Below are 72,089 nucleotides of genomic sequence, written 5' to 3' on the forward strand. Positions count from 1 at the left end.
CCCTTACTCACCTCGCCTGTTACTTGCACCTGACGTTAGTGCTCTCCCTCTCGCTGACTTCTTTTTAGGTAACCTCTCACCCCTCTCTCTTTCTTCTGTGCCTTCTTCTTCTACTTCTTCTCTTTCTTTTCTGTCGAGTGGCAGGGGCCTGCCATTCTTCTTTTTTGGCAAACCATGGCCGGCCGACAGGGGAGACACCCCCTTCGATGCCAATTCCTTCGATGAAGGCATCACACACATGAGGTGAATCAAGGGTGAGAAAGAGGGGTGCCCTCTTCTTCTTCACGATTCTTCAATGTTTTTCAAAAGACAACAAGCAAAAAGAGATATTGAAAACCCTCCTTTCATAGCTGGGGTTTTTTATTGGCAAGGGAGGGGAGGAGACATTGTTGAAGAAGAGTCATTTCCTCCTTAGGGTTTCATGTTGCCTCCTAAGGTGCCCCAATGGTGGGTCCTTGGTTCTACTGGGTAAAATAGGAATCCAGTTAAATCCAAACCCTGAATAGTCATTCCTATTTTTGGGTTGTCAATGGTGGATTAATCATTGTTTAGGACAGAGTTCGTTGCAGACTATTTTCGTTTATGCTAGAAATTGCATTCTTTTCTTTTATTGTGAAGCCATGATTATCTTTAGTACCAAATATTTAAAAAATTTGGAATAACCAACCTCTCTTCCTCTACCACCACAATTGTGCCCTCTTAGAGAGAAGAAGGCAATGACCGACATATTTGATTATTGAGGAGACTTCAGATTTAACATTTGAAGTCACTTTTCTTGATTTAGCAAAAGATCATAAATCTCAAAAAAAAAATAGAAGCTTTTCAAGAGAGTAGTAATAATAATAAAAAAAATCTTTCATACTCATTGGGCAATCCATTTAAGGTAAATTAAACAAGATTTGCATGTGAGACTCATTGACAACACATAAGGAATCTCCAAGAAATTTTACATGATTCAAATATTCCATCATGTTCTTTTATATGCACCAATTTGGCTGACAGTCTTTGTCATTGCAGGTGCGTAGTAGAGCAAAATAAGTGATGCTTAATGCTAAGCATCACATGCGGCTTAAAATGCCATGCAAAAAAATAAATAAAAAAATGCAAATGCAAAAGCATGCAAATCGGGTAAATACCCGCGGTGAGTAAGTGATGCAAGCGCATCACGTATTATTTACTTTCTTAGATGCAACACTTTTCTGCTCACACACTCACTTAGTTGTGGATATCTAAGACTATTTTACTGGAGTTTGGAGATCATCCTGAGCATGATTTCAATGTATGAGAATAAAAGTTTTCTTATTTTTGTAGTTCGGATTTCATGCTAGTCATGGTAGTAATTAACAGGATATTGGAGTGTGTTTGTTGTAGTTACATGTTTGACATTGTTGTGATATGGATGATTGAATGCATTGCAATGTTTGACATGACTATCCATGCTTGCATGAAGTTATTTTTTATTTAATTATGCATTTCATATAAAATTATATCATGAAAATATGCTTAAATTGAATGTATCATGTTTGTGAATGTGATTTCATCTTTCTAAATATCCTTGTGATGTGTGTAAATATAATATGATGGTGGTACAAACGAAAATATTAAATTATCAATGTATGCATAATAGTTCATGAAATTGCATTTTATGTTAAGGATGTTTATGGTAGAGAGGGGAAGAAAATTTATGCATTAACTGAAACAAAAAAATTACTCACTAACAATCACCAAACAAGAATCATTAGATAAATTAAATAATTTCTTCATCATAGCATTATTATGATTCTCTTTTAACTGGTTAAGATAATATCCATAACATCATAGGACAAAATAACTACAAACCGTGAATAGATGTATCGTAGGATAGTTGATAATGAGGTGTCGCTTGAATATATAAATGGTATTGACAGTTTTATTGAATTTGCAGCAGCAAGTGTCATTACAGTGGATCCCACCGATCGGATCAGGTGCCTCTGCATGACGTGTAAGAACAATCGATTTGTAGAACCTCATGGCGTTAGACTTCACCCATATAGGAAGAGTTTTGTGAGTGGTTATCAGAATTGGATGCATCATGGTAAAGAATTTTGGAATAATTTTGATGCACGGGTGGATGTGGTGCACAATAATCTATATGTAGATTTGATATTTGATGCCGCAGAACCAGAACTGAGTTCTGCTATGGGTCCTAGTGATGTACCAATTGGGGTAGAGGAAGAAGCAAAAAATGATGCAGCTAGTATATTTTAGGACTTACTTAAAGATGTTGATGAGCCACTATGGAATGGTTGCGAGAGTCACATTATTTTGACTGCAATTCTTTAACTACTGAATTTGAAGTCAGAGTATAATTTGAGTCAATCATGTTTTGACCGTCTCTGCTCTATTGTGAAGCGTATGTTGTCCAAAGATGAGAAATTGCCATAAAATTTCTACAGTGCGAAGGTTATGGTCAATGCTCTAGGTATGAGGTATCAAAAGATAGATGCTTATCCAAATCACTGCATGTTGTATTTCAAAGATCAAGAAAATAGCAGATCATGTCTGTCATGTGGGCATCCTCGGTTTCAACCAAAGACAAGGGGCAATGCTAGCACGAGGTAAAAAAAAGTGTCATACAAGTCACTCTGCTACTTCCCTCTCACCCCTAGATTGCAATGACTGTATATGTCTTTGAGGACAGCTAAACACATGAGATGGCATGCAAATAAAGTTCGACATGATGAAGACAAAATCATGCATCTTATTGACGTAGAAGCTTGGAAGCACTTTGATTGTACTAATCAGACCTTCGCAATAAAAGTGAGAAATGTTAGGCTCGGTTTATATACAAATGGATTTAATTCATTTAGGTGTAGATCAACCCCATACTCGTGTTGGCCGATATTTGTCACCCCATACAACCTTCCTCCAAGTTTGTGTATGAAACTTCAAAATTTTTTCTTGTCTATTGATTCCTGGTCTGATGTCTCCAGGCCAAAATCTTGATCTATATTTAAGGTCATTGATTGATGAACTGGAAATACTGTGGAATGACGATGTTGTCACATACGATGCCTACAAAAAATAAAACTTCAATATAAAGGCTGCTATTCTATAGATAATTAGTGACTTCCTTGCATATGATATATTATCTGGTTGGAGCACACATGGAAGGTTGGCATGTCCGTACTGCATGAAGGATACAAAATCTTTTAGATTGACACATGGAAGGAAACCGTGTTGGTTTGATTATCACCGTCAATTTCTACCCAGCGACCATCCATTTCAACGACACTGAAATACATTCCAAGCAGGCACAACTGAAATAGAAGGTCCACCTACATGGTTGTTTGGTATAGGGATTTTAAGATGATTGTGATACTTTCTATATGGACTGACAGATGCCCATAGTACGACGCCCTTCTTTGGATTTGAGAATAATCATAATTGAACAAAGAAATCTATAATTTAGATGTGATGCATGTGGAGAAAAAATTGTTTGATAATGTGTTCAATACGATAATGAATGTCAAAGGAAAAATAAAGGATAATCTGAAGGCCCGTATGAATTTAAAAGTAATATGTAAAAGACCAGAATTGGAACTCAAAGAGTACAATGTCAAAGTACTGAAACCAAAGGCAAAGTACGTGCTTGGACCAGATCAAGTAAAGCAGGTATGTCAGTGGTTGAGACAGTTGAGATTTCCAGATGGATACATCTCTAACATTGCTCAAGCTATGAAGATAGACAAGAGACAATTATATGGGTTGAAGAGCCATGATTGTCATGTCTATATGCAACGATTGATTTATCTAGCATTCCATGATATGTTAGACAAACCTATATGGGGGTAATATCCAAGTTGAGTTAATTTTTTAGAACATAGTGTGCATTGAAAGTTGTAGTAACTGAGATAAAAAATCTCAAGGATTCTGTCGTCACTACTATTTGTCAGCTAGAGAAGATATTTCTGCTAACATTTTTCGATATTATGAAACATGTGATCATACACTTGCCATATGAACTTAGGGTTGGTGGTCTTATGTAATATCGATAGATGTACCCATTTGAAAGATATATTTTTTTTATATATTTTTCTCTCTAATGCTATTGGAAAATTATTGTATTACGAGATATATATTGTTGACATATGTATGTTTGACCTCAAAAAACAATTATTTAGAATAAAGCAAGAGTGGAGGGTTCAATTTGTGAGGCATACACTTTAGAAGAGATTTCAAATTTCTCATCTATGTACTTTGAGCCTCATATTTCAACATGTTACACTTGCCCACCTCATAATGATGATGAAGAACAAGTTATTATGGTTGACAAACTGTAGATATGTAAACCACTTGGGCATGCCTTTGGCAGTTGCCGGTCAAGACTCTTGAAAGATCGAGAGCAAGACACAAAACAAATTTATATCCCTTTTAATTGCTCAGAGATCGACCCCTACATTGAGTAAGTATACATAATATGTTACACTAAGTTCTCTATGTACGTACATAGTTTGGTAATATAATTATTTGTTAAGTTCGGACGATTTAATCTGGAGTTGCGAAGAGAACTTCCACATCTCACTGATTCAGAAATACAGAAAGAACGTGAAAATAAGTTTGGGGTATAGTTTAAAGAGTTGGTAAGGATGATAACATGCATTCTTTCCGTGTAAACAACAATGTGTTATTTAATTGGTCGTGATTACAGTCATTGTTTATACTTATAGATCCGCCATGGTGATGTTAATGACCAAAAAATATGTTATTTATAAAATGATCTGACCAAAGCTGTGCAATATTACAACGGGTACATCGTAAATGGTTATCGATTTCATACAAAAGACTACGGTGCAAACAAGTCAATGATGAATAGTGGTGTGTGTGTCAAGGGTAGCAGTTACGGTAAAAATGAACTTGATTAGTATAGTGTTATTGAAGAAATAATAGAGTTGACTTACTTAAGCATAAATAACATGGTAACTTTATTCAAGTATCATTGATTTGATCTCACGGCAACAAGAGTCAACCAAGCCTCAGGCATTATGAAGGTGAATCATAAATCAAGGTTTGGAACATATGAACCATTCATATTAGCATCACAAGCTCAACAAGTTTACTATACTTCATATCCAAATATAAGGAAGTCAGATAGAAATGAATGGTGGACGGTTTGCAAGGTGAAGTCTAAACTATACCCTGAGTATGATCAGTTACAGGAAGTCAAGATTGTTGAAGAGGGTGATTACTATCAATCAGATGATATGTATGACATCTCTTATGGTTACAATGTTACACATGGTTTGCATGTCACATCTCCATTATCCGATGACACATGTATGGAAGAATGTGATCCAAATGATATACCAAGTGAATGGTCGCCTAATAAAGAAGATGATGAAGAGGAGGAGGAGAAAAAAGAAGGATATGAAAGTCAAACAAGTGATGAAGAAGCATACTCGAGCTAGTGAAATACATCTTGTAATACATACAACATCACTTTCTCATATGCACCATCTATTTTAACATTATATCTTGTATATCATGTTACATTTCATGCATACTTAGCATGTACATGCATAGTTATAAAACAGATTCATGTAGGACCTTTAAATCTTTACATTTAATGCATATGTCATGTCCATGCTAAGATCAAGAGTTATGTAACTGATCCAAATAACATTTTTATTTGTTAGAACATGGTTCGTGGAGGTCACAATGGTCGAGCACCCAATGGTCGAGGACCAAGTGGAGACCATGGGAAAATAGTTAGTAGATGTCGTGTTATATTTAAATATAGGCATTCATTATATTTTTGCTTATATGTTAATATAAAAATTGTTACTTGGTAATCATCTTTATAGGATCTTAGCGCAGTGATTCATCACTATAATTTTTTTTGACAACCTTAGAACACATATAAGCATGATTTCATCACTATGAAATTTTTTGACTGCCTTATAACACATATATACATGATTTCATCAATATGAAATATTTTTGACAACCTTAGAACACATATAAGCATGATTTAATCACTATGAAATTTTTTGACTACCTTATAACGTATATATGCATGATTGAATCACTATGAAAGTTTTTTAACAACCTTAGAACATATATAAGGTCCACGATATTTTTTGAAATAAAATATATATTAATGTGCTTCAGTGATGAAAATTTCTTGTGTGATTGCAAGAATTTCTCATAAGTTATGTGTATTGGACTATATGAGACCTTAAACTGCGTAAGTGCAATGTTTGAGATAAAAGAGCATAATTTTGGATGAGTTAAGTCCTAAAAATTTCAAGGTAAGTTTATAATATATATATATATATATATTTATTTATTTAGTTTATGTCTGAATTTATGACCCAAACGAGGAAAAAAACTCATTATTTTATGTGAATTACTGGAGATCACGTAACGATAGAACAAGATCAAACAAGAGCAATTTCTGTAAGAGTCAAACCTCATTATTTCATGTGATTAAAAAGGTAATATTAATTGAGAATTTAAAATAAAAATATATGTCATGATATATTTTGATCTTAATTAACGAATTAAATATTTTTTTGTAAAATCATTTTTGAAATGGTTAGGCAAGGGGTCGACCAAGCCCGTGGTCAACCACTTTTGGTCTTTATGGGACGTTGGAGGCCACGAAGACCAGTTGGTCAAGTTGACCAGCTGAAGCTATGGCATTTTCGTAAGAGAATGGGGCAAGTTCCAAAGGGAGGGCCACGATTGGCCCTACCCATTTGCATGCCCCCACGATGATGCACAAGGCATCATTAAGAGGGTGGGGCACCCAACAAGCATTAGCATGGGGTTGCGCCCCATGAGACTTTCAAAATTTCCCTCTTGGCTCTTTCCAAGAGAGAGTAATGATGCCTTGTAAATTTTTTTTGGGGCTTTTTGAATTCTAAGGTGACGAGTGGGGAAATTGGGTGGCTATGGGGGGGGGGCATTTTTGACCCCAGCCGTTGGATCTCTCAAGGAGATCATGGCCCTTCATTCCTCATGCAAGGCATATTTAGCCTTTTGAGAAAGAAGAGGGAGCCAAAAGTGGTGACTTTTGGGCTCTCCTCTCTCTCTTCTCTCTCATTCTCTCTTCCTATTTCCATCTCTCTCTCTCTCTTTCTCTCTCTCTCTCTCTAGCCGTGGGGTGTGACTTAGCCACCTCTTGCATGGAGCCCTTGCAACCGAGCCTCACCTTCAACCGAAGCAAGGTGAAACTACAACTCATGTTCCTTTGTTTCTCTTGGCAAAAATGTACGTAGAACAGGAAGCCATGGGGTCGATGCATCTATGGTTGTGTAACTCATGCTGGATTAGCTACCATAGTTGGTGTTATGGTGGTCGAGAACCCTCCTTTTCGTTCATGGAACAAGAGGGGATCAAAACTATCAACTTTAAGGCTTTGTTTCATTTCATTTTCCCTCTAAGAAAAAAAATTGTATACAATGTGTAGCTCGCCTTGTGCTTTCTAGTCCGTAGTTACTTTTGGTTGGGAAGCATTTTGGGCAGGTTTTCGGTTGTTTTTATTTCAAAAAAAATATTTGCTATCATGTTTTCTTTTATTGCATGCACGAAAATGCATCTTCTTTTGCCACTCTTGTGACTTCAAAAATTCGTTCGAGCCTTCAACCTTTTTCTCCTTGTTCTCTTAATCAAACCGGATTTCTTGGTCCTGTTGGGTGTCTCTAGCCTTTCTCGCCATCATAGGGATGGTTGGGCACCCTATGAAGGTTAAGGTGCTGGACTGGACTCATACTACAAGAAAAGCATGGATTAGTGACGGATATTTACGATGGATTTTTTTCGTCATAAATGTGCGACGGATTAGCGAAAGAAAACTATCTGTCGCTAACATTCAAAATATTTGCAAAATTAGCGACAAAAATATCTCTCAGAATTTCATCGCTAATGAGCGATGGATTAGCGACGAAATTTTTCTTTCGCCAAACACTACAAAAAAATACTAATTAGCGACGAAATTAGCAAGGAAATTATTCTGTAGCTAATCTATCGCTAATTAGCGAGGGAATTTTTCCTTGCTAAGTCTGTCGCTAATTAGGGATGAATTAGCGACAAAAAAATTCCCTCGCTAATTTTGTCTCTAATTTTCGATTTAAACTGTCTCATCTAAGGCATGAAATTTTCTCTCTCTCCCTGTTCGAAATTTAAACTGATGACTTCTCGAACGATGATGACTTCGTGGTGGAGGAACATGAGGAAGAAGAGGAGTCAGAGTCGCTCGTCGACGCTGGAGGACCAGGCTGACCCAACCTCTTCGGTCTGGTAAGTCATTTTCTTTTTCGAGCATGGCTTTCATTTCCTGGCCTAACAATTTTGTTGGGGTTTATGGTTTCAGGTCGACGAACAAGCGAGGCAACCAGGTTGTGTAGGAGAGCGCACTAGTTCAGAGGTGCAACCACTGCGTTGTGCAGAACACCCCGCAGTGGCGAGTCGGGCCGGAGGTTGAGAGGGCGCCGGAGAGCGCACATGAGAGTGCACTGGTTCGGAAGTGCACTCTCCTGCGTTGTGGAGAAGACCCCGCAATGGCAGGCCAGGACAGAAAAGTAGGGAACCAGGTCGGGAGGGTGCTGGAGAACACGCCGGAGAGCGTGCTAGAGAGCATGTCGGTTCTATACAAAAGACCCTGCAGTGGCGGGCCAGGCCGCTCGAGTGCAACGCATGTGTGGTGTGGTACAAGTCCGGCCTATTGTTGCTGGAATACCGCCCGACAGAGAGCAATTTTTTTAAAAAAAATTAGTGACGGATAATATCCGCCACTAATTTAAAATAGTGATGGACTCACAACAGATATTATCTGTCACTAATTTAAAATAGTGACGTACTCATGACAGATCATGTTCGTTGCTAATCTGTCACAAATTAGTGACAGATAAGTTTTATCGCTAATTAGCGACCAGGATTATGCGATAGACGCTATTCATCGTTAATTCGTCGCCAATCCATCGCTAAACTGTTTAGCGACGGATTAGAGATGGATTAGTGACAGATAGCGTCTTTCGCTAATCCACATTTTTCTTGTAGTGTCGGTTGCAGTCCAGTCCAACCGAGGTAGCCTCATGGCCGCTGGTCTCCCATGCAAGCCGTAGGGCCTCTTGGCTCTTCTTTTCTTTTCTTTTGTACGACTTGGTTTTGTGCAGGGATGGGTGGTCTGGTTCCTGTTGGGACAGACCCATCCAGGTGCACCCTGGACTGAGCCGGGCTCGGTCAGGTGCACCCGGTTCTTTGGAGCTCCTTGTGGCGCGCGACAAGTTGCTAGGTGCTGACAGCACCCGGGTAGTCTTGCCGGCCCTGGGCTGGGCTGCAGACCCTCTCCAATTTGGGGGTCTATCAGACCGCAGGTCTGGTCCAAAGGACCAGACCAATGTCTTAGCCCCTTAGTCGTGGCATTTCGGTGGGCATCGGGTGCCAACCGCACCTCGGGTAGCCCCATTTTTGGGCCTCTATCCTATGCCAGCCCACCTGGTCTGAACCAAGGGTTCAGGCCGGTGTTCATCAGGCCTGCATGGTCTGATCCAGAGGACCAGAACCATGCATTTTTCCCCTGGTCATTGGCCCCCTGAGCGGCAGGGTGCTACCGGTTGTTAGCCGCACCCGAGCACCCTGTCGTTCAGGTGACATTTCGTTGGCTGCCACCCATGTCAGCCCCCTGGTCTGACCATGAGGCTCAGACCAGGGTCATGAATCAATTTGGGGGTCTGATCCAAAGGACCAGACCACAACCCATTGGGTTGCTTTGGTCGATTTGAAGAACCGGGTGATGGCGCACCCCAGGCGGCCTCACTGAGCATTCGAGTGTGCTCCCTGAACCGTGTGGCACACTAGGCTAAACCCAATGGTCTGGTGCAGCCACCATGACAACACGTTAAGTGTTTTAAGGAAAAAAGATATCCAAATGCATATACATAGTAAAGCAAAAAGAGTCCACAATTAAGCGTTTCATCGAACCTAAAGATGGCATTTTTTTTTGTGGTTTCGGGTTCACTGTCCGACAACCCTATTTAGTTACATGGAAGTATAGTTGGTGTATGTCCAAAGTGGCCCTCGGGACCACATTTGGTGTTTCGAGCATTTTGGCACCTCGTGCCTTGATTTTGGCGCATTCGGGTGAGCGAATGAGGGGCGACCCCATACAGATTTTTATGGGCTCTTTGTTGTTTTGTTTTAGATGGACTCGAGGTGCGACTTTAGCAAGCGGTGCAATGCCACCAATGCGTAAGATTTTCCCACCGATTAAGGTTTTGATCATTTTATCAAAAATCACCATTTAGTGTCGGTTGTCTCTGCGTAGTACGACAACCATACCGAGGTAGTGCTAATATAATTCTCATACGTATGGGAATGTTCGAAATTCATCCAACATTGTTGGAGATGTGATAACGTAGATCCCTGCTGCGAATCATCATATTTCGTGACTTGTCGATAGGATGCTTGTATTGGCTCATACATTGGGAAAATTTGATAATTGTTAATTGTCGTTGTGTTCAAAGTCAATAGACAAACTTTGAGTTACACACCTCCTAAAAATATGGAATGACACACACAGGTTACGTGTTTTATTTTTTCTTGATAGGAATGCGATATGAGTGAGTCTGACACAATTTACATGGAAATGCTAATTTTATTCCCACATGTGCGGTAAATTTCGCACTTGCACATCATATCACGTGTACGTCAGTATGAGAATGGTTTTTTTCATGATTTAGTACACTTATGCTTTCAGTATATGCTTGCCACTTGTCACTCGCACATTATCACTCGTTGAGTTGTGCTCTCATGGAATTTTTGATGAAACTATGCCTCTGTTGTGTTACTAGTGCAATAAACTTGAGTTTTGTGATGTTGGCTTCACTCGTGCATGTAGCACGACTTGACACTTGTACCATTAGGTACGTACCTCGAGAGGTACGCCTTGCTCTATACTTGAGGCATAGATGAGTGCATGAAGTGCACATTATACATGAAATGTAAAGAATGGCAAAACTTGAACACCTTAGGGTATAGTAGTACACTGTTGTGACTCAGCTGGAGTCCTTGGGAGGTAGCCCATACTGTGAGTGAGCTCACTATGGCTATACCCTAGAATGAAAAGAAAGTAATAATATGGTGTTATATCATCTTCACCGACAATGTGCTCTTTTGTAGCCGTGTGAGGCTGAGTACGTGAATGGGTAGGCTAAGTCCTCGTTTGAGTACCTCGCGAGGACTATGAGGCATAAATACCTCAAAAGAAGGTATGACTTGATAAATGAGCCTAAGAAAGATAAACCCGTCGTGCCCCATTCACAAAATGGTTCACCTTAGAGAGGGTGGATGGTACAACCCTGAGTGACAGGTCATTACTACGACACGTGTTTAGGAGCTGATGCGTCCTTTGACCTCCAGTCACTCAGAGTTAGGGAGGTCGAGGTGATCTTTTACGATACCTCACTACTGCAATAGTATGGATTGCAATCCTTAACCTATGCATGATTTTCTCTCAGTTGTGGCTGCCCGCATAAGGTTTACTTAGTCTATAGCATCCCCGATTACCACATTTGAACTTGAATAACAGACATCGGGTGCATGTCTCACAGAATGCAAGGTTCCTTCATGTACTCGAAGGAGTAATCAGAAGAACATAAATACTAACAAAACACAACTGACTTACTTAGCTCTTTACTTGTTTGGTTTCTTACTTGCTCGGTTCTTTACTTACTTGTTGTCCTCGTCCCTTTGTTGTTCCCAGATACTCATATACGACTTGTTGCACCTATAATTAATGTTGTTATCTAGTTTTGTATCACGTGCACTTCCCTGACACATACACATATTACTGTTGTTACATGTTTCATGTTACGTGCTTTTTCCTTTGAGATAATGAATAAATAATGGTGTTGATCTTTCACCACATCGCAAGAGTTCTGACCCTATTTTATGGGGATGCAGGTGATGAGTAGACACAATTGCGATGCGATGGAGCACGTCTCAAAGGCTTGGGGACCCACACTTAGATGCAGATTCTGATCCCCTTTTGGGTTTTGGGGTGTTGAGGGGATTTTTTCCTTATTTTGAGATACAGATAAAAATTGTTGTTAATTGTCTCATTTTGTAATTGAACACTTTGGGTTGTACATTTTAGACTTAATCATGTATGCTTTCACTTACTTTGGCCCGCTCAGACTTGTGCCCTTTTCCTTCTGTTACCCCCCCTTCTCTTTGAATTTCATTGTTGTCATAAAATCTATTTCAAAAAAAAAATCCTCAAAAATCAAAAAAAAAATCCGAGGTCGGGGTTTGGGGAGTCACAACACATATAAGCATGATTTAATTACTATGAAAGTTTTTTGACAACCTTAGAACACATATAAGCATGATTTCATCACTATAAAATTTTTTTGATAGCCTTAGAACACATATAAGCATGATTTCATTACTATGAAATTTTTTGACTGCCTTATAACACATATATGAATGATTAAATCACTATGAAAGTTCTTTGACAACCTTAGAACGCATATAAGCATGATTCCATCACTATAAAAAAAATGTGACAACCTTAGAAGACATATATGCATGATTGAATCACTATAAAATTTTTTGACTGCATTATAACACATATATGCATGATTGAATCACTACGAAAGTTTTTTGATAACCTTAGAACACATATAAGCATGATTTCATCACTATGAAATTTTTTGACTGCCTTATAACACATATATGCATGATTGAATCACTATGAAATTTTTTGACAATCTTAAAACACATATAAGCATGATTTCATCACTATGAAAATTTTTTATTGCTTTATAACACATATATGCATGATTGAATCACTATGAAAGTTTTTTGACAACCTTAGAACACATAAGCATGATTTCATCACTATAAAAAATTTTGACTGCCTTTTCACATATATATGCATGATTAAATCACTATGAAAGTTTTTTGACAACTTAAGAACACAATTAAGCATGATTTCTATCACTATAAATTTTTTTTGACAACCTTAGAACATATATAAGCATGATTTCATTACTATAAATTTTTTTTGACTGCCTTATAACACATATATGCATGATTGAATAACAATAAAAGTCTTTTGACAACCTTAGAACACATATAAGCATAATTTCATCACTATGAAATTTTTTTGACAACCTTAGAACACATATATGCATGATTGAATCACTATGAAATTTTTTGACTGCCTTATAACACATATATGCATGATTGAATCACTATGAAAGTTTTTTTACAACCTTAGAACACATATAAGCATGATTTCATCACTATAAAAATTTTTGACTGCCTTATAACACATATATGCATGATTGAATCACTATGAAAGTTTTTTGACAACCGTAGAACACATATATGCATGATTGAATCACTATAAGTTTTTCTGACACCTTTAGAACACATATATGCATGATTGAATCACTATACAAATTTTATGACAACCTTAGAACACATATATGCATGATTGAATTACTATGAATTTTATTTGACAACCTTAGAACACATATATACATGATTGAATCACTATAATTTTTTTTTACAACCTTATAATACATATATGTTTGATTGAATCACTATACAATGTTTTGACACCTTTTGAACACATATATACATAATTGAATCACTATAAAATTGTTATGAGACCCTTAGAATACGTATATGCATGATTGAATCACTATGGTTTTTTTTTTACAACCTTGAAACACATATATGCAAGATTGAATCACTATGTAATTTTTTATGACTACCTTACAACACATATATTTATGATCGAATCACTATGAACTTTACTTTTATTGACAGCCTTAGAACACATATATGCATGATTGAATCACTATGAATTTTTTTTTGTGAGCCTTAGAACAAATATATAAATGATTGAATCAGTATAAAAAATTTTTGATAGCCTTAAAACACATATATGCATGATTGAATCACTATTTTTTTTTGACAACCTTAGAACACATATATGCATGACTGAATCACTATGAAAATTTTTTGACTGCCTTATAACACATATATGCATGATTGAATCACTATGAAAGTTTTTTGACAACCTCTTAATTTTGTTAATGTCCTTCACTTTATTTCTAGTCTATGTGTCATTCAACCATGTTACTTTGATTGCCTTAGATTAGATGCATTGCGTATAATTTATTTTATTATATTTTGTTTATCAATATTAACATTTCGGTTCTTTTGTAGGATGTTGGAGATGATCAGCGTAGAGGAGCTGATGGAGGCATGGATGAAGGGGTAAATTGAGACAATGAAGAGGATGATGCTCTGAATCTTGGCGAGGATTAGATTCATGTGTTGAATTTGTTTCACGTACTTGTTGTTTCAAACAAAACTCTTTGTATATGTTCACTTGTAACTAATTAAAACTTGGCGAGGATTACACTGGGTTGTGAAATTTGTTTCACTATGTATTTTTTATGTATACTTTGTTTTTTATACACAGGTTATATAAATTATATAACGATAATTTTTTTCTCGATATTTATATTTCAAATAATTTTTTTATTTTTTTAAAAATTTGTGATGGATTAGCTACGGTATTATCCATCACTAATATCCATCACCAATTTAGCGATGGATTATTGACGAATATTTATCTGTCTCAAAAACAGAATCAACCGATGTTTTGCGACGGAATGTAATCCGTCGCTAAATTGGCGATGGATATTAGTGACAGATCCATATTCATCGTTAAATTTTAGCGACGGATATGTATCTGTTGCAAAACTAAATCAACTCTTATTTAGCGACAGATTACGACATTCGTTAATCCGTCGTGAATTAGCGATGGAAGTAACAACAGATCAACTTTGTCGCTAATTAGCGATTAGGAAATTACGACGGATGCTATCCATCGCCAAGCCGTCGCTAAACAGTTCAGCACTGGATTAGCGTCAGATAACATTCATCGCTAATCCGCAGAATTCTTGTAGTGTTAGGTCGCTTTCGATTTAATTTCTAAGTCGCTTTCGATACGATTCTTGGTTTGCTTGTCAGTCGTCCTGCGCTTTTTACTTTCTAAAATTTTGAAAGTGCCTCGCTTCATGCTCCTGCTTAGTATCGATGCTTGGCTAACCTGAATCATTTGTTTTTAATAAATATTAAAAATACTTAAAATTAATTTTTTAATATTATTTTAATGGTTTTAACACGTCACATTCTGATTGACACAAAATATTTTGTAATTATTTTTTTAGCTGATTCAGAACAATTCGCTTGTACAGAATTGTTGGTCAAACGATTCAGAGCCGAAAGGGATATTAATAACTTAGTCTCATCTGGTAGGGGTTACTTGTGAACGTCACCAAGTTGACAGGACGACCGCATAAGTTTGAAATCTATGGGAGTTGTCCCTTCCTGTATGGTTGAATTTGGTTGTACGCGTGGGGACCTCAAGGCTTTTACTAATTGGCTTGCCAAGGTAGCATAGTATTATGAAAATTAGAATTGTTTTGAAATTTTGCCTGTAATGAAAATATGTATAGTCATCCTTTTATAATGGCCATATTAGCATGCTAGAGAATAGTCATGGAATATGAAGTGTCATGTTGTGTCTAGAATGTTCAAATCGCCTTACAATATGAAGTCATGCATTGTGTCTTGAACGTTCATATATATATAGTGGTAAGTCATGCATGATAATTAATTTTGAATTGATCAAGCAACTTTATGATTGATTGGAATTTGAATCAAAAGAGAGGTGTCCAAAGGTCACTAGAATGTCTCTACAAGCGTGTAGAAAGGTCCTCATCATTTTATGTGTAAATTGAGAATATAGTTTCCATAAGGATAATAACAGAATTCAAGAAATCTCCATCCTCTTCTGCAATTGGATTTCTTGATCAAGAGTAACTTTCTCCATTTATATATAGTGTTACCTTTTGGGTTTTCATGTTGATTTTGTACATGAAAAAATATTGTGTTCAACTTTGATAATGACACTAGAAGCTGAAGCATAAGTTCAATACAATTTTAAAGAAAGTTTTAACTGCTCCCATAGCGAAGGCAGGCCAGAGAGAGCAGCAGCAGCAGCAGCAAATATCGATCAGTGTCAGATATAGGTTGATTATTTCTAATTGTGGGAAGTTGCATGTTTCAAATTTTAAGAGAAATCTTAGCTGATATAACAAAGAATTAAGCATGCTATTGGTGAGAATCCCTGTAAGTGCCTGATCTTGTATAGAGATGGTTGGGGTTAGTGCTACACTGGTACTGGTAGGAGTTTGGTTACCCAAGGATGGCATGACCTAAGTTTAGTGTTTCCTACAATCCCACAGCACCATTATACAAAAAAAACAGTACACTTTGGGAACAATGGCTGAGAACAGCAATGCAAAGAATTCTTATAATTATACCTGCCAGGCTATAAGATCTGCAGTTCATTTGCAGATCCCAAGCATCAACAAATACTTCAGCTCTTTGCCCATGTGTTGATCACCAAAGTCCTCTCTGGGCAGATCCAAGACATTAATTTCCTGATCCAATGGTCCCCATTGAACAAGTTGTGCAAATCTTACGCTCTGGTTGGCATTTTGTACCTTGTCAGGTGTAAGATTGTGAAGAGTGACAGGGATCAATTCTAAAGATCGGACTATGGCCAAAAAGAAAATTAAAAAAAAAAAAGACTAGCAGATTGAACAAGCTGGCATTCTGGCACTGAGATGTGTAGTTGTGTACAATGAGAGAGGCGTTTTGTAATTAAAGAAAAGATGAAGGAGGTTATGAGAAAAAAGGCTTCTCACTTTTAGACATGGCAGCAAAAAACCAAGAGACCTTGTTTCCAAACACAATACAAAGTGACAGTGATCATTTCTCACTAATGACCTGCCCAAACCCATGTCACAGGGACACGCCATTTTGGATCCAGGGGAACCAAACGGCATATGGGCACACAATATGACACGCAATGACATGTAAGGCTATTATTTAATGACTTTAATAGTTTAATTTATATATTTCAATAGAAAATATATTTTATATGTTAAAATATCAAAAAGTTTTTTAATTGACTAAAAATTAGAAAATCTCTGTCACCATGCCCTATTTTTTAAAAAAATGCAAACTTCCAGCTTTTACTCGCATCGAATCTAAGTTCGTGTCTGTGTCTTTGTGATATAGGCCCAAACTTAGCATAAAGGCAGTGTTGTGTATATTGATCAAGCCACCCACAAAACCCTAAAATCATGTGGCTCCATCACACATGAAATGGTGCTGAATTCAGCACCATGCCAGGAATTAGAGAAAGAAATTATTGCCGTGATTATGAAGCTACGATACCCAACTTGGTGATAATGAACCCCACGAGGAGAGGAATAATGAATTATATTGCACCAAGGTATCGATCCACTAAACCTGCATGCAACATAATGAATTATATTCCTCCTCATCTTAAGCAACGTACCAAAAATTCTCCTCAAGACAAAAGACAGGGTAGCCCTAAACCCTTTTCCTCTCATTTTTTTTATTTACACGGATAATTAACCACATTTAGAATCAGAGATAGGGATGGCAGTGGATCGGGGGACAACAGGGCCCCGCCCCACCTACCCCGTTTGGACTGGGGATGAAGGGCATGAAACGGGGATAAAGGTTAAAATCTATCCCCGTGCAGGGATGGACTTACGCTTTTCCCCACCCTGCCCCATCCCCATCCCCATCCCCATCCCCATCCCCATCCCCGTCCCAATCCTTCAAGGGATTACTATAAACTAAGAGGAAACTGGGCTCCGCCCTGCCTCACCCCGTTTGGACCGGGGATGGAGGACATGAAACGTGGGGGGTGGAGGTTAAAATCCATCCCCATGTGGGGATGGAGCGGGGGTGGAGATTCAGATTTTGAAACGGGGCGGGGGTGGAGACCTTGTCCCCCGCCCCGGTCCACTGCCTTCCCTAATCAGAGACCTTCGCGCTGGCTTTGCCTGTTGTACTTATGATCGCTGTCCTACCAACGTAAAACACTATGAGCTTATCCCTTGCCCCTAGAGAGTGGCCACATTTTTCCTCTCATTCTTTACTTTTTGATATTTTTTTTCATTTATTACTGTAACAAAGTGCATTTGGGATCAAAGGCATCATCACTCTGGCTCAGCCTGTCATACTTAAGGTCGTCGTCCCAAAGACATAAATCTCGGAAGGCCGTACCCCACTAAGCCAAGCTCCTTGAGGCTAAATGAGGAGATTTGGTTGCAATTAGAATGAGGACCATTGTGTGTCAGATAGCACTCAAACTAAAGCAGGAAAAGAACAAAAGATTAACCCCTATCAAATTGACCTTTTAGCAGAGTCTTACCTTACAAACCAACAATTTTTATTATTGAGATATTGGTATAAAGTTAAAAGCGGATAAAGTGAGATCTACCACCACCTAAAAGATTTGCTTTGGCAATGTCATTATTTGCTGCTGAAAAGACTTCCCGGTTCTGTTTCATTAGCAGAGTTGACAGAATTGCCACTCATACACCTGCGCCAACAGTACATGATAGTGTAGAGAATCAATCACGATAAACTTTGATCATATTTTAGGGACTGATGATGCTGGAGCGTCACAAATTTCAGTATAATTTAAACTTTTTTTTTTGCAAAATTCTCAGGAAAATACTGGCTATATAAAAAATAGAAGCAAATATATACAAGTATACAAAATATGAAAAACAGAAAAATTAAATATAAAAAGCACTTTATGATGTTAATACTGCAATAAAATCGTGATATTTTTCAAAATATCACCGATATTTGTTGCATAGCTAGAGATCTACCTTGAAGATCATATTAATGGTTATACCCACTTTGGTTTCCTTTATTCATGCATAAAGCATGCCAATTTATCCATCTTGAAAATTTAGGGTCTTTTAGGTTTTCACATCTCTCTTTTCATTTTAAGTAACCAGTCAGCTTGTGCCAGTATGGCTGTTTCTCACCCGGAATCTTTTTATGTTGCTGTTTAGTGTTATGTTTTATGAGTGTTTTGAATTCTTGGTCCACTTCCCTTCATAACTCGGTCTGACAAATTTGGAAAAAAGTAAAGGGAAATTTACAATGATTTGATCTATACAAATTAGGGTTTTCCATTCTTTCAAGAGAACTATTCTTTTAGAAGCTAAGGTGTGCTTTACAGTATATTATGTTTTAGGGTTTTTTTTTTTTGAGACTTTGCTTTTCACAGTGGTACATTGATAGTAGATTTCTTGCTCTTGTTTTGCCAGTGAACGTAGGCGCCACATGCCGAACCACGTAAGTCCAGTGTCTTCTTACTTCTCTCTCTCTTTCCCTTCTGGTGTTTTTGCTTCGTTTGTTTTCGTTATTCGCAGCATTATGCTTCTTCATGATGACAGATTTGGTCCAGTTTTTCAGCATGTTCTTCACATTTTTTTTTTGTTATCAGCTATTAGGAGACGCTTATTTCACATTTTTTTCCCTACTATTATTGCAAAACCAAGAATGCTTCCACTTTTATCGCTTACAAGAATCCGTCTACCTTTCAGAAAAGAATCAGAAATCCGAATAAAGATCATGAAGAAATTAAAGACAAGGGTGATCTCTTCATAGTTACATCCACCTTTGTTTAGGGTCTAGTGAAATTTAACCAAGAAAGACCAAAACTGAGGAGCTCTTTTTGCCAACTAATGGTCTTACCACTATCTTTGCTATCATCTGTATTTTTCCCTTGAGGAAAGGTTCCCTTCATCCATTCAAAACACGCCTAGTGAAATTGAAAAGGTCATCCTCTTGTGCTCTGTTGATGGACCATCTGCTAGTGATTACCAAAACCATTCAATGCTTCCTGTTGGTCTCGGTAAAATTCTTACAACCCTTAACTGAGATTTTCACATTTGCGTTAAAGCAACTTCAGCTCCATTCCTGCTGACCTTTTTGTCACTTCAACTTCTTATTCTGCTTTTTCGAGTTTATGGAAGGGAGGCAGGCTTGATAAGTGGGGAAAAGCAGAAAACTATGAATGAAAACATATTCACCAAATTGGTTTCCCTATTCTCAATTCTGATAGAAAGATAAATGAAATTTCCCTATAGGTAAATTTATTCACCAAATTGCAGCACTATTTTGCCGAAATCATCAACCTTCAATTAAGCAATTTGCGCAATTCCAATTCCTCTGATTGCATCCAAGCCTGGCCTTTGGCTTCTTTCATGTAAATGCAAACAAACATTCCCTGTACTTAGAAGAGCCATACTAGGAAAACACACTTTAACCAAAGATTATTAGGGCACAATATTGATTGGTAATACAACAGTGATACACTTGCCCTCACTTCACCGGATGCTTAAACATTAACTAGTAATACACTTGGACTTACTTCACTAGATGCTTAAACGTGCCCAAGGATGTGAATACTAATGCAAATGCAAATCTTGCCATCTTAGTGGACTTCTGGGGCGATGTAAAGTTGCACAATTGATATGACAGCAAGAGTTGCCACTGCAGTCTCACGAAGGAAAGATAACTGTATGTTTGGATGCAAACAAGATTCCATTATTATTGGAATTTCAAGCTTCCTGTTAGGATAGGAGCTTTCAAAAAAAAAAAAAGGAACTGGATTTTCAGCCACAGCAACATGTGCATTTGGATGTGACTGAAAATCCGAAATTTCCTGAATTTCAAATATATCAAAAGATTGTTACAAGGAAGCTCAGATTTCCTGGATTTTCTAGTAAAGCAGGAAACTCTGCATGTGTCCTTTGGTTGGAATAAAATCGACAGATTCCTTGACCAGCCAGCCATAATGAAAAATTTGATTTCATCCAAACTCTATCCACAGAAATGAAAATTAATATGTTTTTTTCTTTTCCTCATTTTGTTTTACAAATCAAATAAGATAGAACATTATATGATGGTTCTGCTTCACCATGTGTATCTCCATGACCTTCCCCATCACCAGTTATCATGCAGCAAGAGCTCAGTCATCATCCTTAAATTCCCTAACAGAAACAATAAACACAGCAAGTTAGGTAGTGTAGCATGACTAAATAACTAAATTCATTTCGTAACAATGTTGTACAATATGGCATTGCCATCCAAAGACTCCTGAAACTTGTGTTATGTTTGATTGTCAGACCACTGATTAGACACCATGGAGTTCATGACTCCCAATTTTCTTCCACTAGTAGAAATAGTAATTATAGGAATTCATTAAGTTGGTCATGTTTCATATGGTGCCAAATGCATCCTTTTAAGTACTAATGTGGCAATCAGTGCACTCTTCAAATTCATGGAATTGTGAATGCACACTATCTGCAAACCTTTCGATCACCATGGGCTTGGTCCTCTAATATCTGTGTCAACAGCTACATCTAGTGGCTCTGATCCTCAAGAGTGTCATATAGTGTGATAGCTCTATAAGCAAGGAGTCAATTGCACCAAAGATGAAGGACAGGCTAAGCTAAGATTAGAGTCAGATTTGGATACTCAAGCTAACTAAACATGCTAAGACATACTTCAGTAGTGAGCTTCATCCAACCTGCCCAAGTACAGAGATTTCACTCAAGTCCTGCTGAATCTCCAGGAATAGACTCAAAGAACAACTAACTTTAACCCAAGGATTGTGTACTTGAAGTGAATTCCTTGCACTTACCTACGGTCGAGGTACCGAGGTTGGATCCCGGTCCCTTGGCATGTCGTGCATGACAATGAACCCATGCCGTCGCAATTGATGCACCGGGACTCTTCTTTCTCATCCCCCCCAAGCTCAACTGTCACAGTGCCATTGCCCATACAAAATCTGCATAGCTCTTAACACCAAAAATAATGTCAAGTTAAAACTATATTATAAATAAAGTTTGAAGTGGCTGTTTCTGTAACACAATTGGACTTGTTTGCTGTGTTCAATTATATAGACAAGAAGAGTCATTTAAGTCAAACTCAGAAGCACCCTTATCTAGTAGTGGCTGTTTCAGTAGCACAATTGGACTCTGTCGTTGCTGTGTTAAAGTCTAGAAACCAAGAGCCTCAAAGGGGTTTGGTGCAGTGGGATGGGGCCTAAGCCGCTAGATAGGTGGTCTGGGTTCAAATCTCATGAGCGTTAGCCCCTTGCACATTAAGCCAAAGCAAGGCGACTCCCCTGGGGACAAGGGGTGTGTAACAGTTTTACGCCACCGGAGAAGCGACGGTAGGTTTGGTAGACATAAGTTCAGCGCATCCAGGTCTCTAATTCCAGGGGTAGTTTCTCTGTCCATGTAAGAAAACAGTCTAAAATCCATGGAAAGTCATCTACTAGATCATAACTCAGAAATCACCCTTATCAAGCACCTTCCATTTGTTAAGGACCTAAACCCTAGTGCTGGGATCACCTCACAAAACTCTTTTCAGAATGTGTTAAAAACTTTGAGAACCCAAAAAAACAAGTGAACCTCCATCTTTTTTAGAATGGAGAAAAAAGGTATTCTTTTGAAAGAAAAATTTAAAACATGGAAAATATATTTAGAAAAACATACCTTAAAAAGCTCTTGTATGAATTCAATTCTATTATATATATCTTTGGTTTGAATCAAATTGAGTCTTGGATATGGGTCCCGTAGTTCCTGTACCTTAACCTCAAGGAAAGTTTTCACATACATGCACATTCTTTTAACCTTATTTATAAAGCTTGAAATAAATTAAACTCGCATATATTATTTGGCCAACTTCTTGCAACTCATTTTTTGTGGTATTTCGCCTCAAGGGGTGGGTGCAGTGGGGCTAGGCCTTGGCCACTAGACGGGTGGTCAGGGTTTCATTCTTATGGGCATCGCCCCTTGCATATTGCCAAAGCAAGGTGACTAGTCCCCTTGGGGGGCGAGGGGTGCACACCAGTTTTATACCCCTAGAGATGCGACCGTACGTAGGCCGGCAGTGTTGACCAGATCTCTTACTCTGAGGGTGGTTTTCTCCTGTTCTCGTTAAAAAAAAAATTTGTGGGGTTTTGCGTAACTCTGAGAATCAAACTTACGAGCGCCGGATCCATTACATGGAAAGCATGGCTGCTTGTTTTCTCGCTTGGCCTACAAAACAAAAACGAGCAAATTTTCAGGCAGTGAAGAAAACCAGTTAATAGTGCAAAGTGGAAGCAAACATCATGGTCATCTCCAATGTCATGAATATCCGTCCCTTAGACCCAGACCCAGCATGTCCAAGTATATTCAATCTAATAATTAAGCTAAAACCCGACCCATTAGTTCAAACTAAACCCACTTTGATCAGATGCAAGCCATGGTTGATTTGGCCTAAGTCATGTAAGTTTGGTGGAGTCAATTTGCCTGCCTTTGACTAGAAAATCCATCCAAGCAAATACCTTGACCGAGCTCATGACTCGGAAATGACACACTCTCTCTCTCTCTCTCTCTCTTTACTTGACCACTACAAGGCTTCCTTAAGTGTGTCAAGTCATGCGAACCTATGACCGAACCACAAGTCTCATTGTAGACTCTGCCATAGCTACAATTGCCATGCTAGCAGCGTAAAACTCCGAGGCTAAGGACCCCCTGGGCGTATGCTGGGCTTAACTTTAACTACAAAAAATACTGTGTTCATAGCTAGAATCACTTACTGCAGTATCGATCTGCGTCTCGTAAAAGACCGGAATTCCGATTCCGACCGCAATGCTGGAGACGCCGACGGAGATTGCCACCAGCTGCCGATTCCATTTAATGATTAAAAACCCCAGAAAATACGTTAGAAACAGAGATTTGCAGTGCCGATTCTACGGAAATGCCATGAATCCAAACATTAAAAAGGAAATGGAGGAAAAGACAATACCGTGTTCTGGTCAAGTTCTAACGCCTTGATGCGTGGATGGGAGGGTGGTGGCCGTTGATTTCTGATGGTTGGCCGGAGAATGGATAGCTTGGGATGGGAAGGGGCAAGGAAGGAGGTGTTAAGGCGAGTGAAGGGAGGAGAGATTGACATTTTGAACCAACAGTTTCAGGAATCTGTGCCTCACACTCTCTTTACCTAACAGTGAGCGTCTCATTATCTGAAGGGCAGAGCCCAACCGCATGTTTTCGATCTGTGGGGGACCCAACCCAGTGAGGATCAGATCAGGCACCGCCGAAGGTGACGTTGCGCTTTTGGATGCCGCTCATCTTTAAAAAATGGACCACCTCCATAAAAAAGGGTATGGAGGACTGTTTGTGAACCGTCCATTTTAAACTCGCTCCATGCCGTGTTCACCTCAGTGTGGATCCCACATAATATGGATTTGATCCGACATTCAATTCTAGCTGTCGATTCAACGGTTAAGATTGGTCCATATTTTCACCTTTATGTGTACTGATCTTAACCGTCCATATGCTTCAGCTGGACGGATAAGATCGACATATGATGGAACTGATCACTGATCCTATGTCAAAGGATGGGATTCCTTTTGCATTCACCGAAGCATGCACGGCATAGGTAAAAAAATGGTGGGGACATTTAAGGGATACGTGTTACGATCCATTAATCAAAGAACATTTGTTTATAGGCACGTAATGTTTGATGAATCATCCTTCGTTTTTTATTTTACTCCGAGAAACCACGCTTCAGGTGCAGCTGCACTGGCTCATCCTGCCGTACTTACGGTTAACCTAAAACTATGGAGAGGGGGTTGTGTATTCTCCCCCAAAGACAAATTCGTGTGTTCCTATGTGTATGGAGAAATATCTTGAGACCTACGATAATTTATATGCCAATGTTACTCATGATGATTTTATAATAAAATAACATATAAAAAAGATAAATGACATATAAAAAAAAGATAGAAATGCATTTGACAAAAATATCTTCTCGTAAGATAGATATACGTTTGACAGAAATGTTCTTCTGTAAATAGCTTTGAACATTCCCACGAGTCCAAGTTCCCGCCTTAATTTTTAGCTTGTGTTACAATACGTTGCCGCCTTCTCGTTCTTGCCTTGTGTTACAAAACATTCTCGGGTTCGTTCCTACCTCATGGAGATAACTATAAATCGATTGACTGGTTCAATCATTGGTGGGCATCATAGGGGGATTTGTCGGCCATCTCTTTTTGCAGTCTTCTCTTCTTCTTCATTTTCATTAGGCAGTATAAAAAAAGCAATGACACGCAAACATTCCAACAAGTGCCATTAAGGCATCGTGAGTATCTTTCCATGTCAGCATGCTATTGTTGAATAATGTATGTTGTCGTGAGTGCCATTAAGGCATTGTTTTGTTATTACAGGTGGATGTTGGCTTTTCGACGATTGGAAAATTAAAGATATTTGTAGGACGTTGTGACCTATTAACAAGAATACTTGGTTACAGATGCGAGGAAGGGCCTCTGCCCCCATCCAGTATTATCCATTCACTCAATATATGCAATCTATCGCAAATCGCAGTTGTAGTAACATACTACTGATTTGTGAGATATTGTTTTGTTTGTTGATATCAATTTGTAAGCTATTATGCTGAATTATCGTATCAATTAGTAATATATTATGCGATATGTATATTGATTTATAAGATATTATGTTTTTCTAGTATTGATTTGTAAGATATTTGTAGTATGATTTTAAAACGTGTGCGTGCAGAATTTATATTGTTACGCGCTTGCGGTGGCAATTTGTGTATTCAAATCGTTGCTTGTTTAGCGATTTCTATTGAAATCGCTTCACAACGTCATAAATATAATTAAATTGTTGTTACGTGAATTGCTATCGTCAACACACATATACGATAAATCATTTTTTTTATTGGCATGGTAAATAACAACTCGATGCATAGTATAAGCAAATAACAAATCGTTGTTCTTTTATATTGTGATTCATTCAATCATTTCTTTGACTTGCTTAACTAATCAGTATCCGTTGTTATATGTATCTTGAATAAATCATAGTAAACGTATGCACTGGCTAACACAAATTGATATATTGCTTATGACAGTGGTGAGCTTATCATTTGGTTGCAGTGAAGATGATGTATCTCAATCACTGGAAAGTTATGGAGAAGTGAACATATGTACTAATGATGCACCTGAAGAAGTGAACATGTGCACTAATGATGCACATGATAAGAAGGGTGCAAACATTGGATTCACTCTTGACTTGAATGTTCCAACAGAATAAATGCAATTCTATAATAAGGTAGACGATCATGAAAGTACACTTGACTCTGTTCTCGTAGAAGGAATGCAATTTAATAATAATGAAGCTCCATAAAAATTTTACAATGATTATGCCTTCAAACTTGGCTTCAGTGTTAGAAGGTATTCTTGGTCAAAAAACGCAAGGGTGTCGTGGTTAGAAAGACATATGTGTGTTCTAAGAAAGGTTGGAAGAAGTCAAGTGAAAATCCAACAAGGAGCAAGCCAGATTCAAGATGTGGTTGTCCAGCGAGAATGGTGTTAAGAAGACTTCTGAATAAAAAATATGTAGTTCATACTTTAATCAGTGATCATAACCATGAATTAACAACTTTATTTATGACTCCTATGTTAAGGTCACATCGTAAAGTAACTGAAGCGCATATTACAATTGTTGAAATAGCTGATAGCGCATGCATTGCACCAAGGAAGACATACAATTTATGCATGCACATAGATGGTGGTCGCGAGAATGTGTCATTCACACCTATGGATCTAAAAAATCATTTGAGAATGAAGAGAACATATAACATGAAGAATGGAGAAATGTGTTCTTTGTTTGATTACTTACAGAAGAAATCAAGCAATGACCTTGGTTTCTTTAGTGCAATATAATTGGATGACTATGGGTATGCTGTGAATATGTTTTGGGCAGATTCAAAGTCAAGAGTAGTTTATGAATGCCTCAATGATGTACTTTTTATATATACAATAGTGAAGATTAATACTAAACAATGGTCATTTGTGTAGTTTGTCGGAGTGAATCGTCACTCACAGAGTTGCATATTAGGCAACGCTTTTTTGTATAACTAGACCAAGTAAACCTTTGAGTGGTTCTTCAGAGTATTTACACAGGCAATGAATGAAAAACACCCTGAAGTTGTACTTACAGATAGTGATTAAGCAATTGTGATTACAGTGTCTCATGAATGGCCAGATGCATATCATCACCTATGTTTGTGTCATATCCTTCAAAATGCAACAAAGAACATATGACACATATTTAATCAGAAGACAAGGTTTGATAAAAAGTTTACAAGGTGCGTACTTGAGAGCATAGATGAGGTCACCTTTATATCTGATTGGGAGGAAATGATTCAAATATACAACCTTGAAGATTATGTGTGGTTACAAAATTTATATGCAGACAAAGAGAAGTAGGCGTTGACATATGGAAGACAATACTTTTGTGTAGGTATGATAAGCACACAAAGAGATGAATCTATGCATACCACAATGAAGAAAACCTTGTATTCATGTTTAACAATATTTTGCTTTATGAAATAATATAAATTATTTATAGACGAACTTAGACAAAATGAGCTTGAATAAGATGTGAAATGCTTCAACACGTGTCTTATAACTTTGGGCATAAAAATATTGATGTGACCTGCAGATCTGTATACACTAACTGTATTTGAATAGATTAAGAAAGATATTATACAGGTCATAAATTGCAACATAGAAGGACGTATGCAAACCAAGAATATGCACAAATACTATATTATATGGGAGAGCGAAGAACATCCAAAAAGACAAGAAGCACATGTTACATACAATATTGATAACGAAACAATTGAATATATATGCAAAATATATGAATTCAAAGGTATTTTATGTCATCATGCATTAAAGGCACTTAATCAAGAAAAGATACAAGAAATACCTGAGTCGTATTTAATGCGAAGATGGATGAGACAAGCAAAGATTGAATTACTGGATACAGATAATGTTAGTGCATTTGGTGTTGATGAGAAGTGCCACATAGCCTCCCGTTACCAACAACTATGTAGGTCACTTATGCATGTTACAGATTTGACATCTAAAAGTGAAGAAGTCTATGTATGCATGAGAAAAGTGTCAAGGGAGTTACTTGAAAATATGCAATTAATTCACCATCAGTTCGTTGCAGCTCATGAAGACCAGTCTAAGAAAATGAGAACGAATAACAAAGGTGAAAATCATGCTTTCCCTGACCCGCATGAGAAGTTACGTCGAAGCATAAACATCATCTTCAACAAGTCAGGAGTCAACGTTGTAGATTATGATGGACAAATTCACCTAGCAAAGGGTATCAAAGAAAACCCACCTCTAATCACAGTCGTCAGAGGGAAAATGGTGCATTAGAATTGGTTGGCAAGAAAATATCTAAGAAACAACCAACCCTAAGTAAAAGCAACCAAGCCCTTCACATGAACAAGTATGTAATGCATTATATTGTTTTTCATGTAAATTGTATTACGTGTAACTTATCAATATATAACTTGTGTAATTTTTAACATGCAATAATACCCTACAGACGTGCACTATAAAGTTAGAACCTTCAATCCTCCCAACCAGTTTGAGTGGAACGATGACATCAGTTTTACAAGTCTTTTGATATGTAATCAATGTTGGGAGGATGTTTGCATTTCTTGTTAAACTTAATGTAGTGTCTTATATTGTTCTATTTCATGACAGACTCAGTTTAATTCAAAAGTGAGCAATGGAACACAAAAATCATGTTTGAATTCTTCAGTTACATAATTGTATTTGATTGTATTAACATGATCGATTGTTGTAATATGTATCTTTCACATATATAAATTGTTGTCTCATCTAACCTACACAACTACAATTTTGATACCATTGGTAAATACCATAGGTAAATCATCATTGTTCAGTACTTATACCATTAGTCAAAATTGTTGTCTCATGAAGCCTTCACATGCAAAAACTTATTCTGTGAATAAACTGTATTAAAAGTAAAAATCATTGTCTCATCTAGCCTTCACATATGCAAATCATTGTACATATGCTGTATTTGAATCATTGCACAAAAAGTTGTTCTATAAATAAACTGTATTAAAAGTAAAAATCATTGTCTCATCTAGCCTTCACATATACAAATTGTTGTACATATACTATAGTTGAATTGTTGTGCAAAAAGTTGTTTTGTGAATAAACTGTATTAAAAGTAAACATCGTTGTCTCATCTAGTCTTCACATATATAAATTATTATACATATATTGTATTTGAATTGTTATATCATATAGTGTCCTATAGCGAATCATACAATGATGTCTATGTTAGAGACAACAATTTGCCTTTGCTACAAATCATTTCATGGCTAAATTGATTTGATTATTGTTTTTCTTTTCTGGCTTTACTAAGTCTAAATATTTGTTTATCTTTGATATACTTTATGACAAATATACTATAGTCGTGCGGTTCCATCTTGTCTGCCTGTAGAAACATATCAATGATGATGGGATCCCATATATTCTGCAACTCCATCTTCTCTGCCTGGATTGTATTCGAAACACATCACTATTTGGATGTGGGGGTGATGTTGATGATGATGTATGTCTTCTTCGATGATGATGGTCATGTATTATATCTAAGCCAAATAATTGGTCATGATGTATTATAACTAGATACTCATATTTTTTGTAAATGAATATGGTTGTAAATCACGTCAATTTGTAGTTATGAAGTTACCACAATAACGATATATTTTTGTTTGTCTTTGTGAACAAAATCGATTTATATTTATGAAGTTATCTTGATTGTATCATTAAAGTTACCTTGATTTGTACTTTACTAAGTCTAAACACCGTGTCAATTTGTTTATTATTTTTCTGTTTCACCTTTTATGAATCAGTCATTGTGTAAATCATGATAGGATATATCGTTCACATAGACAAAGCTCGTAAACGCAAATCATGATAGGACAAATGTTTCCACTTTATGTTCATGGCTGTATAGATCGTGATAGAACACTTCTACTATAAAAAACAAATCGTGAGCTCTTATAGAAAGAACTATACAATTATTGAATGTTACGTTACAACAAAGAATTTTAATTGGTTGCAAGCCAATCAATATCAAGCAGATCGCGATATCACGTAGCCTTTATACATACAAATCGTTCAAGCCTTTTATCAATCATTGTGTAAATCATGATAGGAAGACTACTCATAAAAGCAATTCATAATTTATATAGTACACAATGCTAAACGCTTCATAAGTACATATCATTGTAATGTTTGGGCTTCATAAGTAAAAATCGTTGTCTCATCTAGCCTTCACATATACAAATCGTTGTATATATATTTTATTTGAATCATTATACCATATAGTGTCCTATAACAATTTAAACAATGGTGTCTATGTCGGAGACAACGATTTGCCTTTGCTATAAATAATAGTCTAACTTATTGATGTGTTTAGTGAAAGCGTTTTATCATGTAGCCCATTGATGCAATTTACAACCATATCAATTTACATAGTGTCCTATGTTAAAGGATGGAAAACAGAGATCTTTCCATTCTGGAAGTATATATCAGCATTTCTCTTGATATCAATATTTATCAGTATTTATCAGCATTCCTCTTGAAATCAGGGTAAGTGTTGAATTTTTATTTCAACCTAGAGAGATTTACACAATTTGTATGCAGTTTTACAAAAATTGTATACACAGTCTACAAAATCGGTTACAAATCTTTGTACATCATATTACTCCTAGGGGGTCACATCATTCGTTGCCTTCTAGGTATTCTTGCCATCTGAGTCTTTTTCTCTTTCGCATTTAGAAACTTCATCAATTTTTGCATAGTTCTGTGCAAAATCCAAGTATATCATCCTGCAACAAAGAGGTAATGTGAGACCAATATAGAAATTGAGTTCCCAATAATATAGGATAATAAAACATGTTTAAGTGTAGAGCATAGAGCGTCGAAAGATGGTTCTTGTCCATTGTATATTGTTTTAATATAATTCATTACAAATACACCATAATCGACGCTATTATTTTATAAAGGAGCATCAAATGTATAGTGAAACCTCAACTTGCCAATGTCAACACCCAAGATGTTTTTTAGGAATCTCACTTATGGTTAATGCAGAAGCAAGTAAATTTTGGGCCACCGTACAAGATACAATACACTTATAGATAGAAACTTACCAAATGCATAATGTAACGTCGTATACTAGTGTGAAATTCCAATGAATTGTAGCACCATAGTTGTTATTTTCATAAATCCATCACGTATAAGACTCAATGCTCAGACGATCGCTACAATATAGGAATCAATATCAACAAATCAATGATAAATATCTGACAAATTGATATGGAAATTCCTATTGATAGCTTAGAAATTGATATTAAGAATCAAAACAATGTCTTAAATTGATATAATATCTTACAAATCGATAGTAGAAATTGTGTTAGGACTGTTATGCCTCACAAACCTTGGACAACATGTTTCTTCACTTACCTTTTCACTTGACCAAAAGTCTTCGTAGTGATAATTGTTACTCCAACATTGTAGTCCATCTTAAAATCCAATGGCGTATGACAGTCGACAAATGAAACTTTGTTGAACGAAATAGTGATAATAGTAAGGTTAAAACACGAAGCAACATGAGTAAATAAAAAAAGATAATTAACATATAAGAGAACTGATATATCATAAAATAAGGGTTGACACCACATCTATTATTGGTTGTTGCATTGCTTTGAATATACATGATGCAATCGTACATAGTCTGTTTGCAACAAATATGCACGTGTTAACATACATACCCATGGTATACATAAATGTATAACTGATAGTGGTTTCATACATACAAAATTACTAATAGTATTTCCTTCTGCAAATTCATCTTGCAGCCAGTTGATGTTCCCTTGGAGCTCTTTGCTGAGTTTTCGAGCACCTTTTTTTGTTGATGTTCTATTGACATTAGCAGAATATTCAATAAATGATCTGTCGCATTATATTGCAATTCCTTTCTACAGTATACAAAACAAATCGAATATATGACATAAAAGAGACAAATTTTGAAAAAACTCATCATGAGGTTTAGAAAATATATGCCTGATTCACCACCGTTGGTCATGTAGCTATTGTCGTCTCCTTCCTAGCCATCGATACCCCCTTTGCGATGAAGCATGTTATATGTTCGGCCCCCAAACATGTCATTCATAAAGAAAATGTCAGTTCAACTTTTTTTTACTCACGAAGCAACACCCTTCTGAACTTATGTGACATGCCACTCATTTATAAAAGGAAACATCATTTCACATCCCGCTCCTTTTCAAAAATCACGCTCAAAGTATATAATAAACAAATAAATTACATTACGCATAAATTAAAAAATGTCATTTCATTTACAAACCGCTATAGAAAATAGAATATCGAGATAAGATCTCCATAATACAAATCATTTCATGGCCAAACCGTTGGTCATGATGTATTGTAACTAAATACTCATATTGTTTGTAAATGAATGTGGTTGTAAATCACGTTGATTTGTATTTATGAAGTTACACGATAATGATATGTCTTTGTTTGTCTTTATGAACGATATCGATATGTAATATCACGATTTACTCATCGATTTGCAACTGTTACTAAAATATTGTTTTAATATAAAACTTAAATTGGTATCAAGTTGTAAATCAATTTGTATTTATGAAGTTACCTTGATTTGTACTTTACTAAGTCTAAACATCGTGTCGACTTGTTTATTGTTTTTCTTTTTTGCCTTTTATGAATCAGTCATTGTGTAAATCGTGATAGGACATATTGTTCACATAGACAAAGCTCATAAAGACAAATCGTAATAGGATATTCAAACAAATTTGGTGGGATGAGATGTATTTGATTGAACTGATGGGTTTAGGTGGGGGAATGATTGGATTGGGTTGGTTGTGAGACCCATTTAGCTCTTATCAAATCCAAACCCAATCTAAACTATTATATATATATATATATATATATTAAATTTATTTGGGTCTCAAATGAACCTAAATTCTATTTATTGAAGTAGGATCCATTTAAATTTTAAATAGATCCAAAACTTATTATATTCTAGTAAAATTCATAGTACACTAAAAAGATTCATTTAGATCATAAGTGAATCCAAATCTTATTTTCTTAAGTAGGATCTATTTGGGTCTCGAATTGAATTCAGATCCAAACAAATTCATTTTACCTTCATGAGATTCAATTAGATCTCAAGTAGATCCAAAAGCCTTATTTACTTATTGGAATCCAATTGGATCTCCAAATGGGTCCAAATGTTAATTTACATAATGGGATCTAATTGAGTCTTCAAGTAGATTCGATATCTTATTTTCTTAGTAGGATCAAATTTGGTCTCTAAATAAATCTAAAATACTTTTTACATTAGAGGAGATTTATTTGGGTCTTAAATGGATCCAAATCTCTTATAGGTTCGGTCCAAACCCTGATCTGAGACTAAACTCTTTTCATATCCATGATGGTCATGTATTGTATCTAAGTCAAACCATTGGTCATGATGTATTGTAACTAGATACTCATATTTTTTGTAAATGAATGTGGTTGTAAAATCATGTCGATTTATAGTTATGAAGTTACCGCGACAATGATATATCTTTGTTTGTCTTTGTGAACGAAATTGATTTGTATTTATGAAGTTACCTCGATTTGTACTTTACTAAGTCTAAACATCGTGTTGATTTGTTTATTATTTTTCTTTTTCGCCTTTTATGAAACAGTCATTGTGTAAATCGTGATAGAACATATCATTCACATAGACAAAGCTTGTAAAGCAAATCACAATAGGACAAATTGTTTTTGCTTTATGTTCGTAGCTGAACAAATCATGATAGAACACTTCTATAAAAAATAAATCGTGATCAGTTATAGAAAGAATTATATATTTATAGAATGTTATGTTACAACAAAGAATTATAACTAATTGCAAGCCAATCGGTATCAAGCAAATCGCAATAGCACAAATCACTTTCGACTTATACTTTAAAGTCATCAAGTAACATGCCAACTTGTGCTTTCAGATCCAGGTAACTTGTGGTTGTAAGTCAATTTGTATTTATCAAGTTACCTCGATTTGTACTTTACCAATAAATATCATGACATATTTGTCATGAAGTATATCGAAGTAGATGAAACAAATCTATCCTCTGTTATCAGCATCACTCCCGTCTGTCATGCACAGGTAGATGGAACAAAGAAGAACAAAGAAAAAGAAAAAAGAAAAAGATGAAGAAAAAAAAGAATGACATAAGAAGAAGAAGAATAAAGAAGAAGAAAAAAGAATGACATAAGAAGAAGAAGAAAAAGTACATGTGCGTAAAACCCTAATCTATGTAAAACCCTAATATAGATCTGTGTAAAACCCTATTTTATGTAAAACCCTACCCGACCCGACCCGACCAATTGTCCAGGTCTAAAACCCTAATCTATTTAACCTTTCTTCCTCTTTTATATGACATCACAACTTCTTCTTCTTTTTTCTCCTCTGCCTTCATCTTCTTTTTCTTCTTCTTCCTTGTATTTTTTTTCTTCTTTGTTCTTCTATATTCCTTCTACCTGTGCTTGATAGATGGGATTTGATGCTAATAACCTAGTTTCATGCTGTGAGAAAAGATTTGGATAATCTTCGATGATGATTATGGTGGTCATCTTCTGTATATACATCGATATATTCAAGACACATATGTTTGTAGCATATTTGTTGTGAAGTATATCAAAGTTTACTCGAAATATAACGACCATAATCATCTTTAATCATTGCCGCCATATCAGAGCAAGCACAAATATTTTGCATGATAAACAGAGGATGATAATGATGACCATCTATTTGATCTATTCCTAATGTTGAATCCTCTATCATTCGCAAACCATCCTTCGCAGCTGGAAAAATATTTGCCTAATCTTCGATGTACTTCATGACAAATATGCTACAATTGTGCAAGATCTATCTTCTCTGTCTGTTGGGATCCCATACCTTATGCAGCTTCGTCAGCTCGACCTCGAAGCTTTCTGCACTAGCAAGCTGGATTTTATGCGCACCTGAATTGCATTCGAAGCACATCACTATTTGGATGTGGGGGTGATGCTCATGATGATGTATGTTTTCTTTGATGATGATGGTCATGTATTGTATCTAAGCCAAACCATTGATCATGATGTATTATAACTAAATACTCATATTTTTTATAAATGAATGTGGTTGTAAATCACGTCAATTTGTAGTTATGAAGTTACCATGACAACGATATGCTTTGTTTATCTTTATGAACAAAATCAATTTATATTTATGAAGTTACCTCGATTTGTACTTTACTAAGTTTAAACATCGTGTCGATTTGTTTATTGTTTTTCCTTTCTGCCTTTTTTATAAATCAGACATTGTGTAAATCACGATAGGACATATCGTTCACATAGACAAAGCTCGTAAACGCAAATCATGACAGGACAAATTGTTTCCGCTTTATGTTCATGGTTGTATAGATCGTGATAGAACACTTCTTCTATAAAAAAAAATCACGATTTCTTACAAAAAGAACTATACAATTATTGAATGTTACGTTACAACAAAGAATTTCAACTGGTTGCAAGCCAATCAGTATCAAGCAAATCGCGATATCATGTAGCCTTCATACATACAAATCGTTCGAGCCTTTTATCAATCATTGTGTAAATCGCGATAGGAAGACAACTCATAAAAGCAATTCATAATTTCTATAGTACACAATGCTAAACGCTTCTTTAAATTTTTTTTATGAAGGCTGAACATTACAATGATTTGTTCAGTGGCACTTGCGTATTACACTTATTAAAAAAAGAATTATAGATTTATAGAATGTCACGTTACAAAAAAGAATTATAGAATTATAACAAAGAATTATAGAATTACAATAAATAATTATCGGGATACAAAAATCACATAATGTTTATTCAGTGGCACTTGATGACTCAAATGGACTATGACATACAAATCATCTCTTTCTTTTCCTTGGTAGACTCTCTTACCTTGGTGGCCTCTTGATTCTCTCGATCTTATTAAAACCACTGATAATCATCTTTATCAGTGTACCATATTGTGACCGCATTTGTCTCTCAAAATTTTGTACCTACTTTCATAACTCCTTATTCTCCCTCTTCAACATATTTAACATTGTGGCAGAGACTACCTTTTTTTTTTAGTTGTGTTGGCTCCTCATCGTGTACTGCAATTGAGGGAATCATAGTTATAGCCAAAGGGACATGATGGACAATTTTTTCTATACTAGGAGTCGACATGCTGGGGGACAGGAGGGACCTTACTTTCACACTGTTTCTTCTCAATCTCTAGATTTTGACACATGGGTTTTCAATATTTTTTGAAATAGTTGGGGTCATATTTTTGTTCTTTATAATCATATGCTATGACACAAATGCCTCCTTTGTTTCAACTATCCAATTGTTTACTGAAGTGTTCATGCCAATTCATGTTCCTGGCTCCACCACTATTCATCTTCTTTCTCATTTCTACAGGCTGTTTTGGGGTAGACTGTCCCAAGCCAACTTATAGGAGAACTTGACTACCATGCTACAACTTGACTTCAGATTTGCTAAACAATCAAATATCGTAGCCAGACAGTCTTGCAACCTCAACAACAACCTCTTGGTCCTCATCCTCTCCATCTCCATACAGTCTCCACACAACCTGTACATTGGAGATTGTAGTTTAGGTATAGACGTAATTATTCATGATAATGAATGCTAAATATTAAAATAATTTATAATAACGAGTGCTAAATATATTATAACGATTGTTACTAATGAGTGATTTGTATTAAAATGATTTACACTAATGAACGCTATATATTACAATGATTTACAATAATGAATGTTAAATGCTAAAGTGATAACACTTTATACTAACGAAGACAAAATCCTGTAATGATCATTACTTAAGAATGCTAAAGATTACAATGATTTACACTAATAAAAGTTAAATGCTAAAGTGATAACGATTTGTACTAAAGAATACAAAATCCTCCAACGATCATTACTTAAGAATGTTAACCATTAGAATGATTTATATTAATGAATGCTAAATGCTAATGCGATAACGATTTGAATTAACGAAGACAAAATCCTGCAGCGATGATTACTTAAGCATGCTAAACATTTCAATGATTTACACTAATGAAAGTTAAATGCTAAAGCGATAACGATTTATACTAAGAAATACAAAATCCTGCAACAATCATTACTTAAGAATGTTAAACATTAGAATGATTTATACTAATGAATGTTAAATGCTAATGCGATAACGATTTATACTAACGAAGACAAAATCCTGCAGAGATGATTACTTAGAATGTTAAATATTTCAATGATTTACACTAATGAAAGTTAAATGCTAAAGCGATAACGATTTGTACTAAGGAATATAAAATCCTACAACGATCATTACTTAAGAATGTTAAACATTAGAATGATTTATACTAATGAATGTTAAATGCTAATGCAATAATGATTTATACTAACAAAGACAAAATCCTGCAGCGATGATTACTTAAGAATGCTAAACATTTCAATGATTTATACTAATGAATGATAAATGCTAAAACGATTGTCAACGATTTTAAATCATGTATCTCATTTAATTGCAGACCATCTAAAATGAACTTAGCATTATCCTCCTTGACATTTATTGTAGCCCACAGGCTGATCTTAGAAAAAACACAAATCGCAGGGCTACACTGAGGACGCAAGATGACAATATGCTCTCACGCTCAGGCCTACAAAAATAATATATTAATAAGACTATAACCTTTAACGATCTTAGTCTACAACTACCAAATATGTAATAAACAATTATCTCGACAAATGGCTAAAACCCTTCGACAGTTTTTGTACCCTTACTTGCACGGTAAAGTTGACTGTACAAGTGTGCAAGCATAGCAGCACCTCATGCATACTTATCGACTTCATCTAAGTCTTCCAAGAACTGCAACCACAGGTAACTTAACCTCGAACCAGACAAATGTGAAAATAAAATAAGTCCAAAAAAATAAATAAAGAAGTCGCACAACTCTTGGTCAGCTCTTTCAGATGCACATGTAGCGGACCAGCCTTCCTATTTATTAAAAAAAGAAGAAACTTTCATCGATGTGAAATTGCTTCTACTAGAAATACATTGACCTCGGTCCTCCATCGACATTTCTAGAAGGGTCATGCACTTGTCCCTTGCGTTATAGTTTGAATCTCGTGCTAGGAGAACACTTTTATAGCACTTAAGACCTGTAATCCACGTTACATCTTCTAGGGTCATGGTGATATCAAAACCATCAAACTGGAATGTGTTCGTCTTATGATTTCACTTATTGACCACGTGGGTCATGGTGTTTCAGTACGTTTCAAAATAATGCTAGTCCAGAAGACCGTCGAAGTGCATATTTCATAAACGGTCTTTCTCATATTCACTCAGCTATCCATACCACGACAAAACTAAAGGCCATTGACACTACCCTCTGCGCTTTTCACCTGGTAACACAAAATAACTTATTATTCGTATCAAATCATAATTAGTCCTATTTGTACTTCTATACATCGTTGTACACAATAATCACTATATATAATAATCATTGTATACTCGCTATCACTGCAATCGTATACACGATAATTGATATCAAAGTAATTGCTATACGTACTAATCATTATGCATAGGTCACAGTAATCACTATGCATAGTAATCGCTATCACAGTAATCGCTATACATAATAATCGCTATCACAATAAACACTATACATAATAATACTTATCACAATAAATCGTTATGTAATCGCTATACGTATTAATTGTTATTACGGTAATCACTATACATAGGTCACAATAATTGTTACATATAGTAATCACTATTACATTAATCATTATACATAGTAATCGCTATCACAATAATCACTATACATAATAATACATATCACAGTAAATCGTGAGAGATAAGAGCGATTTACGTACCTTTGTCACACTTTTCTTCTCTTCATTTCATCTCTCCATCCTCTGCCTTTTTTGTTGCTCCATCATTCGCTCCTCCTCCTCCGCCTCTCTTGTTCTCCATTCATTATCTCCTTCTCTTCTGCCTTTCTTGTTGCCCCTTCGCTCTGTCGCCTTCTGCCTCTGGTTTTGTACTTCTTCCTTCCTTCACTCATTTGCCTCCCTCCCTTGCTTTTCTAGTTTTTCCTTCTTTTCTCTTTCATTCTCTTCCTCCTCTTGATTTTTTCTTTCCCTTTCCTTCTCTTTCTCCTCCTGCTTCTTCCTTTTCCTTTTCTTATCTTCCTCGTCCTCCTTCTCCTTCCTTTGCCTTTCCTTCTCTTTCTCGTTGTAAAACTCATGAATTTTAAGGAATTTTCAATGAAATAAAAATGTGTGTTTATGTGAAATAATATGGTTTATGAAATATTCAATGTGATTTTGAGGATTTCAGGCCAGTAAAGCGAACCCGGTAACGAATACTAGAAAGGGTACTTGGATCTGAACTTTAGTAAGATCCGATGATTCGACCCGGTTCACGGGACCCAATGGGAAACCTGATGGTTTCGAGATAATAGCGTGAGATCCGAAGCACATTTATGGTGAGAGAGTGCAAGTTTAGAACCAACGGGTGAAAAATCCACTTGAAAATGGAAGAAATCCATCAACAAGGAAAAACGTCCAAATATGACATAAATAGAATTTTCTTGCAAAAGTAAACACCAAGTGATGGTGTAGTGTTGTGGTAGGGCACTCGGTTGTTTGGAGCCACAACCCAAGTTCAAAGCCTCGGAGCGCCCACATAGAAATGAAAAACATTGCTTTTTCATGAAATCTGGAACAAGACTAAAAGAGTTAAATACAATTTAATTCACACACTTTGCAACGAAAAACAATGTAGCACAAGTGGTGGGGCTCGTTACCCCTTAGGTTGAAGACCCCGGTTCAAAACCCCTTGTGCATTGATTTTTCCTTTTTGCACAAGAAGAGGATGATGGGGAAATAAATAATAATAATAATAATAATAAATAAATAAATAATATATTTAGGAATGGTAAAAACGTGGGAGTTGGGTTAAGCCTACATTTTTGGCTACTTTTTCCCCTTTTTCCAAAAAGTAAGGGGAATCCCACCAAATGGGATGAAGGGGTACCCATAAAGCAACATTGAAAATCACTTTGCTAAAGAGGTAAAGGGGGGCAATATTGGAAATTTCTAAACAAACCACACAAAACGTGGGCTGGAGATTAGTTCTCTTTTTGAAAATCAAAAACTTCCCTAAGTAGGGAAGGAAATTAAATGGGGAAAAAGGGAAAAACGGCTGGACTTCCCTCTCTCTTTTCTCTCTCTCTCTCTCTCTCTCTCTCTCTCTCTCTCTCTCAACATTTTCTCTTTCTATCCTATTGTGGTGCTCGACCTCCATAGCCGAACAAGAGGGTTTTTCTCCCTTGGGACGTACCGAGCTCCAAAGTGAAGGAAGGAGAACGCATTATCGTCGGCAGGAAGCTCTGAAGAGGTAAGGGGTGTTACAGTTTTGGTATCAGAGCAGGACTGAAAAATATGAGATCTTGGCTCTTCTAGCGACCGCGATGGCTCTGTAAGTATGTAGAAATGTTGTTTTCTTAATGTAGAGACAAAAACATATAATTTCATATTATATTTTCATGGATTTATAACTAAGGTTGTAACGGCCTTTTTAGTGCCCAAACAAATGGCTTGGGTAAACCGTTACAATGATTTTATGGAGATGCTACATAACTTGGCTGAAGTGGTAGGCCAGCAGGCTGCTGCAATGCAGCTGATGGGCGACAATTTACATCATGAGACCCATTAGAGGATACATAGAAGATGAGTGCCACCTAAAGTACATTATAGATTTTTTTTTGGATGGGAAATAGGGATGTGCTTGAGGGCGTAGCTTCCCAAGCTAGTTTCGTGTCAACTCCTGTGAGAGTTGAAGTTCTAGACCGAAACTCAAAGACTGCTTGTGTATTTTACCTTCTCGAAAATGATTGGTGAATCGTAACGAGTCTCAAAATTATTATCCCAATCATATTGGAAACGATGATTGTTTTGATAAGAGTCATCGAATGAAGCTCTAAGTTAATGTTTTTCCTTTTCCAACTTCGTTGGAGATGTTAGTGACTCTATCATTGATGAAGGGTACCTTCCCGAATAATCTTTCGGGCAGAAGGCGAAAGCCTTGTCTGTGCCCGTTAAACCTTTGAGTTCCTCGTTGGAGGATGTTGTAGATCCCCAGTTGTTCTTGGTGATGAGAACGTAAATGATGTTATATGCTTAGCAAATGGCTTCTGGGTTGCCGATGATGGCAATCGACTCCTTAGAGGGTCATAGTTGGGGACTACATAACACTAAACTTCTGGGTGTTATGGTTTTTGAAAGCGCGTTGTGGAAATTATTGTTTCCCAACAACAGTCGAAAGGGATTGTGGTGAGTTGGGTTGGCTCAGGTGGTGATTCCTGGTAATGCCAACGTTGTCATTAGGGTGGTGATTCTCTAATGAAGGTTGTTGGAGTGGTGATTCTCCGGCAATGCCGTTAGAGTGGTAATTCTCTAACGATGCCGCTAGGGTGGTGATTTTTTAACGATGCCATTAGAGTGGTGATTCTCTAATGAAGGTTGTTGGAGTGGTGATTCTTCAGTAATGCCGTTAGAGTGGTGATTCTCTAATGAAGGTTGCTGGAGTGGTGATTCTTCAGCGATGTCGTTAGAGTGGTGATTCTCTAACGATGCCGCTAGGGTGGTGATTCTCTAACGATGCCATTAGAGTGGTGATTCTCTAATGAAGGTTGTTGGAGTGGTGATTCTCCAGCAATGCCTCTAGGGTGGTGATTCCCTAACGATGCCATTAGAGTGGTGATTCTCTAATGAAGGTTGTTGAAGTAGTGATTCTCCAGCAATGCCGTTAGAGTGGTGATTCTCTAACGATGCCGCTAGGGTGGTGATTCCCTAACGATGCCATTAGAGTGGTGATTCTCTAATGAAGGTTGTTGTAGTGGTGATTCTCCAGCAATGTCGTTAGGGTGGTGAGTCTCTAACGATGTCATTAGGGTGGTGATGCTCTAACGATGCTATTGAAGTGGTGATTCTTCAACAATGTTGTTAGAGTAGTGATTCTCTAACAATGTCATTAGAATGATGATTTTCTAATGAAGTGATGATTCTTCAGCAATGCCGTTATAATGATGATCTTCTAACGATGTCATTCGAGTGATGACTCCTTATTTATGATATCAGAGTGGTAATTTTCTGGATAGTGTGTTAGAGTGGAAATTCTCTAACGTGGGTCATCTAGAATGGTGATTTTCTGACGATAGCGGCCTTATGCGGTGTCGCTTGAGGTTGTTCGAAGAATATATGTATAGAATGAGTTATTGCACCAATAAATTTTATTGTGGCACTGATTGAATTGCGCATCGTGTATTTGAGAACTATGAAAGATTGCTAGGGATATTACTTAGCAAGCATAATTGTGTAACCTAACGATTAACTATTATTATGTTTCTGTCCTGATAGATGGCATGGAAGGCCAGGTGCAACGATATCATGGACACTGTGAACAACCTTGCCGAGGTTGTGCAACAACAGGTGGTTGCAATGCAACAAGTAGGTGCGAACCTCCAACAGGTGGCCAAGATAGGCAGAACATAGGGACAGTCACTTACAAGCGCTTTATGGAAATGGATCCTCCTGCTTTTAAGGGCAAGACGGACCCTGAAGCTGCAGAGACATAGATACGCGAGATATAACATATTTTTTGTGTTCTGAATGTTCCAGAGGAACACAAGGTGAACTTTGGTACTTATCGTTTGAAGGACCATGCTGAGAAGTGGTGGGACACGATCTCTGCGGTCAAGTTCGAGAATGAAAAGGTTACTTGGGATGAGTTCGCTGAGGTTTTTAACTCTGCATATTTTCCTATGCATGAACGTAGTAAGAAGATGCAAGAATTTTTAGACCTACAACAAGGGGCAACAACACTGGCGGATTATACCACTAAGTTTCGCTGTCTAGAACGATATTGCCCAAATGTATACACCGTGGAAGAGGATCGAGCAATGAAGTTTGCTCGTGGATTGAAGCCAGCTTTGAGGACCAAGGTGTTCACTCGAGGGCCAAAATCACTCGATAAGGCCATCGAAGTAGCGACCCTATTGGAAGAAGACTAGGTCAAAGAGCAAAAGAATCAATGAAATAAACCTGAGCAAAAGATCAAGGTGAGTACTAATGAGAAAAATCCTAGTGAAAGGGAGTTCACACCACCTACAAAAAAAGAAAATGCGGCAGGAAGGCTACCCGAACCGCCAACAACAAAGGAAATCGCAACAGCCAAAGGTTCAACAAATTTGTCGACGATGCAATGAGGATCATCCCTTCGGAGTTTGCCCTCTCTATAATGGCAAGTGTTTCAAATGTGAGCAACCAGGACATATTGCTAAGTTTTGCCCGAAGAAGTCTACTGAAAATTTAGTTTAAGCTGATTCGACTCCATTGAAAGAAAAGACGTGCCATTAACTAAGAAATACCATAACTTTTGTGTCGATTGATGTTTGTGATTTCGCGGACGAAATCCTTTTTAAGGAGGGTAGGATGTAAAACCCATGAATTTTAAGGAATTTTCAATGAAATAAAAATGTGTGTTTATGTGAAATAATATGGTTTATGAAATATTCAATGTGATTTTGAGGATTTCAGGCCAGTAAAGCGAACCCGGTAACGAATACTAGAAAGGGTACTTGGATCTGAACTTTAGTAAGATCCGATGATTCGACCCGGTTCATGGGACCCGATGGTTTCGAGATAATAGCGTGAGATCCGAAGCACATTTATGGTGAGAAAGTGCAAGTTTAGAACCAACGGGTGAAAAATCCACTTGAAAATGGAAGAAATCCATCAACAAGGAAAAACGTCCAAATATGACATAAATAAAGTTTTCTTGCAAAAGTAAACACCAAGTGATGTTGTAGTGTTGTGGTAGGGCACTCGGTTGTTTGGAGCCACAACCCAAGTTCAAAGCCCCGGAGCGCCCACATAGAAATGAAAAACATTGCTTTTTCATGAAATCCGGAACAAGACTAAAAGAGTTAAATATAATTTAATTCACACACTTTGCAACGAAAAACAATGTAGCACAAGTGGTGGGGCTCGTTACCCCTTAGGTTGAAGACCCCGGTTCAAAACCTCTTGTGCATTGATTTTTCCTTTTTGCACAAGAAGAGGATGATGGGGAAATAAATAATAATAATAATAATAATAATAATAAATAATATATATATAGGAATGGTAAAAACGTGAGAGTTGGGTTAAGCCTACATTTTTGGCTACTTTTTCCCCTTTTCCAAAAAGTAAGGGGAATCCCACCAAATGGGATGAAGAGGTACCCATAAAGCAACATTGAAAATCACTTTGCTAAAGAGGTAAAGGGGGGGGGGCAATATTGAAAATTTCTAAACAAACCACACAAAACGTGGGCTGGAGATTAGTTCTCTTTTTGAAAATCAAAACCTTCCCTAAGTAGGGAAGGAAATTAAATGGGGGAAAAAGGGAAAAACGGCTGGACTTCCCTCTCTCTCTCTCTCTCTCTCTCTCTCTCTCTCTCTCTCTCTCTCTCTCTCTTTCTCTCTCTCTCAACGTTTTCTCTTTCTATCCCATTGTGGTGCTCGACCTCCATAGCCGAACAAGAGGGGTTTTCACCCTTGGGACCTACCGAGCTCCAAAGTAAAGGAAGGAGAACGCATTATCGCTGACAGGAAGCTCTGAAGAGGTAAGGGCTGTTATATATTGTGTGTAAGTTTCATGTCCTGTTGCGCAAAAATGTTGCAGCAATACCCACCTTGTTATGAACAACACCATCTGCCTTCTTGACAATCGGTGTCATGGCTCGTGCTCGGGATGGGCCAAGTCATCCCTTCAACGAAATAATAATGCATGGTGGTTCAGTGAACCGCCCTTGTCTTGGCTAACACAAGGGTCTCGTGTTGTACACGCCCTTGGGTGTTGGAGTGCCAGCTCCTTCACGTATGTAGCTCTATAAGAGGCCGGTGAGCTGCTAAAAAAAAGACCCTCCACCAAGACGAGTTATGTGTCTTCGTATAGATATAAGCTATTTCAAGTCGAAGGTGTTTAACCCAGCGAGTCATTTGATATTAGATTATGTTCTAATGTTATTACCATGATTTGAGCATCTGAAAATGGTGATTTACATATTTGATGCTGAACAATAATTCACGTGGGTTTAAGTCATGAGCTTTCACGTGGGTTTAAGTCATGAAAAAAAAATTAACAACATATACCTATTTTGATCGACCTTTGGTTTGGGGTCTGATTCATCATTAACAAATCGATTCTTTCATATCCTTTCATTTCTGTTAAGTAACATCTGCTAAATTTTTAGCCTTCATTGGCTTTGTCGAGCCATGCAATACTGCTACCAGCGTGCATCCAACTTTGTGCTAAGCTCCACATATATATATATATATATATAATAACAAGTCCATCGGGTGAACTGAACCAAGATACTATCACATAACTCGTAAGGGTTACGTGATAGGGTGGTTGCACAATCAACAAGTGACAAACATAGGATGAGTGATTTGAAATTTTAGTTACTGATTCCCAAACAATACTGTACAGGTGAAATTTTAGTTATTGATTTCCAAACAATACTGTACAGGTTTTATTTCCTTTGTATAGTTATGCAAGTGATGGCACAAAAGATTTTGGTTTATAAGAGTAGGTTTTTACATGTTTATGCTGTCCTTGAAATATAGATGCGTCTGTGGGTCCTGAGTAGTTGAAAACAATAGTTAACAAGCTGGTTTATTAGCATTTCATATTCAAAGGGTTCATTGATGTAAGTGTGTGCTTATGCTCAATCCGACGTAGATTAGAAATGTGCCAATAGGGGTATGTATATATATATATATATATATATATATATATATATATTGTGATAGCATCTATATAGTAGTTGGAGTGGTTGATAAAATCGAATACCTGCTACGTTTCTTTTCTTTATCAAATAAATCACTGGCAGTGATGACAAATAGAGGATTTAAAAAAAAAACAAAAAAAAAACAAACAAACTATATCGTTTAGTTCATGATTTACTTCTGTCAATATAGTACTGTGCATGGTGAATCTGCACCTAGGTGGTTGAACCCATTAGTCTGGTTCGGTATGGGATTAGCAGGTACATGAGAACCCAATCTAGTTCCTTTTCCTAAAACGTTAGCCCTGATGATCAAATGAAGGACAAATGGGTTGAGACTATTCTAAACGTTAGCAACGTTCCTGACTTGGAATGGATGACCAGACAGATCAAACCCATTTTGACCAATCGGCTCCCTGTCAAGCCGGGCTGAACCACATCGGTGCAGTGGTTATCATCGATCCCTAACGGGTTTGTTCTACGACTCTTGGCAGCAGACCACCAATAGGGTCGCCGGGTCCACATCATCAACGTGCAGGTGGAGCACGTTGGGCCGACACTCAGTATGTCTCACGGTATGCAGGTCGGACCATTGTCTTGCTGATGCGGCTGGATCCCATTGGTCCAACATGAACTACAGACCCCATTGATATGGCGTGGCTGTAGTTTTGAAGCCATAGTTGGTATTGTTGTTCTTGGCATCAGTTTGAGGCGACTGCCACATGGCCATGACTCGGGTGTGCTTAGGGCAGCCCAATGTGGGGTGTATGAAGTCTATGTGACTTCAATCCATGTACAGATAAAGAAAGAGATGTGGATATGAATGATAAATAAGACTTGTTGCGACGAGTCTTTGTGACCTTAGTAAGGGCACTTTAAATATATATATATATATATATATATATATATATATATATATATATATATATCACAAAACAAGCAAACCATGCCACATGGATGGCATGGTTAACGGGTACGAATGTGTACGCCATAGCTCATAAACAAATACGTAATTGTGGGTTCTGAGTCGAGCCATATTTCGAGAAATGCTATGTTGATGGTGCGTATAGCACCCGAACCTTAAAATGCATACAATGTATGTGAACCCGAGTCGGGTTCAGGATTTTGGAAATCCTCGTGGTGCGATAGCTCGCACATGGTTATATAGAAAATGTTAAATAAAAATATAACAATAAAACCTTCGAGATTCTGGGTACACCTGCAAGATGGTGTATGTTACCGGATTCTTCGGGCTCTGAGTATACCTGAAAGACGATATATGTTACCGGACCCATGATCTACCTTGGAGAGGATCAGATACGATGTCGAATGCCTATGCGTACCCATAGGGTAATGAAAAGATAAACATAAAACGTTTATATTGTTCTCATAGATGTTTGTGAATAAATGTTGTAATCCTTGTAGTGAATCTTGTAAATAATAAAAACACATAATGTGTGTAAGAATGAACACACACCTGGTATTTTCTTGTTTAATAACAAAGTAGAAAGCATGCCTATTTCAGTAGAATTTTCCTTCTTAGCAAGTTGTATTGCCTGAAACTTTACAATTATGATTCTGCAAATGTTGCACATATTTATACACAGGACACTGAGCACAACATATAAATATAATACTTCTTACGCAGACAGGGGAGTCTGACCCTTCTGCATTAAAATTTTTCAGGTAACGCATAATTTGAGCATCGTGGCGTCACATTTGGAAGTAGTCAAGAGATCTCAGTTTTCAGCGTTTCCTGTTTGAACTCAGATTAGTAGATTTACATTTCGGTTATGAGATGTAATTAATGACATTAATGCTTTAATTAATGGTATGCTTTTAGTACTTCTCTGTTTTACCCTGTAATGCACCCGACTTGTGTTTTTCGCACTTTCGCTATTTAAAAAAAAAATTTACTCCAAAATTTTTACTATAAAAAGTTGGGGCGTTACACTCGTCCTCTTTCTCCTACTTTTGTCTTTCATTCTCTTTCTCATCCTCCTTCTCCTTCATTTGCCTTTCTTTCTCTTCCTCGTCCTCCTTCTTCTCCTTCTTTTGTCTTTCATTCTCTTCCTCTTCATGATGCTTCTTCTTTTACCTTTCTTCTTCCATCTTCATTATTTGTCTTTCTCCTCCTTCTTCTTCTTCAATTGCCTTTCCTTCTCTTCCTCCTTCTTCTTAAACTTCCTTTGCCTTTCCCTCTACTCCTCCTCCTCCTTCTTTTTCTTCTTAAATTGCCTTTCCTTCTCTTCCTCCTTCTCCTTATTCTTCATTTGCCTTTCCCTCTAATTCTCCTCCTTCATTTGCCTTTCCCTCTAATTCTCCTCCTTCATTTGCCTTTTCTTCCTTTGCTTTTCATTCTCCTCCTCTTTCTTCCTTTGCCTTTCCCTCTCCTTTTCCTCCTTCTTCATTTAACTTTTCTTCCTTTGCTTTTCATTGTCCTCCTCCTCCTTCTTCTTCATCTTTAGTTCTTCCTTATCCTTCTTCCTTTGCTCTTCATCTTGAATATCTGATGGATCAGGCTTCACATTATACAATTCTAACACTTTGTTCCTATCTTTATCATTCTCAATGTTCATTATATTTTGATACGTTTCATAACGCTCATATATATCGAACTGACAAATAATTTCCCCAAGAGTCATCTCATCGAATGACGGGAGCTTTCTTGTCTTACGAATTTTAGTCATTGCTAACCTGCACAACACATAAATTTAACCGCATTATTATATGTTATAATTGTCTCCCCAAGTATATATTATTACAAATTATCATATTTGTTACACAATCACCAACATTACAAATCATCACAATATTTGGCTTCATAAGTAAACATCGTTATAAGATTTAGCCAACTTAAGTACAAATCGAGGTAACTTCATAAAGACACATCACTACTGCATCAAACGTATAAATCGTTGTTGCTTCAAACATATAAATCGCTAATGATTTAAATGTATAAATCGTTCATACTTCAAACTTATAAATCATTGTAGAAATCACACCCTTCATAAGTACATATCGTTGTAACGTTTGGGCTTCATAAATAAGCATTATTGTATGATTTAGCAAACTTAAGTACAAATCTTGGTAACTTCATAAATCATAAATACACATCGTTACTGCTTTAAATGTATAAATTATTGCTACATCGAACGTACAAATCGCTACTGCATTAAATGTATAAATTATTGCTGCATTCCAACGTACAAATCATTGTAGAAATTTAGCCTTCATAAGTACATATTGTTGTAATGTTTGACCTTCATAAAAATAAATCGTGCTAACTATTTTTCGACGCCCAGAAGGTGGATATGTACAAATTGATTTGTTTCAATATGAAAATAGGTGTTATTTAGCATGAATAGTACAACCAGTTGTAAGATTTAACATTCAGATTTACAAATCGATTTGTTTACATAACGAAGCCTTACACAAAACTCACTAAAATGACAAGAGTTTTGGTATTTGACAGTAAAGGAGAAACACCCAGAAGGTAGATGCAACCGATGGTGGCAATGATGCTCCCACTGTGTAGACTATGATAAAGGTTGTTATGGTGGCAGCAGATGACGACAAAGGGTGTTTCGACGACATCAGACGATGACAAATGGTGTGTCGTCAAAGAGAGCTTATGTTACAGTAGATGATGCATCATTTACTGTTTAAGGCAAAAATGAAATGTTTGGACTTTAAAGAGTTAAGATCATCCTTCCTTTTCTGAATGAAGGACATTTTTTATCTTTTTCTCGAATCATTATTTCATGGCATCCTCTCTTTTCTGGATAGAGGACATTTTTATCCTTTTCTCGAACCATCGTTTTATGGCGAGAATGGCGAAAAAGGTACTTAAGTCTTTGCAACCGCACCAGACTCCGAGTCTAAGTGATGCCGATACATATGGGGATAAGAGCTCCACGTGCTTATATATGTGGTGCTAATTCGGACCCCTGAAGACGCACCTGTGTGTTTTGGGGGGGGGGGGGGGGTAGACATATAACCTGCTTCAAAAACTCTGAGAGCTTATCCCTCGACCCCAAGCAGATGCCAGCTTACTCAAGGGAGTAATGCCTATGGGATTTTAACCTAGACTGCCCGTCAAACCGTTTAGGCTGCATCCCACTATGCGAAACCCCTTGGGTCTATGAATCATCCTTGTAACATGGAAAACAACCACCATTGACTGCTGAAGGTATTGGAAAATGGATCAACCAATATCTTGATCAAGACTCTCCAACTCAAGAGAACCTTAGCAAACCTATTGACACTACCTTTGACTCCAAGGGATCTGACCATGTAGCTCTTCCATCACCCAAAACAAAACCATTTGCTCAGCATCAAAAACCTATAACTGAACAGGAAAATCAAACCTTTGAACCGCCCGAAAACATAACAAAACCAGACTATGCAAAATTTTGTCTAATCTGGCCAAAGGAGGAGTTGTGAAAACTTGGAAAGACAAACCTCTGAACTGGCAAACTAGGTTAAACGATTAGTGTAAATTTCTTCAAGTTAGTGGACTGGTAGGGATCGGTCTAAGCTAGCTTGACTATCAAAAAAAAAAAAAGTCCCAGTTTTATCCATCCCGTGAGACGAACCGACTTTATTGACTACCATACCAGTGCTAAGAACTCATCTTATTATTACTAGGTCTATGGATGACAATCTCAAACCTAAATTATTTCTAAATGTCAAATGTCTTTTTTCCTATCACTTTCATTCATCAGTTGATTGATGAGAGTGAACCTACCACCTTTAACCAAGCCAAGAAGGATGAAAAGTGGTGAGCATCTATGCAATCTGAGATAAGGCTCTTATCCAAAATAAAACTTAGGACGTACTACCACCTCCTAAGTATCAAAACATTATTGAATGCAAGTGGATATTTAAGATCAAATGGCATGCATACAAGTTGATCGCTACAAGACTAGGCTTGTAGTCAAGGGGTTCACTCAAAAGGAGAGAATTGATTACTATAAAACATTTAGTCCAATGATCAAGCCAACTACATACCGATTCTCTTGTCTATTGCCATGGATGGGCCATTAGGCAGCTTGACATAAATAATGTCTTATTACATGGTTAGCTACATGAAACGATATACATGTCTCAACCTTCAATATTTGTTGATCAATCATATCCATTACATACATGTAAACTCAAGAAAGCTCTTTATGAGCTTAATCAAGGTCCTCAAGTGTGGTATGAGAGATATAATTCATTTTTAACTAAATTGGGCTTTAATAGATTCAAATCAAACATCATCTAAAAGCACAATAATTGTGCTTGTTTACGTAGATGATATAATTGTTATTGGGAACTCTCACTTGCAAATCTGGGGACTTATTGATGTTATGGCAAATGAATTTCCTATTAAAGATCTTGGTTCTCTCAATTATTTTTTTAAGGGTTCATCTGAGGGACTTTCTCTCCCAAAATAGGTATATATTTGACATTATCAATTGAGCCAACATGAGAGAAGTTGGACTATCTTCACTTAAATGGTAGCTAGTGCAATGCTTTCAAAGTATTTATGAGGAGAATCCTTACCTAATCCATTGTTGGGGCACTTCAGTACGCCACTATCATGAGACCTGACTTGAGTTATGTGGTTAACAAAGTATGTCAATTTATTCTCTCTCTAACTCAAATCTGGTCTAGGGTGAAGGTATTTTACATGGGATACAAAAGAAAAGACGAGAGTGAAGCATACAAGTTATCGTGAGCTTGTATTCAATAAAGTCCCTAATGAGAGGGTATCCTCTCAGGAATAATAAGGGAGTCGACTAGGGGTGACAATCGGGTCAGGTCAGCCGGTCAAAATACCTCAATACGAACACGACCGGTTTATTAAATGGGTAACCCGACATAGTTAACCTTTTTAATAAATGGGTCGGGTCCACACGACATGATTACATGACACGGTGGCCCGTTTATTAAACAGGTCGACCCGATAACATAGACACGATAACCGCACAGACGCACACCACCACTGGAGAGGAGAGGTCTCGGGCTCTCGGTTGCGGTTGGGTAGGAAGGAGTTAGGTGGGTGACTAAAGTGTAAAGTTAGGAGTTAGGGTTATATATATATATATATATATATATATATATATATATATATATATATATATATATATATATAAACGGGTTGCGGGTTGACGAGTTCGTGTAAACGGGTTGACCCGCCCGCCTAACCTGTTTATTAAATAGGTCAAACGGGTTGGCGGGTTGGCATACCCCTAACACGAGCATGACCCGTTTAATAAACGGGTTAGGTGGGTCAACTCGTTTACAACACAAACCCATTTAAGCCTAACCTAGCTAAGAAGCGGGTTGGCGGGTCGGGTCAGATTTTGCCACCCCTAGAGTCGACCCCCCGTTGTGAACAAAACAAATAAAATTAATGAACTTTCTAGATTACCTCCAAATATTAGGTTATATATATTAGGTTTCAATACAAAGGAGTATTACTGTCACGGATTTAGAAGCAAAGGCCCCCTTAGCTTCGGGTAATCACAAACACGGAACGCAAACCTTTTAATGTAAAACAACATAATACATAGCCTTCAATACTCTTGTTCAAACTTAGGAGGATGCAAAGGGATGTACTAAAGTGAGAGGGGCATAGACTTTTTGTAAACACATCTCTAGTCTGATTCTTTGAGCTTACATGCCCCAAAAGCTATAATCTCATTTTTTTCAAAAAATAAAAGAATCAATAAAAACCAAAATTTAAAATTACCGTTAGTTTTTCACCCACTGTGATTAGTAACTGTAAACAGAAGAAGAAAACATGCTGCTGCTGATGGTTATATCGAGAATACAAAACTGTTTGATAATCTTTCTTGTTTCAAGCCACTATTTTTTTATAAATGTATTAACATTAATTTTTAATATTATTTTAATGGTTTTAATACGTGTCACGTCTTGATTGAAACATAATATTTTTTAATTATTTTTTGATCGATTCAAAACCATACACTTGAGTATCGGTATCTCGGCGGCCGATACAACTGAATCGTTGGCCAAACGATACAGGTCTGATTCCGATACTGACAACATTGATTGAGAATTTGGGATAAATCTTTTTGAGGGCATCAACGATTTCGTAAATTACGCGAGAAGCCCCTCCTTTGCACCTTGATTCCCCCGGACGATTCCCACATCCAGTAAGGAACAATTTTTAAGCCAAGAAAGAATAATAAATTACAACGGCGCCACCAGTTCAAAATCCGGGCGCCAAAGGGGAGCAAACCACAAAGCTGGATATAAATAACGGGTGGAAATCCCAGGAACGATTTTCAAAAGAAGGACAGGGGGCGAAGGAGGGAAGGTCACGCCAATCCGTCCGTTCATCGACGTCCATCGTACGGTCGCGACGGTTCCGAGCAGCGGCCGCATATCTCTCCCTCTCTCGGTCGCGCGAGCGGGCACTCGGCTAGCGTTGATATTGCCGACGATTCTCGCCGTTCTCGGCCGTTCGATGCGAGGATCTCTCCTTTTTCTCCTTTCCGGCGACGCAGAGACACCGGAAGGTGGGCGGACGCTTCTTTCTTCTTCTTCCTCACCCTCGTCATTTTCTTCCTTCTCGAAATGCTTCTCTACACTTCGTCTTTCTGTCATTTTCTTGTCGTCGTTCATTTGTCGATTTTTTTGCTCATTTTTGCTCCATCTTTTTTCTTTTTGGCGAAATCCGGTGTCTCTTGCGGAAGCACCGACCAGAATAGCATTTTCCTTTTGTTTTCCGTTTATCTTCTTTTTTTTTTTGCAAAATCCGGTGTCCCTTGTGGAAGCACCGACCAGTATAGCAATTTCCTTTTTTTCCCTTTAATCTTCCTTATTTTCGCTTTATTTTGTCATTCTTGAAGCATTTTGGGGGAAATCGGGTGAAAATACTTTTAAGGAGAATGTTTTCCCAATATTTTTCGTTAATTTGTCCATTTTCTCACTATTTTTCTGTTCGTTGTTCGCGGCATGCTGTCGAACTCATCATAGTCAATTTTGCTCTACCTGCGATTTTCTGCAAAATCCTGCATGGCGTGTGGAAACTCTTTTAGGTTAACATTTTCCTTTTACTTTCCAATGATCTCCCCATATTTTGGCTCGATTTTTGTAATTCCTGCGGCATTTTGGGGAAAATCTGGCGTCGCTCGTGGAAATTACTTTTCAGAAGGATGTTTTCCCTTTTTTTTTCGTTTTTGAGTTATTTGCTGTACTCTGTCGAACTCCTCAACCATAGTGTAAGCATTGCTGATTGCTTGTTTCTTTCCCTTCTGTTCGTTTAGTTTTGTGCGTGATTTCTGCCACTGGCGGTTAAAATCTGTGTAGATCCCGTTTTTTTTTGCAAACTTCTGCAGTTCTGCTTCGTTCAATATTTTAGCATCCATTTGCATATTCTTTCTTTTTTCTTTAAGCGTTGCTTAAAGAGAAAATGAGAGTGCATATATTTTTTACTTGATTTCCACTGTTATGGGAAAAATTTGTTTAATTTTGGCTCGGTTTATGGTGAGCTTCATGAATTTCACACATTTTATTTGAATTCCTTGAATTTTAGAGTGTGATGATTTTTCACTTTGTTTTCTCGTTCTTGCAATTATTCATGCAAATCTGGCCGTTGACGCCGTTCATTTCTTGAATTCATTTATTCTTTTCTTCATTTTGTTATCTTATCTGTGAGCATTTTTTCCCTCTTTTATTTAATTTAATTTCCTTTCATTACTTTTTTATGTTTGCTGCATGAGGTATTTCTTCAAAAATTTGTTCTTGAATTTTGTTTGTTCAGAACCTTTCTCATTGGGATTGATAACATATCAAATCCTTTTTTTGTAATTGCATTATGTTCTATAGATGTGATTGTCAATCTTGAACAATTGAATTCTCGTTTTTTCTGTTTGCATTTTTCACTAGTTTTGCCATTACATTTTATTTTTGACTCTGATGTAATCTGCCTTTTGTTTTTTTTCCTCACTCTTTTTTTTTGCTTGTTTTTTTCCTCACTCAGCGTTAGCAATTCAAGCATCAAGTTCCACAATTTCCTTTCTCTGCATATTATTTTCCTTTACTTTTTTCCCACAATTTAATTGCACATTCTGAATTATTTTTCATTTAAATTTTGTTGATAAATTTGTTTGAAGATGACAGTTGAGAGTTTTTTCGCATTATTTTCCCGCCATTCTCGGAATGCTCCATAGCTTTACATCTTCTTGTGCTCTTGAACAATGAGAGACAGGGTTTTAGGCAATATTTTGGTTGTTCAAAAATGTGGAACTTGATGCTTGAATTACTAATGTTGAAGCCTTTCTTGAATTTTAATTCTAATTTCAGTTAAATTTTCAAAAACCTGGTCTGTCAAGCTATTGTTTGATGAATTATGTTGATAATGCTTTTTCACTTTTGCTTTTGCATGTTCATCTGAAATCTGGTTGTCAACATGAAAGTGTTTGAACTTCCAAGTTTTGTTTGCTTTATGGAGCCATCTTGTATGTTCACATTTATTTGTGGTCCATTAATTTGAATCTTTGTGTGTACTCACTTTGTACTAGCATGATTCTGGAGATGTGTGCCTTTCAATATTGAACTTTGTTTTTTTCTTTTTTAATCATAATGTCTGTTTTAATGCTTTTATTTTTTGATATTCTCTACCAGTGTTTTGAAAAGCGTTGAGGCGTAGCGAGGCGCTCCTCCAAAAACTGAGGCGAGGCGTAAAGCGTAAGCCTCAATTTTTTTTTTGAAAACTTTAAAAAATTACAAAAATATATCTAAAAATACAAATAAATAAAGAAATGCTTTATTGATGAACAACCAATAAGAAATAGAAAATCTCAAATAAATACTTAAAAAATGCGAGATTAACATATAAAAGTAACTAAGAAACAGATTACATAACTGGAAAACTAATTATATAATTGAAAAATATAATGTCCTATAAAGCAACAACTAATAAGCAATAGAAAATCTCAAATAAGTACTAAAAAATATGAGATTAACCTATAAAAGTTAAAAATATGAGATTAACATATAAAAGGTAACCAAGAAACTTAGAAAATCTCAAATAAGTACTAAAAAATATGAGATTAACCTATAAAAGTTAAAAAATATGAGATTAACATATAAAAATGACTAAGAAACTAATTAAATATATCTTCTTCTTCTTCTTTCTTCTTTCTTGTTCTTCTTCTTCATGTCTCAGGCTGGCACCTTGAGGCGCGCCTTTTTAATAACACTGTTCTCTACTTTCTTTTTCTTGATAATGTGGAGATGTATCTGTTGCAAAGTTGGTTCTTCATAAGGCGTTGTTTTGGGTATTTACCAAGCATTTGCAGATAGTAGGAGAATTTTCATGTGATTTGGTATCATGGATGATGGCTTCATTAACTCCACTTATTTTTGTTTTCAAGTTCAGAATTCATATTTGTATTGTTACGCTATTATTAGATATTTGAAATTTTGAATCTTATTCAAGCAATTGATGCGGTACACAAGGTTTTGTGAATTTTTCATCTTGTAATTACATATTTGAATTTGTATTATCTTTGTTAGCTTATCTTTTCCAGTACAAGTATTTATCTTGTGATGTTATTGCTTGTAATTATTATTGCCAAAATTGTTGTAATATTGAAATTTGCTTTTGCTTTTTTATTATATAGATATTATAATTTTTTATGTGTTGACTATTTGAAATTTTGTTATGCATTTGATCAATTTTTTAATTTTATGTCTTTCCAAATATTCACCAGTTTCTGACTTTTTTTTCCTCAGGTTTGCTGAAGGTTTGAAGGTGTAGGACATTACTTGCTAGTTGCTTCAAAACTTGGGAATCTATTGTGGCCTATGTGTTAAATACCAAAAATGATGGGATCATTTCTCACCAGAGGCCTTCTGTATGTTATTTTCAATACTTATTTCCATCTTCATTTCATGTTTGGTGCATGGTTATGTTCAGTTTCTTTTGAATTTTTGCAGGATGGTTCTTGGCTATACATACCCTGCTTATGAGTGCTTCAAAACTGTGGAAAAGAACAAACCAGAAATTGAACAGTTGAGGTTCTGGTGTCAATATTGGTGGGTATATTTTTTTACATTTCTTTTTTTTTTTGAAGTATTTCTTTTTTATTCATGTAATCTAAAGAAAATGCGAAAAAACTGTTCTCTTGGAGATGAACTGCTTACTTTGTAGATACAAAATGGTTCGCTGCACCAACTTGTATCCTATTTAGATACTTTGTCTCTGAATTGAATTATCCTCTGAGTTTTGCAGGATTATAGTTGCGATATTGACAGTCTTCGAGAGAATTGGAGATACTTTTATATCATGGTATTGTTTCTTGATGAAAAATCCTGTCAATCTGGAACACTTTCCCATTTATACCATGCTATTGATTGTTATTCACTGCTCTTCTTGGAAGGTTGCCAATGTATGGTGAAGCCAAGTTGGCATTCTTCATTTACCTGTGGTGTCCTAAAACAAAGGTATCAATTTGACAGCAATTCATGATCTTCCCCTTGATAGTCATGGCTTTACCAAATATTTGACTGCTCTTCTTTTCTCTCTTTCATTTGATAGGGAACAACTTATGTATATGAGACATTTTTTCAACCATATGTTGCAAAGCATGAGACAAACATTGATCACAACTTGCTTGAGCTGAAGGCAAGGGCAGGGGACATGGCTGTTCTGTATTGGCAGAAAGCTGCAAGCTATGGTCAGACGAGATTTTTCAAAATTCTCCAATATGTTGCGTCACAATCATCAAGTTCTCATCCAACTCAGGTATTTGTTGATTGCGATAAATAGGTCTTGCTCACTAGTGGTTCACGGTGATTCAGAAAGTCAATTCTCTACTCATCCAACACTTGAGCCCTTCTCCCATTTCTACACCTAGATGCAAGTTTGATCACAATAATGATCTTGTCTTTCTAATTTTGATCATTTGTTGGTTATGTGGCAATAAAAGCTTTACAACCTTTTGCTCTTCATCCTTTGTATATGGTTTGGTGTTTCCATGTGGCAACTGTTGAGTATGTTATAGTTGGCTTAGGTGGTTGGAACTTGGAACAAAAGTTCCATGTTTATGATGTTTCTGTTGCGTCTTGTCCTGGGTGGATGGCTTGGCGAAGCTGTTCCATAACGTACATGACATGGAACTCACTGGGAAGGGCTCCTAATCTCTTAAACATACATACATACATACATACATCTCTCTTTAAATGTCCTAAACACTTCAGAAAAACATAACCTGTAGATGTGTTTATTGTTGTTCATTTACTAAAAATTGTTCTTTAGATTGAATTAGTTTAACCAGAAAACTTGATTTTCTCATCATCAAGTTTTGGTGTGATATGAACCATTGATTTTTCAGATTAAGCAAATGCCAATGTGTATGTTTGTTTAGTCTGTTTAGTATGGTCAGGCAATTAGGTTGTTTAAAGCATAATCCAATGGTGCGGATGATGTCAAAGTTTGATGAAAAGTTGGTTGCATATTCTTACTTCCCTCTCCTTTTTGACTTTGGTGTGAATGCACATGCTGCAAATTGGATATCAATGAATGGAATCTCACTACTTCTGGTCTTCCAAGTAGATTTGAGTGTGTGGATAGATTTATAATGGTTCATTTACCATGGAACATTTTTTGGATAAACAAAGTTAGATTGTAACGGCCCGACGGATTTCAACCAAAAAATACTAGATTGTTTTTTTTAAAATGTAATAATGCAACAGTCTCATTGACAGACTCATTCCAACCGTATCAAGTACTAGACGACCCCCGCCTGAGCGCAAACGCGAGCGTGTCTTAGCCTCCTAGTATCAGATCTAGTACGAAACTACCGTCAAAGAATACGATTGAACCATTACATAAAAGAGATTATTAAACCAAGTCTTTCATCATTGGCATTGCTTTAACCGAAATAAGCTCTAGGGAGTCAGCCTGTGCATGCACCAACGTTTAATAGCTTCGTAGAACAAAGTTCGAGAGTAAAGCATCCAAATGACAAAATCCTTAAGTTATTTCTTATGTGAACAAACACAGCGGAAAAGTATTGATTTTAGAAATCAATTTCATAATCTGCTTTCTTGGTTAAATCTCTTGGACACATTACATTTTAAAAATTACTACCATCACATACCACAAATAGAAATTGATTGAATACTAAATAATCTCATTTCATTATTGAACCATTAAAACAATTATTCAATTAAATAGTCATTCATAAAAGCGATAATTGTTAAATTTAAACAAAACAAGGAGCCCTTGGGATCATCGAAACCCTCCAGCATCCTGCACTCACTCCACCCATCACATATCACCTGAAAAATATTTTATTTTGAAAGCATGAGACTTTGAAAAGTCTCAGTAGAGTTAATGCAAGATACAATACATAAAGCTTGCATGATATATAACGATAATTAAAGAATTACATTAACTATCAAAAGGCAGATACAAGATTTTTACAAGATATTCATGCATCCATAATTCATAAACAAGTATGAAATAACAATCTCAAGCATTTATAATATCAATTCTAAATGAGATCAAGATATTTATCAATGAGCATGAATCTACAAAATTGCAGGAATACGGATAAAGTACAATAAAGTAAAGTGAACAAGTATTTTATGTTTCACTTGATTATTTGTGCCTATCGGGTATGCGTAGGATCAACACACATATAGCTCAAACTACTTAGGGTATTTATTATGCTATGTATTTTAATTTTCTCAAGTAGCTGCTGAGTCGCACATTCTCCCAAGAATAGAGTCAGACCGTGAGAGGTAGCAGCGTGCTCCAAGAAAATCTTCTGAAATTCTGAAAGTCTTCTCCGTGAACGCAACCCTAAAAAAGTCTACTTAAAAGGGTTTGACTGCAGTTGGATCCGGGTCACCCGAGATGACTTCTGAGTGTTGCTTGATCGGGGTGTGCTCTGCATCATGGTTCTGGGCCTGCTCTGCATCACATATTTGGTTGGTAAATATATTTCAGTTACTCTCTCTCTCTCTCTCTATATATATATACACAGAGAGAGAGAGAGAGAGAGAGAGAGAGAGAGAGAGAGAGAGAGAGAGAGAGAGAGAGAGAGAGAGATTGGTAGTGCTCCCAATTTGAGTGTGTACTCAGTATGGACTATATTATTTTAATTGATGTCACTAGGAGTTCTTCCGTCTGTCTTTCTGATGCAGCAAGGGGATCGATTTCGATGCACTTGGTTGCGAAAGACAATGGCACGACTCTCACAGTTGTGCGTTGTGCAGAAAATAAGAAGAATGTCCATCGAAAAGGGTTTTTAAAGACTGCTAGTGGATTCGGGTCTCAGGTCCAGTCTTGGACCCGAGTCGTCTTCATGCTGCTGCTGGATCTGTGACGTCCGGACCTGTGCTCATCTGGAGTAGGTATGCAGGGGTACATTATCCCTGCGTCTTGGTACCGTGATCTGGGTCCGATCCTCGATCCCATCGTGCAGGTACGGTCCCCTGCCTGGGTCAGGCTGTATGGATCTGGGTCGATTCTGCTCTACATCATTCTCCCCTGGTTGGGAAGAAGTCGACACTGACGACTTGTTGTCTCCACAGTAAGCATATAGATCAGACACATTGAAGATAGGCGAAATGTGCCAATCTTCGGACAGTTCAAGGAGGTAGGCATTCAGACCCAATCGCTGAAGAATCTTGAAAGACCCATATTTCTTAGGACTCAACTTGCCATAAGTACCCATTGGAAAACGCTCAGGACGCAGGTAAACCCATACTAACCGATCAACTTGAAACTGTACATCTCGACGACCTTGGTCTACGAAAGCTTTGTAGGGGTCGTAACTTTCAACAAGTTTGGCTCGGACCTGTCTGTGGATATCACGCATGTACTCAACCGCATCAAATGCATCCGGGGCTGGGTCTGGGAGACTAGACACAGGTGCCACATCTACTACATGGGTGGGTGATCGACCATAAACCACTTGAAACAGAGACTTGCCCGTGGACCGATTGATGGAACTGTTATAGGCGAATTCGGCTTGCGGCAAGACTAGGTCCCATGTTTTGACATTCTCCCCAACTAGACTCCTTAGCAAGTTCCCTAGGGTGCGGTTCACAACTTCGGTTTGGCAATCAGTTTGTGGGTGGTATACACTGTTGAACTGGAGCTTGGTTTTCAATAAGGCCCATAACGGTTTCCAAAAATGACTCATAAAGCGTGTGTCATGATCTGAGGTGATCGTGTGGGGCATTCCATGAAAGCGGGCCACATCCTCGAAGTAGTACGAGGCTTACTAACGAGGTGTCGGTGGTTCGTTTACACGGGACAAAGATAGCCATATTGAAAAATCGGTCAACCACAACTAAGATGGAATCAAAACGACGCGAGGTTCTGGGAAGACCCCACAATGAAATCCATGGATACATGTTCCCAGGGCCGCTTAGGAATGGGCAACAGAGTATACAAGCCACTATTCTGACGTCGACCCTTGGACACTTGACACACTCAACAACTTTGAACAAACTTGACAACATCTTTGCACATTTTGGGCCAAAAGTAGTGTTCATCTAACATAGTGAACGTCTTATCATGTCCAAAATGCCTAGCTAGTCCCCCTTCATGTAACTCGAAAATCAATTGAAGTCTAAGAGAGAAGGCAGACACACTTATTACCTCGAAAGAGATAACTCTTATGTATATTGAACCGTGGGTTAGCTATGCTATCAGGGGAGAGGCACCCTTCCCAGACCTGCTGGAAATCAGGGTCCGTTGGGTATAACTCCTTGCACTGCTCGAACCCAATGATTTGCACTGATATAGTCATCAAAAGACTATTCTTCTTGCTAAGTGCGTCAGCTACCTTGTTCAGAGTACCTGATTGATGGCGAATAGTGAATGTGTACTCTTGCAAGAAGTTGACCCACTTGGCATGTCTAGCACTCAACTTCTTTTGACTATTCAAATACTTCAATGCCTCATGATCCATGTATAAGACGAACTCCTTATAAATGAGATAATGCCTCCAATAATGAAGGGCTTGTACAACGACATAGAACTCGACATCATAAGTGGAGTACTGACACCTGGCTTGAGTTAGTTTTTCAATAAAGAAAGCAATGGGCCTGCGATTCTGACTCAAAACTGCACCAATTCCCACTTTAGAGGCATCACACTCAACCTTAAAGACTGCGCTAAAATCAGGAAGGGCTAAGACGGGGCACTAGTCATTTTCTCTTTGATGAGCGTGAAGGCAAGGCCTTTCCCGCAGCAGACGTCCAATGGCAACTAGTACCCTTTAGGCACCCGTGGAAACTACGGATCTCTCCTATAGTCTTTGAGGTAGGCCATTCTACAATTGCACGGACTTTGGCGGGATCTGCCTTAACTCCATCAGACGACACAATAAAACCCCAAAACACAACACTTGAGGTCATAAACTCACAATTTTTGGCATTGACATACAACTTTTCCCTCCTTAAAATCTCTAAGGCCTGACGCAAATGATCAGACAAAGAAGAACTATAAATCAAAATGTCATCAAAATATACAACGACAAACTTCCCTATACAAGGATGCAACACTTGGGTCATCATATTCATGAAAGTACTCAGGGCATTTGATATCCCAAATGGCATGACTAACCACTCATACAATCCATCACGTGTCTTGAATGCCGTTTTTCACTCATCCCCCTCTCGGATACGGATTTGGTGGTACTCATTTTTTAAATCAATTTTGGAGAAAATAGAGGCACCAACCAACATATCAAACATAGCATCCAAACGAGGAATGAGAAAACGGTATTTGACGGTGATGCGATTGATCGCTCGACTATCAACACACATGCACATGGACCCATCCTTCTTAGGGGTGAGCAGGGCGGGTACTGCGTAAGGGCTCACACTCTTATGAATAAACCCCTTTTGCAGTAACTTCTGAACTTGCCTCAACAACTCGGCATGCTTGGATGGGTTCATGCGATATGCGGAGAGGTTAGGGAGACTCGACCCCAGGACAAAATCAATGGCATGCTGCATTACCCGAGTCGAAGGTAGACTATTAGGAAGGTCGTCTGACATAATGTCGTGAAACTCCTCAACAAGGGGCACGATGTCCGCCGGAACGGGCAACGATGTACTCATCGACAGCTTAGCCACCAGGGTATAACAATAACCATCCTCCCGACAATGGCTCATGAAAAACCTGTAAGATAGGCCCGTGAGCCGGGAAACTCGCTCAGGCTTATCCACAGTGGGAAAACCAGTCTCCTTGATAGGGAGAAGGATTATTTTATGACCCTTAAAAATAAATAAGTATGTGTTCCTACGACCATCGTGAATGATCTTGCGATCAAACTGCCAGGGATGCCCCCAAAGAATGTGACACACACTCATAGGGGCAACATCACACCACACCTCATCGTAGTAATGTTCCCCCATGGAGAACCGAAGTAAACAACGTTGGGTGATAGGAACCTCATTTCCTCTTTTTAACCATGCCATCTTGTATGGCTAGGACAATTTCTCCGTTTTCAGGTTTAAGGTGGACACGACACTCTCGAATACCATATTCTCACACACCCCAGCATCAATTATAACATCACATGCATGCCCCTTACAGTTGCACCAGGTTCTAAAAATGTTATTCCGCAACCATTTTGCAGGGGTCAACTCTCGGGGTGCGGTCAAAACATGACAGATAGACGACAAATTTTCGACGTTGCCGTCGAACTCTACAACCTCCCTCTCGTCATCTCCTTCAACCAACGACTCACTCTCACTATCAGACGCTGACTCAACAATACCCTCAATGAAATGGGTGTTCTTGCTCGCTGTGGGACACTTAGACGCGACATGTCCTAACTCTTGACACCTAAAGCAACAGATGGTAGACTCACTAGGCTTGGCTTTGAATCTAGTATGGTATGCGGGTCCGGATTGGTCGGGTTTGCTAAGGTCTAATATAGGGGTGGACTTTGAGTCTTTCTTCCTAGGGGAGCTCGTTCCCCTAGTTAAGAAACTCGACTTGGGTCGACTGGACTGGTCACTACGGGAGGTCCTATATTCCTGTCTCCTTTTCAATTTTTCCTCCATATTCATGGCATAACTGCTTGCCTGATCCAATGACTCGACTGTGACACAATTGAAATCATCAGAAATAGCAGGACGGAGACCAGAAATATACCTCGTGACCTGCTGGCGGGCGGTCTCCTCGATCTGCACTCGCAGGGATAGACGATGAAACTCAGTAGTATATTCTGCCACAGTACGGGTGCCTTGACGCAGTCAGGTACTCCTTGTAGGCTCTCTTGACGTGGTCTGAAGGCACGAACTTTGACTGCATCTCCTCCCATGTCTGTATGCGCTCTAATCCCTACCGCTCCTTCGACCTCTGCAGCTCAACCCACCATGTCTGCGCTAGGCCTCTCAATCGAGTGGATGCTAGAGAGACACAACGGTGCTCAACTACAGTATGATAGTCGAAGAAAAACTATACGACATAGGCCCAATCGAAGAACTACTCTGCATCGAATCGTCCTGTGAACTTCGAAAGGTCTAGCTTCACCCCGTAGGTGGAGGGGTGCTCTAGTGCTCTCTGCTGACGAGTCTCCACCATTCCTGCAGGATACTCGTTCCAGAAAGCGTCATCATCCAACACTGCTTCATCACCATTTTCATGGTACTGCTCGCCTGGAGGCTGGTGTTGATGAACTCCCATGGTGTGTGGTCGGCACTCAGGTCGCGTCGGTCCCGACTGAATTTGCATGGCGGCTGCTGGAAACTGCCTCGGCCTGGCTCGCCCGTGGGTGGGAACAATTGGTGGCCGACGTTGTGGCACCGGTATGACAGGAGGTCCTACTAAAGGTAGAAGGGCTGGTCGGGTCTCGGGCTCTAGGTGGGTAGGAACGGGATAATATGGGTTTGGGTTATGGGTTGGGTTAGGGTAGAGGTAGTGGGTCGGGCATGGTACTGGGTTCTGGATCGGGGACGAGTTAACAAATTGGGTCCGGTACGGGTATTGGGTTTGGTTGGTGTAGAATTAGGATGATTCACCCAATTGGATCTGGATTGGCTTAAGTCCTAAACTATTCGTCGGGTCCAGAATGGGGTAAGTGGGATCATAGATCAAGTTGTGCTGTGAGAAGGCCTGGTTTGAACTCGATCATTGATCCGTAACAAGATGGGTCTGGTTTTGACAAACTCAAATTCAAACTGGAGCTCCGCTCGGGTCCGATATAGGTTTGGGTCGGTAGGGGATCTGAATTGGGGTTCCAATGTAATAGGTTGGATCTGGTTCAGGGCGACCTGCGAACCGGACCCAAATGGGTAAGTCGGGTAATGAGGTTCGAGGCCCGACCTGCTCCCTGGGACCCAAAGGATGGTCCCCGGGATCCGGGTCTAGGCCCTGATAGTACCGGCTCTTGGCCGGACCCGGTCGGGTTTGGTCCGACCCACAAGGGTCCACACCCCTCTGCTCGCGCGGCGGGAGGGTTGCTATGTTAGCCCCGGCCCGGGCTGACGCAGTCGCGCCGGTAACCTGGCTCAGCATCACGCTTGGGCCCTGCAGGCCATGGCTCGAGTCCAGGCCTACGCACCCAAGCCGGTGTTGGGAGGCCCTTCAATGGCTCCCTGGTTCGGTTGGAGGGTTCCAACCACCTAAGTGACAGTCGTGCTAGGGTTCAGAAACGGTACCACCAGCTGGAGCGTCAGGCAGCCAACGTCTCTGCGCAGGCCTGCCTCGGTGCCATCCGGTTGCACAACAAGTTGACGGGGGTTCGGGTGGACTTGTTCGAGCTCCATCACAACCGCGGGGTCTGCAGTCTCGCCGCCCAATCCAACACGCGTTTTCAGCGTGGTCGTTGCGTGCGTCTCCACCGGCGACTCAAGAACGACGATCCGTCCTTCGATCCCATCCAAACACTTTGACATGCCGGCTACGTCCTTGCTTACGCTTAGCAGATTTTCCTAGATCTTCGTCATCATATCAATCATCGGATCCTTGTTGTCAGTTTCCTCTCACTCGTTTCCGCTTGTAGGATCGTTCCTCGCTTCTTGCGCCTTGCCGTTGATGAAGGAGGAGGGCTAGTGCTCTGATACCATTTTGATGCAACAAGGGGATCAACTTCGATGCACTTGGTTGCGGAAGACAATGGCACGACTCTCACGGTCGTGCGATGTGCAGAAAATAAGAAGAATGCCCACCGAAAACGATGGCACTTGCTTTTATTTCAAGATGAATCTCAATCGAACATAGGATGAATATAAACGAAACAAAGACAAACAATAGAAAGGGAGTAACAGCCAAAAGGAAAGCTGCTGACAGAAAAATAGAAGATGGCTGCTGCAATGTTCAAGATTCTCTGCCGCACGCAACCCTAGAAGAGGGTTTTTAAAGACTGCTAATGGACTCGGGTCTCAGGTCTAGTCTTGGACCCGAGTCGTCTTCATGCTGCTGCTGGATCTGTGACGTCCGGACCTGTGCTTGTCTGGAGTAGGTACGCAGGGGTACATCATCCCTGCATCTTGGTACTGTGATCTGGGTTGGATCCACGACTTGGGTCTGATCCTCGATCCCATCATGCAGGTCTGGTCCCCTGCCTAGGTCAGGCTGTATGGATCTGGGTCGATCCTGCTTTGCATCACTTTCTAGATGCTCGATTATCCATAAAGAAAGGAAAGGAACTCATTCAAGGCAGACCAACTCAGCTGCTGGTAGGATCTCCAACAATTATTCTGGGCTTCCATCAAGCATCTCAAACAAAGTCAAACCAACTGATTTACTACCTCATGAGCTACATAAGCAAATGTTTCTTCATAGTCAATTTCAAATTGTTCATTGGAGCATTTAGTTATAAGCTTTGCTTTCTATCTTTCAATAGTGTCATTGGCACATTACCTTGTGTTTTGTGGAGCCACCTATGCCACATGACAAGTTTGCTTGGGTGTTAGCTTGATTAAATCCCAAGCATGCTTCTTCTCAAGTGTAATTAACCTTTTTGTCGCCATCCATCTCTAGAATCTATCATTATAGAATTGTGTAATTTCCAATTTAGGCAATGGATGAAGCTTTGGAAACCTTTCTTTTGTTCAGGAATAAATTTAAAAACAAAATCAAAGTCATCTGTTTGCTCCATAGAACATGATTCAAAATAAGGAAAATATGCTATTGACCCTCGGGATCTACTAAAACAATATTTTACTTCTGTAGGTGATGGTTTGTCTCGCTCATGGTTGCCAGTTGAGGAAGTGATACGGGAAGCGAGAGCGGGAAGCGAGGTGCTTTCAAAATTTTAGGAAGCGGGAAGCGTAGGACCACTTAGGAGCGAATCGGGAATCGTCTCGGAAGCGAACCGGAAGTGACCTAGGAAGCGAGGGGGAAGCGAAAAAAAATATAAAAAATACAAAAAAAAATTGAAAAAATGGGGGAAGCGTGGGGGAAGCACGCTTCCCATTAAAGGGAAGTGCGTTTCCCATAAAAGGGAAGCACACTTCCCATTTAAAAAGCGCGCTTCCCCACACGTTTCGGAAGCGCAACGTTCTGCGCTTCCAAAGCGTGCTTCCCCATTTACCTAGGCTCGCTCATGCTTGTGTAGTAATGCAAAATAACTGTTGCCAAAGCCTCATACAGATAAATTGTCTAGGGGCAACTACAAAGCTTCTGGCATAGCGAGATTCCTATAAGAAATAGTTTAAAATTGAGTCTCAAGTATATTTTATATAATCATTAATGGTAGAGACAGCATTATTTTTAGATCATCAGTAACATCATAAGGGAAAATATAGATTGAGATTCCAAATCCGATGAATCAAGGTAATATGGATGTCCTCTCTTATGGTCAGCCCCGATCCTCCTTGATATCTGATCTTACACATCAAAATTATTAGAAGACACGCCATTATATAGTTAGCCGTCATCTATCATAAGATTCCTAAATTTACTAACCAATTAGAATGAAAGTTTGGGATACCTGCAATGGCAATACCAGTAGAAGAGGAAAATGAATTTGAAATAGTTAACTGTCTTGTGCTTGCTCAAGGTGGGTCTCTTGCTTATCGTCTACTATCTATTACATCTCAAATCTCATTCTCTTCTTCACATTGGGTCGTGGTGGCATTCTGTTACCATTGCATTTCTATATAAAGACCGATCCGTATTTTGATGTCCAATTAGCTTACCTATATACTTGCTAGAATAAAGCTTCAAGCATCTTACTCATCTTGAAACTTTGCAAGATTAATGGCAATCATGCCAAAAGCCCAGATTTGAGCTAGTTATTATGGTCAGCCTCACCTGCCTTGGGCTTTGCTTTCGTCCCATCTACGTATCCTCCAATCGCTTTTCATTCAATATACAATGTTCGTAAACCTAGCCCAACACATAATTTGTCTCACTCTCATCTAACTACAATAGAGTATTATCCAGATAGGGCTGCTCTTATCAATTACACTTATTTTTGCAGGAAAAACAACTGCTACAATTTATTCTGAAATGGCTCACAGAAACACTATTGCAGCCAGTCGAACTCCTTATGGAAAACACCATTGCTCTCAACAACTGACCTAAATAGTCAAGAGACTTAATTCTCAATGTCCCTTTGAATTCATATCTTTTTCAATACAGCCCCAGATGACATGAAGCAAACACCCAACCTTTAAACCAAGCCTTAAAGTGTGCTTGCTGCAATTGTGTTCTTGATGTTGCTAATCAGCTCCCTAGATATGATCCTCACTAATGGTTTGCTTGCTACTACTCAGGTCATGTTCATAACTTAGTCAAGCAACAGTTCTCTCCCTTCTCTTCTTTCTTGCTCTACATTATGAGTTACATCAGATATATACATCACAAGAGGACAAATAGTATAAAAGACAAACACGGCCACATAACTAGAATACCCTAATATATTTACACAGACTGAAAAGTACAAGCAACATAGAAAAGTTTAGATGATGTCAGGGGCCTAATTTTGGTTTTCATCAAATGTACCTTCACAAACAGAGAAAAGTGGAGGTTTGAGCCTCAGGAATGCCCAAATAAGTGCAAACAGATAAAGCAAAGAAACGGCCTGACCAGACATACCTGAGGAACATCTTCGAAGCTGCCAAAGTCATACCTCTTTTTGACTTTTTTGACTGAATTGGGAATGATATTCAGGCTCTAGGAGCTGGATAAGGAAATGACATAGGTTTTTGTTTTGGAATCAAAACATATATCGATGAAGAAGAAAAATTGACCTGATTGGAAGCATGACAAAGCAGACTCTTTTATCTACTATTTCAAGTACAAATTTTAAGGAGCCAAATCAGTTTCAAGAATTGTCAGAATGAAGCAGCACCAAGCACAAGTCTGTGGTCCATATATGCCTTCGTGGCCTTGCTACAGCTTTGGAGGTTGTTAATGTGCTTGACTTATTTTAGCTTCATGTACATGTTTTTGTCTAAGCCCCAATTATATGCAATGTATTGTGGGAAGATTGCATAAATCCCCTGCATGATTAGTGAATTATGAGGACATGTAGATTGAAACTTCCAAAGGCTCATAAGATTGTTTGAGCTTTCAGGGAACTATCTCTTGAGATTCTAACGTCATTCCAATTTCCAGCATCGAGTCACTATTAGGTCTTGAATCTGGATTGCCTTCTCGAGTGTGTATTTTCACCCGTGTCGTCCAAGTTGATTGGCTGACTATCTTACCCTCAGAACTGCAAGGTTTTTCAGTTTAAATGATCTTATGATAGAGCACCAGGGAATTCGGAAACCTAGCAAACAACAACCAGCAACCAGAACCCATGAACCAAAGGCTTCCAAAGGCTCACAAGATTGTTTGAGCTTTCAGGGAACTCTCTCTTGAGATTCTCACGTCATTCCAGAACCCATGAGCTAAAAGGCTTCCATTTTATGTTGCTTGTGTATATTAACAAAGTGAATTCTGTTCTTGACAGTTTTTTGGACTTGGTTATGTTACTCTCTGCAGATTGGACTTAGTTCTGTCCTTGATTTTGGGAGCTCAACCTTGTTTGGATTTTATAGAGTTAAATTTGACTTGCAAGCTACAATCATCATGTGTTGGTGTGTGCATTTTGGATTTTCATTCTTTGATGAAGATACCAACTTGTTTGGTTTTGTTTCTTTTTCTGTTTTTGTGATCAGAAAGACTTTAGAGGTTCCCTTCCCATATAGTCTTGGTGATTATGCATTTAAGAAGGATGCTGCTAGTTATGTAGATTTCATATTTAGTATGCAATTATTGAATCTTGTGGAAAATACTGCAGCGGTGGCAACAGCCAAACCCACCTTACATCCAGCCATCTAAGGTGGCTTTAGCAGCTCGACAACCAGTGGTGCCACAGTCACAACCGCCACATCCACGTCAGGCCGGAAGTTCTGTAGCAAACCAGCAGCAAGGGCCAGTTCAGGAAACCATTTTACCTGCTCCACAGGCATCAACACTTACACAATCCAAGCAGCCTTCTCCCCAGCCTCAGCCTCCACCAGCATCACAAACTCAGACTCAACCACAAAGGACGTGCTCAGGGGCAGGCATCTCTGGAACTCAGGAAAAACCTGCCCAGTCAGCAATGCCTTCTCTGCTTGGTGATGCTGAAAAAGCAGCAGCAGAAAAGGCACTAGCACTGACAAAAAATGATGGAAATACCCCTGTTGCAGAGCATGTGGTCAGGGAAGAGGAGATTCGAATAACACGTGGCAGACTAAGGAGTCGCACAGGGAAACAGAATGGTATATAGCAATTTTTTTTCCTTCTTTTTCGATTTCTTAGTAAGACAGTTGTTAGCAGTTGCATTCTGAAATGTATCCAGGGATGATGGAAATGCATAAATGATCAGTCATAATATTCTCTGCTTAAAATTGAAGGATATGTAATTTGGAATGCTCTTTTACCTTTGTGATTTCCTTCAGCATCTATTTTTTATGCTTTACTGAATCAGATCAGATCACCATTGTTTGCATTCGATATGGCCAAAGTTTTGCAGCTTGGGATTGGGACCAACAGGATATCCGCCTCTTGACTCTGTGGCGTTGATGATATATGGATGCTTCTGTTAGATGGGCAATGTTGGTTCAGTTCACCAATGAGATGGCCAACTTTTGATCTTTTGGGTTGAAAATGCAATGGCGCAGTGCTTCAGAATACAAACAGAAGGTGAGGTTGGGAACATTAATACAGGCGTCTGAGCTTGGCCTGGCTGTGTCTCTTGCCAGAGATATTACCGCTTCCGATTTCAGGCATAGATCTCTCTCTCTCTCTCTCATAGGACGGTTATGTAGAGAAGTCGTTGGATGAATTAGTGCATGAGATGCAGTGGAACACTCAACTGAAGACTGGACCTGTATTTGGTCTCAGGACCGTTCAGCCGTGTGACTGATTGACGTATTAAGACACATTTTATAGGGCTATGGAGGAGCGAGTGCAGTTATGACCTGTTTGCATGGCAGGACGTGGGCATAACGCTGACTTGCCAGTCGCACGTCCTTCGCAGCACTTTATCAATCACATGCACAGGGCACATTTTGTGCTGTCTTGAACACAGCACACTCTGAGTATCAAATGCACGGCAGTGCCTGGGCAGGGACCGGTCGGTCCCAGCATGGGTGTGTCTCGGGTTTCAAACACACCCATATATTGTCGAACTCGTAAACAGGTAAGCTGGGCTCAGACCAAATACATAAAAATAGAACTGCAAAATATAAGAATAACTATTTAAATAAATATAAATAAAAGGAACCCAGGTGGTATCCCATGTGGTAAGCGGGGTCCTGTGCCAAGCTCAACTCCCAGGTTCGAATCCCTCTGTCACATGGGGCTTAAGAGATGTCTGGTGGGGGTTTGCCTAACCCCAGTGCCACGGGCTAAAATTTTAAGGCCAATTTTCGTGCCTTTTAAGCCAAGGAACGCTCGTGCAGCACTAGGCCTTGCAGCTTAGTCAGTCTTACAACACATATTTTTCACACGTAATCTTCTTACACAGCAGAACTTCAACTTAGCAAACTTTTCTTTCTTTTAAGAGATCCTTCCGACATGGTTGTTGTGCATCCGATAGCCACTTATGTGCATACCTGTTCCATACCGGCTAGCACCCTCAACCCAAATGACCAAATGTATTTCGTCACTCACACAAGCAAGTGTACATTATCATCGGGCAAAACGTACCTATACCTCCCTACCAACTTAACCAATATTCAACACGGATCATGAGGAGCATGATGCATCCCCAAAGCCTTTATCGATGCATGCCAAGCCCT

The 72,089-nt window shown here is 38.2% G+C and overlaps 1 protein-coding gene across 1 annotated transcript; it reads right to left on the reverse strand.

Annotated features, from left to right (window-relative positions):
* Nucleotides 1-20,762: 20,762 nt before the first annotated feature.
* LOC149818112 (protein disulfide-isomerase LQY1, chloroplastic-like) lies at nt 20,763-23,975 on the reverse strand. Its single transcript, XM_089984690.1, has 5 exons — nt 23,788-23,975; nt 23,579-23,662; nt 22,982-23,033; nt 21,629-21,785; nt 20,763-20,975 (listed from the first exon to the last, which is right to left on the reverse strand). The coding sequence occupies exons 1-5, from the start codon at nt 23,935-23,937 to the stop codon at nt 20,954-20,956; spliced, it is 465 nt and encodes a 154-aa protein (XP_089840816.1). The 5' UTR covers nt 23,938-23,975; the 3' UTR covers nt 20,763-20,953.
* Nucleotides 23,976-72,089: the final 48,114 nt, after the last annotated feature.

This window comes from Nuphar pumila, chromosome 13, assembly GCF_984573655.1.
Source record: "Nuphar pumila chromosome 13, dmNupPumi1.hap1.1, whole genome shotgun sequence".
NCBI lineage: Eukaryota > Viridiplantae > Streptophyta > Magnoliopsida > Nymphaeales > Nymphaeaceae > Nuphar > Nuphar pumila.

What these genes read in the sequence shown, in the direction of transcription:
- LOC149818112 (XM_089984690.1), bottom strand. Translation starts at nt 23,937, where the DNA reads ATGTCAATCTCTCCTCCCTTCACTCGCCTTAACACCTCCTTCCTTGCC. An exon ending in AGACGCAGATCGATACTGCA is followed by an intron (nt 23,034 to 23,578) that starts GTAAGTGATTCT and finishes TTTGTTTTGTAG; the next exon opens with GCCAAGCGAGAAAACAAGCA. An exon ending in CCTCGGTACCTCGACCGTAG is followed by an intron (nt 20,976 to 21,628) that starts GTAAGTGCAAGG and finishes TGTTTCTGTTAG; the next exon opens with GGAATTTAAGGATGATGACT.